Source organism: Lolium perenne, chromosome 3 (assembly GCF_019359855.2).
Source record: "Lolium perenne isolate Kyuss_39 chromosome 3, Kyuss_2.0, whole genome shotgun sequence".
NCBI classification, from domain to species: domain Eukaryota; kingdom Viridiplantae; phylum Streptophyta; class Magnoliopsida; order Poales; family Poaceae; genus Lolium; species Lolium perenne.
In genome coordinates, this window is record NC_067246.2 from 149,167,255 (window position 1) to 149,239,343 (window position 72,089).

At 43.4% G+C, this 72,089-nt stretch overlaps 1 protein-coding gene across 1 annotated transcript; it reads right to left on the minus strand.

Annotated features, from left to right (window-relative positions):
• Positions 1–7,729: 7,729 nt before the first annotated feature.
• LOC127327009 (probable potassium transporter 3) lies at positions 7,730–30,310 on the minus strand. Its single transcript, XM_051353787.2, has 8 exons — positions 30,060–30,310; positions 28,136–28,631; positions 27,958–28,008; positions 27,622–27,882; positions 27,372–27,424; positions 9,525–9,642; positions 9,150–9,404; positions 7,730–9,074 (listed from the first exon to the last, which is right to left on the minus strand). The coding sequence occupies exons 1-8, from the start codon at positions 30,141–30,143 to the stop codon at positions 7,945–7,947; spliced, it is 2,448 nt and encodes an 815-aa protein (XP_051209747.1). The 5' UTR covers positions 30,144–30,310; the 3' UTR covers positions 7,730–7,944.
• Between the last annotated feature and the right edge of the window lie 41,779 nt (positions 30,311–72,089).

The window sequence follows — 72,089 nt, forward strand, 5'->3', positions numbered from 1 at the left end:
ATTCAAATGTTTCAAACTTCTTCCTTATCGAGTATATCCACACATATATACTCAATTCATTGTTGGAAGTTTTCATGAAGTAGAAGAATCTCCCGCACATAACTATGCCCAGTGAACCACATACATCATCATGTATTTTTCCACTAGGTTAGTTGCCCGTTCCACTCTTGGCCTATGAATGGTATTTTAGTCATTCTCTTTAGAAAAGATTTGCAAGCGCCAAACGATTCAAAAATCAAATGACTCCAAAAATCCATTTGCATGGAGTTCCTTCATGCGTTCCTTTCTAACATGACCTAAATGGCGGTTCCACAAATAAGTGGAATTCAAATAAGTTTGCCTTATGGCATTTTAGCGTCAGTGTTATGTGTGTGTGTTTCACCATTAAGATTTATAATAACTTATCCATCGTACATGGAGTAATGTCATAATTTGAACAACTCATTGTTTTCATTTGACCAGAGCAAAATAACAATTATTAAGTTCTTTATTATAAATTCTAAGGGCTAGATAGAATGCCAACGACGAACATAATAACACTTTATTTTTGTTCCAGACGTGCATTCCTATCATATTCCTTGTCAGTCACTTAGGCCATTGTATTCTTGTATTGCGTTGTTTTGTATGACACTTCATACCAACCAATATGGTACTAATACCCAAGAATTTCATTGTGTGACCTAACTAGGAATACAACCATAACATGTATATCATTTATATACACCTGAGCTAGACTTTCTAGTCTTTTCTTTCTTTCTGCCAATAATCTTTTGTAGTTTCTCTTTTAGCTTTCCTCATTATTCAGAAAAACACTTCATCTTTAATAACTTCTAAGTTTGTTGGTCAAATACCAATAACCTTGAGGTTCTTACTTTGAAGTTAATCATCATATGATAAGTGTTCTAGATTTCACTATTAGTAACTTTGTAATATGATGAACAATTTCACTCATAATTTTATCCATCAATTCATGACGACTTTCTGAGACCATGTCTGTACATGCTAGGCTCATAAAGTTTAACCTTAGTATTCACATGTGCAAATCTGGCTTGCACCCGTTGTATGCACACGTAGAATCTATAACACCCGATCATCACGTGATGCTTCGAAACGACGAGTCTTAGCAACGGTGCATACTAAGGACGATCACTTCATGGATATGCGAATATCGTTAGTGCCCCAATAGTTGGAGGATTTGTGATGCCTTGCGTCTTCAACCTTCGTACATTCCCATAAAACTTATGAGTTTATGTAGTCTCACCAAATTATACTCTATCATCTTGCAATAAGGTCTTAGATATCACATATATCTCATACCTTGATTATTTCTGAAAACTAAATTTTCAGCTCCTTACTTTTCAAACAGATTTGAACTTCAAGTTTCACGGAGACAAGATGACTTCAGGTACTAATTGAAACCATAGCTCTTTGAATCAACAAAGTGAGGTTTACTAAAAGTTTGCAAATAGGACTTTAATCATTTCTTGATTCTTTAACAATACGGTACCAATCCGTAAAGTTTCTTGTCAGACTTAACAATATTTCTATCTTAATTACAAGACTAGCGCATGGTAGAAAAAAACGGATGCCAATACTACAAAATTAATTAAAATACTACTCAGACTATGTTCATGATAATTAGTTCATGTTTTAATCTAATTACTAATGAACTTCCACTTAATACAACATCTCTCATAGTTGTTAAGTGGTACACGATCCACATCCACTACACCAAAACCGATCATCACGTAAGATAATGTAGCTTCAATGGTGAACATCAACATGTTGATCATATCATTCATATGACTCGTGTTCAACCTTTCGGTTTCCATTGTCCCGAGGCCATGTCTGTACATGCTAGGCTCGTCAAGCAAACCCAAGTATTCCGCGTGTGCAACATGGCTTACACCCGTTGTATGTGAATGTTGAGTCTATCACATCCGATCATCACGAGATGCTTTGAAACGACGAACTAAGCAACAGTGCATACGAGGGGAGAACACTTTATTATCTTGATATTAATGTGAGGGATCATCTTATAATGCTATCGTCGCGTTCTAAGCAAAATAAGATGCATAAAGGATTAACATCACATGCAATTCATATGTGATATGATATGGCCCTTAGTCTTTGTGCCTTCGATCTTCATCTCCAAAGCACGGACATGATCTCCATCATCAACGGGCATGATCTCCATCATTGTCGGCGTAGCGTCAAGGTCTATGGCGCCGTCTTCATGGTTGTTCACCTCATGTAGCAACTATTACAACTACTTTGAAATACTACTCAACATGAAATTTAAAGACAACCATAAGGCTCCTGCCGGTTGCCACAATACAATAATGATCATCTCATACATATTCATCATCACATTATGGCCATATCACATCACCAAACCCTGCAAAAACAAGTTAGACGTCTCTAATTTGGTTTGCATATTTTACGTGGTTTAGGGTTTTCGAGAGAGATCTAATCTACCTACGAACATGAACCACAACGGTGATACTAGTGTTGTCAATAGAAGAGTAAATTGAATCTTCACTATAGTAGGAGAGACAGACACCCGCAAAGCCTCTTATGCAATACAAGTTGCATGTCGAACGAGGAGCAAGTCTCATGAACGCGGTCATGTAAAGTTAGCCCGAGCCGCTTCATCCCACTATGCCACAAAGATGCAAAGTACTCAAACTAAAGACAACATAAGCATCAACGCCAACAAAACCATTGTGTTCTACTCGTGCAACCATCTATGTATAGACACGGCTCTGATACCACTGATGGGATTCGTAGCATAGAAAACAAAAAATTTCCTACCGCGAGAACGCAATCCAAGCCAAGATGCAATCTAGAAGATGGGAGCAACGAGGGGATGAACGAGACTAACCCTTGAAGATTTCCAAAGCCTACAAGAGGAGGATCTCGTTGCTGCGGTAGACGATCACTTGCCGCTTTCAAAAGCGCGTAGAAGATCTTGACGGTGCCACATCGGGCAGCACCTCCGTACTCGGTCACACGTTCGGTGTTGATGAAGACGACGTCCTTCTCCCCGTTCCAGCGGGCAGCGAAAGTAGTAGATCCTCCTCGGAATCCCAGCAGCACGACGGCGTGGTGGCGATGTCGATGGAGATCTCCGGCGGAGCTTCGCTTAGCATATGCAGGAGAAGTAGTGGAGGAGGGGCGCTAGGGTTTGGGGAGAGGGGGTGCCTTGGGCGCCGGCCACAAAGGGGGGGGCAGCCAAGGTTGGAGGCAAGAGTGGCCGGCCACCCTCCCCTTGTCCCTCATTATATAGGTGGAAGCCCCAAGAGTTGTAGTCCAAGTCTTCGAATAAGACCCCAACACCAAAACTTCCCAAAGGTGGGAAACCTACTCAAGGGGGGAGTCCTACTCAAGGTGGGACTCCCACCTTTCCTTGAGGTGGGGTGGTCGGCCACCTCAGGTGGAGCCCACCTGGGACTCCTCCCTTAGGGTTTGGCCGGCCAAGCTTGTGGAGTCCCTCTGGGACTCCACCTTCCATAGTGCCTTTCTTCCGGACTTTTCTAGAACCTTCTAGAACCTGCCATAAATGCACCGGATCATTTCCAAACTTGGAATATGACTTTCTATATATGAATCTTATTCTCCGGACCATTCCGGAACTCCTCGTGATGTCCTGGATCCCATCCGAGACTCCGAACAAAACTTCAAACTCCATTCCATATATCCATATCTACTTAAACGACATCAAACCTTAAGTGTGTCACCCTACGGTTCGCGAACTATGTAGACATGATTGAGACTTCTCTCCGACCAATAACCAATAGCGGGATCTGGAGATCCATAATGGCTCCCACATATTCAACGATGACTTAGTGATCGAATGAACCATTCACATACGATACCGATTCCCTTTGTCACGCGATATTTTACTTGTCCGAGGTTTGATCATCGGTATCTCTATACCTTGTTCAACCTCGTCTCCTGACAAGTACTCTTTACTCGTACCGTGGTATGTGGTCTCTGATGAACCATTCATATGCTTGTAAGCTATTTAGATGACATTCCACCGAGAGGGCCAAGAGTATATCTATCCGTTATCGGGATGGACAAATCTCACTGTTGATCCATATGCCTCAACTCATACTTTCCAGATACTTAATCCCACCTTTATAACCACCCATTTACGCAGTGGCGTTTGATGTAATCAAAGTACCCTTCCGGTATAAGTGATTTACATGATCTCATGATCGAAGGACTAGGTAACTATGTATCGAAAGCTTATAGCAAATAACTTAATGACGTGATCTTATGCTACGCTTAATTGGGTGTGTCCATTATATCATTCACATAATGACATAACCTTGTTATTAATAACATCCAATGTTCATGATCATGAAACGATGATCATCTATTAATCGACAAGCTAGTTATACAAGAGGCTTACTAGGGACTCCTTGTTGTTCACATAACACACATGTATCAATGTTTCGGTTAATACAATTATAGCATGGTATGTAAACATTATCATAAACACAAAGATATATTATAATAACCATTTTATTATTGCCTCTTGGGCATATCTCCAACAGTCTAGTCTCTCCTCCTCCCGGTGCGACATTGTAAGCGGCAAGTGGAATTTTCGCCACAAATTCCATTCTAATGGCTCTCCTGCTCTTAATAAAGCACGTTGGGTAGTGTGTGGCTTCACACAACAGCCCGATATCGACTTTGATGAAACATTCAGTCTGGTCGTTAAACTGGCTACTATTCGAGTTGTTCCTTCTCTTGCTGTCTCTCAGTCATGGCCTATTCATCAACTTGATGTCAAAAATGCCTTGTTACATGGAAATCTAGATGATAAAGTCTACATCCAACAACCATCAAGGTTTATTGATTCCCGTTATCCGGCTCACCTCTGTCGTCTTCGAAAAACTCTCTATAGTCTGAAGCAAGCCCCACGAGTCCGGTTTCAACGCTTTGCCTCCTATGCTCGATCTATCGATTCATTGAGTCCAAATCGGACACTTCACTTTTTATTCTTCATCATGGATCTATTACTGCCTACCTTCTTCTATATGTATGACATTATTCTAACTGCTTCCTCCACCTCTGCCCTGGTATTTCTTCATCAATCAACTCAGCCATGGATTCTCCATGAAAGATCTTGGTCCCCTTCATCATTTTCTTGGTATTTCTGTCACCCGAACCCCCACCACCCTCTCTTATCTAAAAAACAATACATTCTAGATGTGCTCCATCGAGCCCGCATGACCGCCCGCAACCCTTCCCCTACTCCCATCGACACTAAATCAAAACTTTTTACGCCGATGGTCTCCTGTTTCTTATCCATTTCAATATCATAGTCTTGCTGGTGCTCTTCAATACATCACTCTAACCAGGCTAGAAATATCCTATGTTGTTCATCAAGTGTGTCTTCATATGCATGATCCCCGTGAAACCCATTTTTCTCTCATCAAACGAATTCTTCGCTATCTAAAAGGAACACTTGATCTCGGTCTCATTCTTCATTCTTCCTCTACACATAACCTTGTTGCATATTCGGATGCTGATTGGGCTGGCTGCCCAGATACACGCCGCTCTACGTCCAAGTTCTGCGTATTTTTGGAGATAACTTGGTTTCATGGTCGGCTCGCCGTCAACCGACGGTCTCTTGCAGCAGCGCCGAGGCTGAGTACAAAGCAGTTGCATCTGGTGCTGCCGAGACATGCTTGCTCCATCACTTGTTGCTAGAACTCCACCAACCGCTTGACAGTGCCACTATTGTCTATTGTGATAACATCTATATATGTCCACCAATCCAGCATAGCATCGGGGTACAAAACACATTGAGTTGGACATTCATTTTGTGCATGAGAAGGTCACTCTTGGTGCTCTGCGTGTCCTTCATGTTCCCTCTAGCAGCCAGTTCACTGATATATTCACAAAGGATCCGTCGACGCCCTTGTTTATGAAATTCAGAGATAGTCTTGGTATTAGCGACGGTGTGTCACCACGTTCAGACTGCGGGGGCGTGTTAGAGTCCCTACGGGAACGTACTTAGGCTGTCTTGTAACACAAGTTGTAACCTGTATATATATATATATATCAATGTATTGATCGTGGCGAGCAATCAGCCGCCCAATCTTGTTATCCTACAGTGTATCGGTCCCTTCTAGAGCCCAATGGCGATCGACGACGACATGACAGTCAGAGAGGGGGCCAAACACAGAGAACGCTGCATCGAGGGCAGGACCGTCGTCGTGCGGGGGGCAGTCTGTGGACGAGAGCCTGCGGCGGGAAGGAGAGAGGTCTTTGAGCAGGGCTTGATAAGGCCGCACACGGAGTCTAGCGAGGACGGGGCCGAAGAGTCTGAACTGGTACCAGGATCCGGCATGGGTTCAGTCGACGTCGCCTCTTCCTCAGCACCGGCCGGTAGGGTATCACTCTCACCAGGAGGCACTTTTGCTTGTCCTCGCATGATGTCTGCGCATCTGGTCTCCAGCCCATCTGCCCGCTAGGCCAGGAAACAGAGGAACCGTGGAAAGCTGTTCATCGTGCAGGGCGAGGCTGCAGAATATTAGAGATGGATCCCTCTCAAAGACTAATGGTCCATTGGCTTTTATGCAGATCGTCTGAATTTTTATTTAGTATGTGTTGGTGCAGACTGTATCTACTTGAATTGCTATTGCACACGTAGCTTGTGTCATCAAGTGCTTCTGCATTATGATCGTATTCTCCTCCAATTGCTATATATTCCAGGTTAGATTGTGTTGTTGTGTTCTGGTTTCAGCCGCTACAATTGCAATTTAATTGAAGGTTATTAGGTGCAACATGCAAGTGGAAGTTATAGGTTTCGTATAAAACTAGCATGTGAACACAATCATACTGTGCGAGATCATAAGGTGACACAGTACAAACGCAGACGTTCATATACACGCGCATACATTCATCCATGTGAACGCACACACGCACACCATACCTCTATGAGCGCATTCGAAAGACTGGCCCGGCGGATCGAATCTTGAAATTGACGAAGTCACCGCCTCACTGTCGACGAGAACATCGTCTCCCGCTGATTGAATATTTCGTCTCTATGAGACATACAGATGCCAAACTTGGAGTTTAAACTTTCGTGGACTAGGATACAACCACCTTCCTAACTGCCCAACCTCAAATTGGTTCTCTATAGCTTCCTGATCTACATCCCAATCATAGTGCATATTAGGTTATCTCTACATTCACATTTTTTTCCTTTGGTAATTTAATAGAAAATACTTTGGAAATGATAAATACTAGATGGCATTGACAAGGTCGTTCTGTAGCTGCTATAATCGTCGCGGAACTTCCAAAAGTTGTTTCTATTATCTGTTTGTTTGGAACCAACATTCAGTACAACCTGTGCTGCAATATAATGAACACATGATAACCCTCATCTAAATGACATTCTTGCAGCTGGTGGGGATGCATACGTTTTTGGAACATGACAACAAACACATAGCATGGACACAGGAAGTCAGGTAATTCGCTAGCTATATAATTCCAGATTATTAATACTTTTATTACTGTCTTTGCATCAAGAATAGGGAAAATATCTGACTATATGATTTTGCATTGACTCATGTTGAGTTTGTGGTAAAGTAACTAAAATTTGCCTGATTATTTATTTGTTTTCATAGGCTTTTCACCTTCTACATGTCATGAGAATATTGCGGATGGTAGGTTTTTAATTATAACTTAGCTCGTAATGTATTACATTCATGGCAATCGCAGAACATGCAAACATAGTGAAAACGAGTATGTAGATTGTGTGTATGGGTGGTGAAGGGTTCTTATACTCGTGAAATGTGGTGGTTCTATGCTAACACAATCTAGATACTCGTTAGTTCACCCGGTGCAATGCAGGAGCAATTGTGCAAGTGTAATAGTAAAGATATATATTTATTTATTTATTTAGTCAAACAATCAATCTTATACATAGTAGATCATGCCTACTTCGATGAGGCTGATATGCGGTATGTTGAGCGCCACGGCGGGGCCCCTGCTGTTTTTCCGGAGGAAGTTGTATGCCACATCGATGGCGAACTTCTTAAACACGTTGGAGCTCTTCCTTGCCTTGATGTACGAGTGCCCCATGATGTATGCCACGCCGGCGTGCTTGGCCTCCACGATCACGCTCAGCTCCTCCTTCACCCTCGGGTCCACGTACTCGCCCGCCATCTCTGAGATCTCGAACCGGACACGACGTTGGTTGGCAAACCCCGGCGACTCGGACTCGTACATGTTTTGCAGCGACTGGAGCGTATCCGACTTGTGCACGTCCGCGGCAGCCGTGGCCGCGCGCACCACCACGCTCTCCTCACCGTCCAATGGCTCCCGTACCAGGAGCCCCGTACGTGCGAGGTCGCTTGGGCGCGTGATCACGGTCATCCTGCCCTCAACCGACGCGGCGCCGTCGCTGTTGCGGTTGGCGTTCTCGGCGGCCTCGGCTGCCTCCATCTGCACAAACTCGGCGATGCGGAGCACGAGGTCGTTCTCGAAGTCGCTGTCGTCGCCGAGCACGTCCTTGTAGCCGTAGCGGACGACGCAGCGGTACATGTGGAAGTCGCGCGGGCCGACGCGGCCCACCAGGTGCCGCTCCTCCGGCCGGACGTGTGGGATGGGCACAGCCTTGACGCACACGAAGACGAGCACCTGGTGGAACGCCGGAAGGTTGGTGACGAAGTGCGAGAACACTGCCGGCACGCCGGTGGCGAGCTCGCTGTAGATGAGGCCGATGCCGGGCACGCGCACGATGCCGAGGCTGGGGCCCAGCGCGTGGATCCACCTCAGGGACACCTTGTTCTGCACGTCGAACGTGTGCTTTAATCGCGTGCCGTAGTGCCACACGTACATGATAGCCACGAACACGAGTGACAGTGCCAGCGGCAGCCACCCGCCCTGTGGCACCTTCATCAGGGCCGCCGACAGGTACGCCGCCTCCACGACGCCAAAGGCCAACAGGAAGAGCGTCGCCAGGATGAAGCCCTGCTGCCACACAAAGACGATCACCATCGACATGAGGAGCGTGGTCACCACCATCACACCGGCGCACGCCATTCCTGCATTCAAATAGAGAGCCTTTCATTCTCAGCCAAACAAATGTAATCAATGCGAGGCCCGTTGGCGCTACTTACCGTATGCGTTACCGATGAGCATGGTGTCGCGGAAGCCGACCGTGACGGCGAGACACACGAGCATGAGGATCCAGTTGATCTCGGGGCTATAGATCTGACCGTGGATGCGGTTGGACGTGTGGACGATCTTGACACGCGGGAAGCAGCCCAGTGCAGTGCACTGCCGCACGATGGAGAAGGTGGCCGAGATCACTGCCTGGCTTCCCACGATCGCCGCTAGCGTCGCGATCACCAACACCGGCCAGAACAAGGTCCCTGCAGCAAAATTTCATTCACGTCGTCGTTTGGTCACATCCCCTCGTAATGCAAAAATCAACTTGCTTATATAGCTTGTGTGATTTAACTGTTTTCATGGTGAATAGGCATTTTAATTACTGGGTATGGACTGGAAGAATATGAAGTGGATGTCGCAGTCTGGAGTTTTGGACAGGAAGGCCGCCTGCCCCATGTACTGCAGCACCAAGCACGGATAGATCAGGCCAACAAAGGCTACCTGTTAATGACACGTACATGACATCGATGGTTCATGATACTTTTTAGATAAACGGTATATAGAAACTTCAATTACATCCAGCTCTCTGCCAATATCACGTCAGGAGCTAGGTTAGAACAATTCAAGCAGATCCCCTAAACTTACCTAAACTGTAAAATAACCAATAGTTTTCAGTTGTCGTGAAAAAAAGACGTAGATCAGACCCCATCAAGATGCACGAAATATAGTTTTTTTTTACACGGGTCAGAAAAAACTCCTCGCCCGAACTGGGCATCCACGTGTTGTGCGGCCAAACCGAGCGCGACCTCTATCCGTGCGGAGTCAGTTGGTGTGCTGAATTTTCCCATTCCATCCTCCGCCTTCTTCTTCCTCACCTCTTCCTTCCATTGCGATGCTGCCGCTGCATCTCGCCATCTATCTAGGCCACAATGATCATGCACCACCGCTCGTGAATGCCCCGCACCCCGCCGCATCGGTAGAAGGTCGAATCTCGCGGGTTGGCCAACGTTTTCTTCCACGGCGGAAGACTCTTCACTGGCAGACATGGATGTGTCGCGTGACTTCCATTCAGACACGCCCTTGACCTTAGCCACCGGATTCGACCTCTCTGAAGCTCCTTATTTCGCCTTGGGCATTTCCGTCGTTGGAATCGACCGCATCGACCCACCTCCGTAAGGTATGGCCTGTGCTTGTTCTTGGAGTTCGTCCTATTACGCTCGATTCAATTTTGAGCTTATAAGTTCTTTCTGAGGACTCATTGTCTTCAGACGATTTTCTCAACGATGATGACACCGAACATATGATCCTCATCCTCGCTGCGAAGGAGCTTCAAGATAGATTCAACATCAACAAGCGGTGCATACCAATTGCTGGACACGTTTTCATCAAGCGGAATCGAGCACTCAGCCACACCGCACCCATGAAAGACTACTTGCCGAGGTACCGACATACCTGCCACATCTTTTTCGTAGAAGGTCCCAGATGGGCCATAGTTTGTTCGTTGGCATAGTCAAAGCTTGCGAGGCCAATGCTCGATATTTTACTCGCATGTGAAACGTTGCCGGCTCCATATGGGGTTTAGCCCCTATTAAGAAATCTCGGCAGCTATGCATATGCTTGCATATGGCATCCACGCACTGGTGAAGATACAACCATTGAAGATGTTTGGATGTTTGCCAAAGTGATGGTTCATGTGTTTGGTCTGTTGTATCTTCGATCTCCAAACAAAGAAGATATACAAAGGTTGATGGCGATGAATCAAAAGAGAGAGTGGCCATGAATGATCATGAGTGTTGATTGTATGCATCGAAGGTGGAACAATTGCCCGATGGCATGACATGGTGAATATTGTGGTAAAAATCGTGATGCCACCATTGTGCTTGAGGCCATGGCATCAACAAACTTGTGGATTTGGCATTGCTTCTTTGGATTGCGGGGATCACTCAATGAAATCAATATCTTGCATAGATCCTATTTGTTTGCTAGTGGATATGCTCTGGCTTGCAACTACAAAATCAATGGGCATGAATACACCATGTGCTACTATCTTACCGGCGGTATCTATCCAGCTTGGGCAATGATTGTGAAGACCACCCACCCCCTCCCTCCTCCCCCCCCCCCCAAAAAAAACCAAGCTCACTTTTCGTAGGCACGAGAAGCATTCTGAAAGGACATTGAAAGAGATTTTGGTGTTTAGAAAGCTTGGACCGTCATTATACAAGGTCCAACTCGTTTTTGGGACAAAACCATCAACAACATCATGAAATGTTGTGTGATTCTCACAATATGATCATCGAAGATGAGAGAGAGAGTTAAACTTGGAGTTCTTCTATGACAATGTTAGTAGCCATGTGGAACCACAAAGAAACCCTTGCAATCAAGCATTTCTTGAGACACATCGGGTAATTCAAGATTCGGCCACACATAAGCCACTCAACCTTGATCTCATCGATCACCAGTGGTAGATACATGACATAAATTGGTGTCCCCCCTTCATTCATTTCATTTGCTATTTATTTGTGTGTGAGGTGAAAATTTTATTTTGCCCCAGACCCATTCATTATTTGTTTAAGTATTTGGTTTGAACTATTGTTGTAATGTGATTTGAGGAGCATTGTAATTTGGATGATTATTGTCAGTTGTGATGTTTAAAATATTCATTTGTTTTGTTCAATTTGATGTCATATTGTCAAATTTGATGTTTACGGTTTTCGTTTGAAGTCCGCAGCTACCAATTAGATGTCATAAACCAAAATCGCGCAAGTGCATAAATGCGTTACCGCGACATGTAATCGCGCTTTAACAGGTCACGATTTATGGGATTTTCTAGAGTTTCTCTGAAATCATCAAATATGCACACAACCAATTTATTCATGTTTAAAAAAAAAGAAAAGGAAACATCTACAACAAACTTTAGCATCAACGACCAACATGAGAGGTACACTAACAAGGAAGCTATCAAGAAAGGAATGACGAACGAAAAGCCAAATCATGGTGGAACCAAATCATGGTTTTCCACCCAAAGAGAAATCTGAAAAAACTTTAGACAATGTGTGCAATAAGGAAATGTCGTGTAAACGACAACATTGCTAGTTTCAACCAATGAAGGTCGGACCTAGAGCATTCACCCTTGGGACTCGAGACCCAACATTCAGATTGTGACACGTAATCGAGGTGGATCTGTGCAGCCACTACCTCCTCATCCATCATTGCACAATTGCATAGTATGGTCTTGATGGATGGTGATTGCATTTTGCATCGTGTTCTGTCTTAAGATTTTTTTTTGCATCAGTAGTGTTAGGATATTTTTTATTTTAGCATGCTTGCGTGCACCTATTATGTTTGTTTACCAGGATTCCCCAAATAATGAGGATGATGGAAAAAATCAATTAGAGAAATTGTTTTGTGAAAAAATATGTTGATCGAAAGCAATAAATACCTTTCTTACAATTGCCCAAGTGAGGGAGCAAATTCGTTGAATTCCACCTCCGGCTAGTTTAATGACCAACAGTATGACGAGGGCATGATGTACCCGCCGCCGTACCATACACCGTTGGAACCTGGTTCTTATATACTTACACCCTATGCGATCGGATTAGAAGTTAGACATACATAGAAGCCACATAACAGAAAAACCTCACCTCGTGACGGGATCTAGAGGGGGGAACTCGCAGAAGGGCATCCATCTCCACCATAGCTTGGATCTTGGAGGCTCTAACATCAATCTTCATTATCATCTACATCACCATCACCTGTCATCCATCTTGTAATTCTTAACCGTAGTGTGGATTTGCATTTGTACTAGTTTAATCCTTCATACTCCATTTATATCATTATTTTGATGATCTTGTTTGCCTAGTTCCCTTTGTTCTTGGGGAGGTGGAGCCCTTGCGCAACCATGAATTGAAATAAAGATTATATTTTGTTTACTTGTATAAGTATGTAGTAAATTTACTCAATTATATTGTGTGAAATCGATTGCATAGTATTTCGGCCCCCGGGGAGTTGAAGGAAGTTATCGTTGTGTCTGGTTAGTGTTTGGTGCACACCTGGGAGATGATTTGTCGCTAGCATTAGCCATGTATTAATGATAAATCATGGATACCCAATAGTGTATATCCATAATCATGAGTAGACCCTTAATTTCTAGTGTACTCATGTTGCTTGCTACGGAGGACTAGCTATGCGGTAAGGAGGGGTGTAATGAGCGAGAATTCTGGGAACACCTTTATGTGGGTCTTTGTGCATGCAGACGCATACTAATAAGACATACTACACCCTAATCATATTCTATTAATGCTAGTGGTGATTCTCCAACTCCTTGAGAACAGTTTTATCCATGTTGTAGTTTCATTACTATTTACATCACTTAATCACTTTTTGCACTTTCTACGTGCTTTCTTTTAACATTGATTTGCTCTCAACACAAACACTTCAACACACTCTTACTTGGGATTGAGGATAATGTGCAGGTACACTTTTATAAAACCATAAAAGGAGCATAAAGACCACTCCATGGTTTGGTACTAGCTTTTACTTTTAAACTAGAACCATAGAAGATGTGCACTTGTAAGCATCAATGAAATTACATAGCCACATAGCTGGAACCATGCGAGTGCAACATGTTATTAAGCAGCCCCTATAGATGGCCAACATCAACCTCGATCATTTGACGTCGGCGATCCATCCATGTAGAGTTGATATCTATGATAACCATGTGAGTCACCCTGGACACTACAAAAATTCCCCCATACTCGGCAGATTTTTTTGGATAGCACAAGTGAATAGTACCTAAAAGAGTTTTTTGGCCAGTCGATGCTATTTCTCGGTGGCTATCAAGGAGGCGAATGTTTATGCATCGTGACAAACTGCATATCGACACATAATTTATAGTGTTGTGCTATCTCGCATACAGTAGAAATGTTTTTTATGCCGTGCTCGGGCTACAGTAGGGGCATTATAGATGTGTGTTGTCCATTCTAAGGAATGTTAAAAGTGGACTGAGTGATGTAGAGTGGTCAAGCACTTCCTACTGATTGGTCAACAATGTCTCGCAGCCAAGCATGGCCCACCAACACAGAGAAGAGCCTATCCTTTAGGGTCAATCATTATGGACCCCATGTTCAAATGGTACCCACATAGTTGGTTGCCTTTGTTCTAGGAACTATAAAACAAACCCTAACCCCCACTTCCTAGTCCCATTGTCTATATAAATACTTGGAAACCCTTGTCCCAGTCTCCACCCCTCATTCATTCCACCGTATGACTCCCACTCAAACCCTAGATCTCATCCACTCTGGTCCACAACTTCTAGACACACTCCCCATTTCTCCCTCCATTCCCTAATCGACAAGGAAAACCGTAGATCTCACCAACTACCATCCCATGTGTTCAGAACATGACGTAGAGGCAATCATGTATTATGTAATTCTGATACATCCCAAATGTATCTACTTTTCCAAGCACTTTGATTAATGAATTACTCCGGAATCTCACCATAATTGGATAAAATACCACGAAAGTTTTTCACCAAAAGAAGGGATCTGGAGCTTTGGATAACGAGAGGGGAGCCACGAGGCCCGAACGAGGCCAGGTGGCGCGCCCTAACTCTTTGGGCGCGCCACCTAGGCCTGTTCGGCCCTCGGTCATTGTCTCTCCTCCACCCTTCGTGTGGTGCCTTATATACCCTAAAAACCTACCCCCTGGAGGGAGACGATGTTTCGCGAAACAGAGCTCCGCCAAGACCACGATCTTCGTTTCGGGAGTCAGATTGATCCTGCCCTCCACCCCGGAGAGAGGTATTTCGAGGGCTTCATCATCACCGCCACCGACATCATCACCAACCATCATGGACTCAGTCTCCATCACCATGAGTGAGTAGTTCTCTGTAGGACCAAGAGGTGGATGGGTTTTGTATGAGATTGATCATGTAATCCTCCATATGTATCGACATTATAGGTGTTCGTCTTGAAGATATTCATGTATGAGTGTTGGTACACCTTTGCTATATATGTTTAATGCTTGTTACTAGGGCCCGAGTGGCATGATTTCAGTACTAAACCTATATTGCTTGATCATATATATGAGGTTGGTATTTATCTGCAAGGTGTATTACTTGTTATTATGTTGACCCCGTGAATCCCTAAGGCTATATGTGGGAAAAACAAGGGGAAGATGTAATAATTTCGAGAGTTATGTGTGTTCATGAATCTTAATGCTTTGTTCCGGTCTATTAGAAATGGTAGATCTTAATTGCTTGTAGTTCCAAGTTGGCCCCGGTGAATTGGGCAAGCAGGACAAAAGATGATATGTAAATTCTCTTAGTTAGTACGCATAACTATATTACACCTACACACAATTGAATTAGAGATGAGTACTATGTTAGTTGGATTACATTACATGATCAATACCATCCATACATTACCCCATTGTTGCCTCATGCCTATGCTTTTAGCCACTGAAAGTTTCACATTACTTCTTCCGGTGAAAACTGGAAATCTGCTGATGTTATTTACTGTTTTCTTAAAATCACCACTTGCTTTGTGAGTTTATTGATACACAGGTGTGGTTGAGAGTGTATTCTCAATTTCTAAAGGCTTATTGGTATTCTTGTGTTCCCCTTGAGTCGAACTATAAATTTGGGTAATAGTTCACATCGAAGATTTCAGCGATCCCCTATACTTGTGGGCAACAAGAAATTTTCTGGCGCTGTTGCCGAGGAGCCTAGATTTATTGGTAAGAAAACTTGTTGTCATTTACTTGCTGCACTTATTTGTTTCTCATCTTGGGAAAAGATAAGGTACCTACTAAGAAGGATCTTAGGCCCTCCACTACAAGGAAAGGTACATATTTTCCCTCTAGACCACATTTTTCGCCTCAAGTTCCTGCAACCCGTGCTACTAAAAAGAAAGCTAGTATTATACTAGTTCACCATTATCTATTGTGTCTACTATTAATGAAAAATATTTGTTAGATGTTGATAAGGATAAAGAAGGCATGCCTGATTTATCTAATTCTATGTCTGATGAACATATATAATCTGAATTTGAAGATGATGAACTTTTTGATGAAAATGATAAATCTCTGAGTCCAAAAATATCAAATGCTAAAGAAGATGGTATCTTTGTTTAAGCTTTTATGAATGCCGAGCTAGATGATTTGGATGAATTCAAAGCTAGCTTCAGTTCCGGCTTAAATGATTTATTTCATGATGCTAGAAAAACTGAAGCTCTTGTGATTTACATTAAAGATAAATACTATGAATTTAATGTTGAGCCTGATAAAATAGAGAGAGCGCAAGCTATTAAGTTTAATGGTAGAGAGTATGAACTTGCTTGGGAGCATTTAATAAATCTCTCTGAGCTCTCAAATTTGTTTGGAAATACTGAAATCCAAAAGCGCTATTACTTCTTGAATTGTTTCCCTTCTCTTTAGGAGGTGAAGCAAAAGCTTGGTTTAATTCTTTATCACCTAAGTCTATTACTAGTAAGGAAGCATGCATCTATTTGTTTTGTAATAAATATTTTCCTGCTAGTAAAATAAATGCTATGGTTGAAGAAATTATTCACTTCGCTCAAGGTAAAGAAGAAGGCATTCCTCAATCTTGGGGGAGATTTAGTGCCCTCGAGAGGAAGTGTCCAGCCCATGGATTAAAGGACAACCAATTACTTGATATATCTTATAGTAGGCTAACTAAAGGATCTAGATCTTATCTAGACAGTATTGCAGGCAATATTTTTAGGGAAAGGACTATAGAAGAAGCTAAGGTATTACTGAATACCATCAGGAAAAACGATGATGATTGGCATATTGATGAAGATATTATACATGGAAGAGGTATGCATAATTTGTCTAATGAAGTTATGAAATAAGCTTCAAAATCTATCAAGGAGAAGGGCATTGAAACTTCTAAGTTGAAGAAATACTCTGAAGATGGTTATACATTTGATACCGATGAACCATGTTTTCCTATTCAAGTACATGCTGTAAACTCTGGTAAAGGTAATAAAGAGGTATTATCTCGTACTGAAGTTTCTTTTGTTAATGGTTCTACTTATGATAGAGGCAGTTTTGAGTATGATATTAGAAGGGACATACTGTAGAATTCTCGCAATATAGAAATTATTTGTAAAAATATGAGCTCTCGTGTAGATTCTCTTAAAATGACTGTCAAACATTATCATATGATGCATAATCAAGTGGAGGAAATGATTTCTCTTCAAATAAATTGTATGAAAAGCTTCTTGATGAGAAAAGATGGGTTTTTGGAGTTAATACAAGAGGAGGTTCAAGTACTCATGACCTGATTATCCTGAAGGACATCCTAAGGGAAAAGAACAAGAAGCTCGCAAGAAGAAATCTTTTGCAGGGAAATCCCCCAATGAAAGTGAAGAGAATGAAAACTCTGAAGATCAAGATAATGATATATCTATCTCCGATGCTGAAACTGAAGAAGAGGTGGAAATATCTCAACCACATGAAGAACCACCTGAAGATACTAGTGATAAAGAACCTACGCCCTCAATAAGTGAAGATCCTCAATCTAAGGAAAAAATAAGAAGAAGGCTCCACCTCAACCAAAAGGTAAAGAAAGGGATCCATGGGTTCATAGAACCATACCATATCCCCAAGAGGTAACTAAAACTCTAGACAATGAAAGATTTGAAAAGTTTATTGAATTGGTAAAGAGTTTATATTTGAAAATTTCTCTTGTGGATGCTAAAAAATCCTCCATATTCGAAATATATGAAAGACATTGTTAAAAATAAGAGGAAAATACCTAATGAAGCTATTACTGCTTGCTGATTATTATTTTAAGTGAAAGTTACCAGAAAAGCGTGGAGATCCAGGTATTCCCACTATTCCTTGCATTATTAAGAATACCTATGTGAAATATGCTTTATGTGATTTAGGAGTAGGGGTAAGTGTCATGCCATTCTCTCTTTATAAGAAGCTTAACATGAATAAATTATTTCCTATCGAGGTTTCACTACAAATGGCTGATAAATCCACTACTATTCCTATTGGTATATGTGAAGATGTTCTTATTATGATTGCTAATGTGCAAATCTCTACGGACTTTGTGATATTAGAAATGTCGGAAGATGGTAATTTATCTATTATTCTTGGTAGACTTTTTCTAAATACTGCAGGGGCTGTTATAAATTGCACTGAAAGCAAGGTTACCTTCCATGTAAAAGGAAAGGAGCATACTATACATTTCCCGAAGAAGAATTCTATTGAGCTTCCTAAGAAAAGTGTCAATGTTATTGAGCCAAAGTTTCTAAAAATTGGAAGGTTTGAAATACCTATTCCTCCTCCAAAACCAAAGTACCAAATATTAATGGTTGGAACAATTCCAATCCATTATGAGGTACCCTGAAAGTTTCCTTGTTATTTCTTTTGAATCATTGTTTCTATCTTTGTCATAGTAATAATGAGACTCTATCAACCTCATTCTTAACATGACAATGATAAGATTATGATTCCTAGTACTTTATTTTATCATTAGTATTAAAGTTTCATTCAATTTTTTTCCATTTAGAATTTTATCTCTTTAATCAATTTCTGCCAGCTTTTAGAATTTACACAGAAAATGTTCTCCAAAAACCACCAAAAAATACGCAGGTCATTTTTCTGCACAGAGGATCAACTAGGCAAAAGAGCAATGCAAAACAGCAAACATGGGAGGAAAGAAAAGGGGTGGCGTGCCCTACTTCTCTGGGCGCGCCACCTGTCCTCTTTCGCCCCAAAGAGGGAGTTAGGTGAGGGGCAAAGGCCCAGGTGCTTCCCCTCAACTCAAAACCCGATCAGGTATTTTTCGAAAAATAATCCCCTGCCCCATTGCTGCTCCATCTTCGATCTATCAATTTGGGTAGCCATTTGCAAATTCCTTTGGAGGAATTTCTCATTGGTACGCGACTCTTCCACCCATCCAATTTATTTTTGATATGATGCTTTATATTTTGAAAGGGATGTTTTTCTTGGTGTCATATATTATGCTTGAGAAATTCCAAGATTTGCAAGTTTTAGGGTGAAATAATTGGTAGTTTTGCTTAGTAGAGCCTCTATGAGTATTCTTGAGTTGATATAACTTGCTACATCTAACTTTTTAGTGGTTTTTGATTAAAGTGTTGTAGGTATACACCCTCATGGAGAGGGCAAGGGGTTGTTTAGTAGCCTTAGGTCAAGAAGGAATGCAAGGGTGTCTCTTAATATGGATGATGAACATGAGTTTGTGGATAGATGTACATGCCACTAGGTGGCAAGACCCCAAGATGCTCAAGGCAATGCATATAGAAGAATACTTTGCTTTCTTCCTAGAGCATACTAGGCTTGAAGGATTCGCAAGCCGTCCATACAAGACGAATGCCAAAATAACCCGCGAGTTCCTTGCCACATTCAGGTTTGTGCATACTAAGACAAAGATAGGTAAGAGAGGTAAGACCATCCCACCGAATTTTATGTTAAAATTTTCATGCAGCAAAATAGATATGTTATCTCCATTGATGAATTTTGCAAGGCCATTAATGTTCCAAATGTTGGGAGTTGGGACGAAATCCCAAGTGATTCCGATGAGGAACTCCGGACATTTTAGAGGAGCATTACTGTGTGGATGTTCCAAATGATACCCATAGGAATAAAATCTCTCATATTCAACATCCATGGTTGAGGTATTTTGCTTTGTTCCTAGTTAGGTGATTTCTAGCTAGGAAAAATGTAACTGCTTGCACATGGTTTGTTGTCTATTTGTTGAGGCATGCTAGGAATGGAACTTATCCTGCATTTAACTTGGGTGTAATTCTTGCTAGAATTTTGCCTTATGCTATTTGCCACAATGTATCTAAGCCACTCTATGCAGGTGCCATTGTCACTATGGTCTATGAGAACATTGAAGAAGAACAGGGATTCCGTAACATGGGAGCTGAAATTTTAGAATCCAACTTGTTGCATGCTAGCTTGTTGATTAACATGGATATTCTTGTTGGAGTGTGGTCGAAAGATTTCTATAAGTATAAGCATATGGTTAAGAAAGGTATTTTTTGCTTGCATTGTGTTTCCTTGCCTTGATTGTTTTGACAGGTTATCAGACAAATGGATCATCGAGCAAGAGGAACATGAGTGGGAGTTGGCTCCCGCGACTCCACAGGACGATGCATGCCCCGAGGAATCCCCTGAGCCTCCTCATCAGGAGGAGGTACCTGTGCAGCCACAAGCGGAGTGGTACGAGCCAGCACCACAGCAGCATGAGTGGTACGTGCCTGCACCACCTCACCAAGAGTGGCAAAACCACCTCAGCAAGAGTGGAAAGCATCGCCTGCACCGTATGCCTGGGGGTTCGCACCTGCCGCACCCTACTACCAGCCTGGGGAAGGATCTTCTTCCCAATGCGAGAATGAAGATGCTTCTTCACAGTGGGGGCAGCTAGGACCCTTCTTCGATGATGGATTGCACGGTTGGGGGCCCGACTCCGACCATCCCGGCTACTAGTTTCACCCCAAGCTTGGGGGAGTATGTGTCCTTCGCCTTTCTCCATTGTATATTGTCATGATAGTTTCTATTCAGTTTTGTTGCATTGTAGTTTTGTTTAGTTCACCATTTGAAAACCCCAAAATATTTCACTTTCTATTTTCTGCATTTTGATTTCTTGCGAACAAAACCCTCAAAACCCGAAAAAAGATATTCGCTTTCTAGTTTTTGCATTTTGCTTTCTTTTCAAACAAAAACCTCAAAAACCAAAAATATTTATTTTGCTTCTTTTGTATGCTTGTTGCATCTTTGTTTTTTTAACAACTCCAAAACTTCAAAAACACAAAAATATTTTTGTTTTGCTTCTAAAAGAGAAAAAGGAGTTGCAGATTTCTGCATGCTAGTCTTCACCGTTTGATTTTCAGTTCCTGACCTGTAACTTCGATTGGGCTAAAAAAATTGCAGGCATTTAAATTTTTTCATCCCCTACTCTCAACAAAAATTGTCAAAAAATCCTGGGATGTTTAAATGGGGGCTAAAAAGGGTTGCACAGCTGCTGGAATTTATTGTCATATTTTGTTTTTCATTACTAAAAGTGGCTAATTGAATTTTCCATTGGTCCAAAATGAATGCTATACTTGTATATGGATCCCAAGCACATGATACACCTTATTGTAATCATATTTTTAAGGTTGCTACTATAAGAATGAGATTCTTTGAGTGAACCAAGTTTAAATCTCGTAATTCTATATTTGAGCTTGTTGCGCAGTTCCAGTTGGGAGAGGAAGAACAACGATGATGAAAGTATATGTGAGGGTCGATAAAAGTGACACCTTTGCTATATTCATGTATGGAATGTAACGATAGAAACTACTTGTGCATAGTTTCATCAATACTTGGGAAAGTGTTAGATGTCTACGATTTCCGTGTTCTTCTCTCTATTTATGATGCAAGTGATGTTATTTCTACATGATTGAGAGATAGTGGTTTTGAGTAAAGTCTACGCATCCCATCATACTTGTTATTGCGGACTTGGCACATATTCAATGATGAATTATATTCCTATGTGTCTTTAAAATATGAAGGTTGATGTCTGTGTGACAGTCCAGCCCTTTAAATAGCATAACTCATCTTGAAACATATATAAGTCGGTTGATAGTATATTTGGTTGACCAACAATTTTTTGTTTTAACCTTGAACCATTGAGCCACATCCTAGAGAAAGAAAATAAAAAGAGAAAAGCAAAAAGAGAAGGAAAAGAAAGAAAAAGATTAAGAGAAAAAGTGAGAGAGCGTTAGGAGGATGCTCGCCGTATGTTGTTCATGTTGTCCCGGTATGCATGGCCTATAGAAGAGATATCTATCTCTTTTGGTCCTTTGTACATGCAGCATGGAGGTACCTCATTGTGGTACTCGTGAGAGAAGAGAAATGGGCCGCTAACAAAAGCCATGCCTAACCATGGTGAAAGTTTCAGCAAAGAGCATCCTAAAATTAGAAGAGTGAAAAAAAAAATGAAAGATTGAGAAAATAAAGAAAAAAGTGAGGACATAAGGAGAAGAAATAGAACCCAATGAATTGGCTAGTTTGAAGACAGAAAGGGATAAAACTAAGAAGTGTCCGCCGACTTACACTTTTATGCCAAAAAGGGATGCACCCCTTCCACTCATAAGGTGTTAAAGCTAATAAGAAAAACACCTACCTTGCCATTCCACCTTACAGTCAACCAAAAATACTAGCTTCTTACTCGCGTATGAGTCCTCTATGAGAGTCTAAATGTTAAAAGGCTGGAAGGATACGACATCCTCCCATTATTTGATTTTGCAATGAAAGTATGATGAAATTACTATTCAACAATTGAAGGAAGCGAAAGGTCTCAACAACCTTGCTCATGATTCAATCAAATGCGATGCTAGAACTCTACTTTTTGCTACTACCAATTAATCTTGTCCAAATAGTGTTGCCATATAGTACCTCTTTTACACCATGCATAGATAGAGGAACATGAACATATTGCATATTTAGTAACACTTTGTCATTCATTTGTGAAGCTATGTATCGAATACTTGCCATGTTAAATTGTTTATGTATGCATAAAGCAAAGTTTTTGTCAAAGTATTTTATCGCTTCTACACTTCGTTTGAGTTGTTTGAGGATAAACAATAAGCCAAGCTTGGGGGAATTGATACATCCAAAATGTATCTACTTTTACAAGCACTTTACTTAATGAATTACTCCGTAATCTCACCATACTTGGATAAAAATTGCTGAATCTGATGATGTTTTTAGCATAGTCTCCTTTTTGTCAAGTTTTCGTAGGAAATAAAATCGGGGGAAAAGGCCACGGAAGTTTTTCACCAAAAGAAGGGACCTAGAGCTTTGGACCACGAGAGGGGAGCCACGAGGCTTGAACGAGGCCAGGTGGCGTGCCCTAACTCTTTGGGCGTGCTACCCAGGCCCATTCGGCCCTCGGTCGTCGTCTCGCCTCCCCCCTTCGCGTGGTGCCTTATATACCCTAAAAATCAACCCCCTGGGGGGATATGACGTTTCGTGAAACAGAGCGCCACCAAGACCACAATCTTCATTTCGGGGGTTAGATTGATCCTGCTCTCCACCTCGGGGAGAGGGATTTCGAGGGCTTCTTCATCATCACCGCCACCGACATCATCACCAACCATCATGGACTCACTCTCCATCACCATGAGGGAGTAGTTCTCTGTAGGCTTAAGAGGTGGATGGGTTTTGGATGAGATTGATCATGTAATCCTCCATATGTATCGTGATTTTATGTGTTTGTCTTGAAGATATTCATGTATGAGTGTTGGTACACCTTTGCTATGTTTAATGCTTGTTACTAGGGCCCGAGTGACATGATTTCAGTACTGAACCTATATTGCTTTATCATATATATATGAGGTTGGTATTTATGTTCAAGGTGTATTACTTGTTATTATGTTGACCTTGCGAATCCCTAATGAGGTGATAGGTGGGGAAAACAAGGGGAATATGTAATAATTTCGAGGGTTATTTGTGTTCATGAATCTTAATGCTTTGTTCCGGTCTATTCGAAAGGGTAGACCTTAATTGCTTCCAGTTCCAAGTTGGGCCCGGTGAAATAGGCAAGCAGGATAAAAGATGATATGTAAATTCTCTTAGTTAGTACCCACAACTATATTTGGATCACCCACCTACACACAACTGCACAAAAAATGAGTGCTATGTTAGTTGGATTACATTACATGATAAATACATCCATACATTACCATACTGCTGCATCATGCCTACGCTTTTAGCCACTGAAAGTTTCACATTACTTCTTCTGGTGAAAACTAGAAATCTGCTGATGTTATCTACTGTTTTCTTTTACTACTTTGAATCAACTGCTATAAAATTACCACTTGCTTTGTGAGTTTATTGATATACATGTGTGGTTGAGAGTGGCGTCGGTCTTATTGGTATTCTTGTGTTCCCATTGAGTCGAACTATAAATTTGGGTAGTTCTCATCGAAGATTTCAGCGATCCCCTATACTTGTGGGCATCAAATTCCTAATGTATTTATGAAGTTATTAAGTTGTCCTTGCATGAACATATTATATGTAACGTTGAATATGCGATTAGGTTGTGGAACTATATATTAATGTTGTTCATACTATATTCTGCTTTTTCAACGAGGTTGTGTTGGGCACACAACTTAGACTAATGTGAAAGTCATCTAATGAATCAGCTCCACCTGTCATGGGCATGATGTTGCCAATCTGATTTACACAGACTTGGCTAAACTATTTAATGAGTCGAACTAACCCATATTGAGATACAACACAGTTATAATGGAATACTTAGTCGTCATTTGTACGTCTCAATGGAATACATAGACATGATGATATCACACAGTCCGAGTTGTGGATTGGCCAACTTAGGTTCTATTAAGCATTATTTCGTGATAAGGAAATTATAAAGGCGGAGTTCGGGCCATTCGGAAATCACGCTCTATGACGTGGATAACCAAGATGTGATTTTGCCCCTTCGACTAGGGAGATATTGTCTAGGCTCTCTCAGATGATATGATTTGGAAGCATGCCATGTACGACCCGGTAAACTGTTAACACAGACGGACGACTAAGAGTTAGTTGGATGAACGCCATATTATGAATCAAGAAGAGAATTGAGCTATTAAATGGGTAACTTAACTCACATATAGCTTGGCAAGGTATATTGTGAGGATAAATATATAGGTCACATTGGAAAGATTTGTCACCCTGACTCTATGGTACTTGGTAGTTGGCATGTTCTTATAGGAGCCTCTGTCAATTGATCGGTTGCAATCGAACTCCAACAATGTCCGACTACCGCAATCCTGTGGGGTCACACACTTAAGAGTAAGGAACGAGTCGAGTGTGATCCAACTAAAAGTTAGTCGGCTAGGTTGGACCAGAGCCGGACTAGGATTGTGTCAGTGGGTTCGACTCACACTGACTAGATTAGGTTCCACACTTCATTCCCTATATATAGTGGACGTGGTGGCATGCGACAAAGACGGTGAAACCACATCCATGTGTTGGGAACTCTAATGCATCCATTCTAGTCCAGCCGCCGTCGTACCAGACTTAGCAGTTCACCACTGGTGCTCCTCCTCGTACGTGGTGAGCTCGGCAGAGGTGATTGTCAGCGTATTGAGACTGGGGGTCTTCCACGTTACGCCGTGGCGCATGGGCCTAGGCCTGGGCCCACCGGTCGGAGACTTAGCTGGTGACAAGGCAAAGGCGTAAAGCGTGCTACACAAGAAATGATTTGGCGTGCACTTAGCATGTACGAATTGTGACAAGTTACGTGTGATACTACTGAAACTTGTCTTTACCGTAGGCACCCTTGTGGCAGACAAGCACTACTGGACAAGGCCAAGCCAAGCCAACGAGTTTGGGACAAGGAGAACATGACAAAGGGATCGAGGAGCAACCCTGGCCATCCTCCTGGGGCACCACCCAGAAAGAGGCTGAGGTGAGGAGCGACGGATCCGAGCAACCAGGCCAAGCCGTGGCCTAGATTGCCCCAAGAAATACCAGAATATCACCTCTCCTGGCCCAGGAGCGGCCTGAGAACAAAGATCAACCGAGCCTGACATGGCGTGTCAGGCCCTGCGTGTCATCATGGCGCATGTAGACAGAGGTGACCGCTCGCTGCCCGAGCTGTCACGCCACCATCGAATGCGTTAGCGCACCGCTTGTGGCCATCTATTGGCCACCGACACCGCCCATCTGCCCGATGGCCGCGTGGCTTCAATCGATTGATTCTTTGATTCCGGAAACACCCTTGGGCAGTGCTCGGACTAGCCGTTGTGGTGGCCCCTTGTGGTATAAAAGGAGGCGCCTCACCGGCGTAGGGGAGATTCGGCCAATTCAAGTGAGCCATTCGAGAAGAGAGGCTCGGCCAATTCAAGTGAGCCATTTGAGAAGAGAAGAACTTAGTTGTTAGAAATGAGAGAACCAGAGGTGTGTTGAGGAGATCATACGTGAGAAAGAGGAAGCCCCGGAGGTGTAGAAGTTAGTGAATGTGTCCTCCCAGCACCAGAGTGTTCATCATCTTGTACACTATCCACCCCATATAATTCACCAAAGCAAGATGTATGGTTGTTAGCCAAAGGGCGGCCCGAACCTGGGTAAAAAATGCTCGTGTGTGTGCTTTGTGTGTGCTCTTTGCCAGTCTTAGCAGATTCCTAATGCGGCATTGAGGTTGGAATGCCTTCGTGCCCACTACCGAACAAAACGGGGGTGTGATCATCCCCGATGTCAGCGTAGGGGAGACGCGACATCTCATGTTTCAGCTTCGACAACCTTCGTCATCAAGAACAACTTCCTGAGCATCAGCGTCAACATCGTCAACAACGTCATCGCCGTCTTCTTCGGCTGCACCGTCATCAACCATGGCGCCGAAGAAGGGTTTCAGTGCTCGGACCAGCACTGCTGCGGCAGACACGCCCGCTGCCGGGACTCGCTCTCATGGTCTTGCTACGACATGGGCTTAGGAGCTGACCCGCCGCCGAGAGCAACAGATCAATGCATGTGTGAGCCTCTCGAAGGTAGCCCGCATCCGACCAGATCGAGCAAGCCACGAAAGGCTGCAAATTTCCTCTAGCCAAGGAATGGAAAGATTCGCCACCATTGTCGTTGCCGAGAAACTGGAACAAATAAGGTTCATCGCCGCCGCAAAGAAGAGATCGAATAGTTTCCACTATGTGACCCTCGTTGTTGTCGACTCCACGCTCTGCTGCCACCTGGCCACTGCAGCCACAGTGGCACAACTACGCTCCAGAAAACCTGGAGCTGCCGCCCCAACGTCGAAACTCTTATCAATGTGCATGCCGTCCAAGGCCATTGCAATGCGCTAGCCGAGAGGACTCCTAATGCGCCAGTAGACTAGCGCGTCAGCGTTGTCTGCCGAGGACGATTTGCCTGTTGGCTTCCTCCTCCATCTTCAAGATAGACCAAAAAAGGGATGAGAAAGGTGTGGCGCGGTTAGGATTTCACCCGGCCGCCGCCCGTGGGGGCAACTTGGGTGACTCACCGAAAGGTCACAACCAATCTAATAAATACAAGACATGGTTCATTATAATATTACTCCATTCCGAAATGTAAGGCTTCTACTTTAGAACAGAGGTAATACCTCATAACGGAGCTGAATCCTTAAATACCATGACGCTGCCGTTATGATAAAAAATAGACTGGAAACGTAACAAATATAAGCTTAGGAGGCATGCATGCGGATGTACCCTTATGGATGTGGCTGTGAAGTGACCCAGATCTGCAAACATAGCTTCTGTGCCTGCATATATTGAAATGTACAAATTGATAGTGATCATTTCAGTTTAATAAACAAAACAAAAATAAGTCTGTCCATGTTTGTTTATAGTACTGCATTTGTTCCTAATTAACTGACGCAGCTTTGATCAAATTTAGTTTAGATATGTATGTACCATCTAGACACGATTTAATACCGTTAATTTTGAACGGATGGAATACCTGTCATGGAGAGTAGCACTCCTCCAAGTGCAATCCAGCCTTCTTTGCCGGTCCTCAGGAAGAACCTGACAAGGTACGTCGGAGAGAGCGCGTAGAAAACCCTGGGGTTCCACACGACGATGTTGTAGACGCCGATCCCTCCCAAGCAGAGGAGCCAGACGATCACGACGGGCGCGAACAAGAAGGCGACGCGCTGCGTCCCCCACTGCTGCAGGGTGAAGAGGCACACCAGCACAATGCACGACATGATCACCACCTCACCTGTATTTTTTTGTTTTTATTAGCAGTGAAGGTTAATTGCTCCAAGAAGTAATAAAATTGCACGCAAACGCTCACCGTTTGTCAAAGCATGGCAATGGACTTGCAAGCCAGAGAAGGACGAGAGCACTGGAGACATACACGTACAATATCCGCCAAGGTCAGCAAGCAATGAAATCATGAAACTAGATAGCAGCAGGCAGCATCTAGCTAGCAAACTGAAATATTGTGGAGCAAGCAAATTTCGGGCACGCACCGGACATGGCCGGCGTGAGGACGCCATCACCGATGACCAGCGAGGCGCCGAAGAGGACCATGAGGAGCAGGAACGTGCGCGACTTGCTGTGCTTCTCGAGGAAGTGCCTAAGCGCCCTCAGGATGGGCGTGTCCTGCGCCGTGTAGCCTGGCTTGTAGTAGGTGGAGAGCTCCTCGTCGGCGGCCTGCTGGTTGGGCATCAGGCTGAACTTGGCATGCCGTACCAGTAGTGAGTAGAGTGCGAACGTGCCCCCTTCGCCGTTGTCGTCGGCGCTGAGGACGATGAAGACGTACTTGAGGAGAGGGATGAGGGTGATGGTCCAGAAGACGAGGGAGAAGACGCCGAAGATGGTCTCCTCGTCCTCGAAGCGCCGGAGCGAGCCGGAGAATGTGCTCTTGTACACGTACAGAGGCGACGTGCTCAGGTCGCCATACACCACGCCGCAGCTCTGGTACGCGAGAAGCAGCACGTGCTTGTAGTAGGATCTCCAGTGGCGCTGCAGCATCCATCGAGTCAACTCATTAGCGAACAGATATCGCTGGAATCGGCTGCTTAATTACAAGTTCAGCTTGAGTCGGAGCTACGCTGTCTGACTCTGTCGTAAGCTATTTTTAGCGAGGGTGTTAGGAATTAGCGGTGGAAAATAGCTAGTACTAATAACTAAGATGTGTGAGCTAGTTCTTCGTGGTATGCCATGCTCAGGCTCAGGTATCCCCGATAGGGATGTAAACGGATCGGATCGGATCGGATATTGCTCTTACCATATCCTTTACCATATTTTTGTAACGGATTCGGATCGGAGCGGATAATGGTCGGATGCGGATTCGGATGCGGATTATATCGGATTACGGATATGGAGCGGATTCGGACCGGACTCGGATCGGAGGCGGATTATTAAGAAAATATACACATAAAAAATAAAAGTATGTTTTTTTATGTAAAATATGTTTGTAATTATAGACTATAGTTAAATGTACACACGTATTCGTACAACAAAGCAAATTGCGTCCTAATAGCATACTTATTTTGGCTGATGAACTAACTATATTGTCTAAATATTTAGGGTTGGGTTAATTTTCTCGGATTATCCTCTTTGTGGATCTCGGATAATCCGCAAAAAATGGCGGATAATCCTTATCCGTCGGATAGTATCAATACCATATCCTCTACCGTATCCGCCGGATATCCTCTTGATCACTATCCGCATCCGTATCCATATCCGGCGGATTTCTAAAAATGCATACCATATCCTCAAAAACGGATACGGATGCGGATTTGGAGCGGAAATTATCCGTACCATTTACAGGATTCCATGAAGAATATAACGGCCGTGGTAGTCATGATTATCCCTTCCATCTATCGGATATTCGGATGTTCTTGTTCGTCCTTTTGCAGATAATACCAGCAGAACACATTCAAATCCAGAAGGCCGGACAAATTTAACACGTCAACATTAGCACATCCCCAGCAAGGAAAAATACATGAGCAACATATAATGTAAACTCGATCATTGCTGGATGTACTATCTCCATCCTAATTTTTTTTGGCTCATGCAGATATATCAGTATCTATACAAAGTTAAGTACTCTATCAGATCTATAATATTTGTCGCTTAATAATCCATAATATGTAGATACATTAGTGTGTCTATTCATTCATTTCGGCGGCAGCCATGATGATTCGGAGGGAGGGACTTATTTGGAACGGAGGAAATACTTACTTACGAGCAACTATCAGAAAAAATAATTCACTTGAAGATGAAATTTCACTACGATTGTTCATGACACAAACATGTCAGAAGCAGGTTTAATGATCGTCAATCATGTGGTTAGATCGGTGATGGAAACTCGAGATCAAAAGCCTCGAAATATATCATCGTACCATTTTGTCAACGAGGCAGGGAGAGGAAGGATAGCTCACTCACCGGGTTTCCATGCGGGTCGTCGTCGGGGTACGGGGCTGCGATGTTCTCCGGTGAAGATCCCCTCTCGCAGTCCGTCGACTGCATGTTATTTTATTCAAGGGTGAAGGGGTTGGGGGTTCCGGACGGGGCACACAACACACGGGCTATGGCTCGTACTCAGTGCGTGTTTCGATTCTGCATGCCATGTCCACTCTGTTTTCTATTCGCATGGATGGATTCGTTAGCAATCGGAGTTCTTGGAGCCCTTTCGTGTTCCGGGGAGAAATAAGCGGGGAGAGAGACCGCACACCCGATTTCTTAGGAGGACGTTGACAGTTCAACGTGGGCTGCATGCAGGGCTCGGCCCTGTGGGGGTGGGGGAATATATCCTATACAACCTGGGTTCGTACAGGCCCGGTGGCTGTACCACCTCCGACGGGCGACACCTATCCATCCGCTCCAGTGGGGTTCTGGAGCGAAGCATTTCGGACTCAAAAACAGACGCACGCAAATGATCGAGTTTGCGTCGAGGCTGACTCACCGATATGACGCATAATTTTTTCTCCTTTGATAAATCCATAATTTACATTAATAAAAAAACATAAAAAAGCTTAAAAATGGTCAGAAAGACCCGCTAAAACCTAGCTATGGGCTACTGCTCATCGTTGCTGATGAGGTCGATGAACTCCACGTCGGCCATGGAAGCTGGTACACCGGCGGTGGAGGAGGAAGGGCGGGCTGCGACAACTGTGGTTAGGCCGTCGGCGGCGCGGGAGGCTGTGGTGAAGGTGGCCACGGATCCCTAGCCGTTGAAGGAGCAGGAGTCGGCGCGCGGTCATTCGAACGTGTCGGCGTGGCCGGAGGAGTCGTCGGCCTCCCCTGCGCGAGCGCCGACTCGCGAAACTGGATGGCGAGCCCGTCCCATATAGCGAGCTCGTTGAGTTCGTCGAGCTCGCTATTGGCCAGTGCCATGGCAATGGCCTCCCTCCTCGCTAATGTCCGGCAGCTGGGTCTCTGGATCCCACGCCGGCCCGCCGTCGTCGTGGTCGCTGTCTCCGCGCTCCGTCTCGGCGGCTAACATAGGCATCCCCAATGGGCCTGCCGAAGATGGTACCCGGGGTTTACTAAAGGCCCACGACCCGAAGTTTATGAAGCCCTGAAGCCCAGTTAAGAGATAGCTTGGAAAGATAGAGTTGTATTAGGAATAATGACTTGTAACTATTACGGGACGAACTCAAAGAGTCTCCCGGTCTTTGTAACTTGTACATCACGAAACCCTCGACTCTGCCTCCTATATATGGAGGAGTCGAGGGAGAAAGAGGGGATCGATTTCATTATCAACACAACCCTAATTTTCTAGCAGTCGAGTACTTTTCCGGCTGAACCCTCGTGATCTACTTGCCCTCTACTTCCTATGAAACTCCTAGTCTACAATCTGTAGGCATTGACAAGTCGATACCTTGTCAATTGGCGCCGTCTGTGGGAATTAGAGGCGTCAAGGAGATGATCTTGATGGCACGTTCAACATCGTCGACATCTTCGGTGGCAAGCAACGCGATGGACGGAGGTAAACAGATCAAAACTGGTCCCGTTGATTTTGTTCCTCACCCTCCCGCCCGTTTGGATGCATATGCCTACCTGGAAGAGCCAATGGAGATGAAGTTCGGGAGCTTCTACTTTTGCATCGAGAAAGAGGGATCACACCGTATGGCGGCACCGATCCATTCGGGACCGCTAGCGTATGGTTCTGATTCTTTGAGATCATCATCATCAACCAAGTTCAGCGATGGCGAAACTTCATTGACAAGCTGCATCAAGCCCGCCGCCAGCGGAGATCTCGCCGATCTGTTTGGCGGGATGTCTTTCGGGTCGTTCACGGACTCCGATCTGGACAGCGACTCGGAAAGTGTCGACAGCCTAAGCCTCATCGACAAATCTACCCTTATTTGGGAGGTCTTCGCCGATCGTTACGACGGTGTCACCGACCGAGAGGATGATCAATAAAAGCCAACATACCATCAAATCTACGCGATTGGCGAGTCAAGCCGTCCCGAGGACGAAACATCAGAGGATTTCGATGATCTGGGCAACCCGTACATCGATCCCGCTGATCTCACGCGAGGTTTAGGCAGGAAATATATCGGGCCTACACCGTGTCACAGAGTGCAACTCTCGCAAGCAGCCTGGATAGAGCGACAACGGCCTTGAACGGTATAGATCCGTTGTCCGTCGCCGCGACGTTGGAGGATTTGCAAGCATTCCAATACAGGCTCGCGCGTGCTCACCAAAAAAATAGAGAAAGAAAGGGAGATACTTGAAAAGAGAAAAGCGGCAGGGCAAGGTCTCAGTTGCAGCATATACCTCGACAATCAGGTACTTCGGGAGGAGATCAATCAAGCAGGCGAAGAGTTGAGCTGAGTCGACAATCAGGTACTTCGGGAGGAGATAGTCACAGAGCAGCTCGCAACAGGGCAAGGTCTCGGTTGCAGCATATACCTGAAGCCGAGAGGGAGAATCTAGTCCAGAACCTCGACATGTCCTTTATGTCGATAGAATCAAGGGGAAATATTATTCCCAAGACACCGGAAGCCGGATATATGGCGACCCATGCTTTCATATTGGCATCAAGGCCACCTCCCGGAGATCCAAGAGAAGCATTGTACAATATGGCTATGGCAGGAGTTGGAGTCATGGGAACAACGTTCGCGGGTACAAGCACACCTCCCGAATGTGCTCCAAGGCAAAAAATAGTCCGCGACCTACAGTGGTAGTGCAAGATCCCCCGAGAACGAGTGATGGGAGAGATACAGTGACACATGCGCGAGTCGATAGAGCGCGGCAAGAAAGAAGAGAACGTCGTCATTCACCAGACGTCGATGAGGAGGATATGTGCGGACTCCCTTGTTTCACCCGACGAGTTCGTAAAACTCGGGTCCCATCTGGGTTTAAGTTACCCGACAATTACAAGAAGTTCGACGGCCTGCAAGATCCCGAGGACTGGTTAGTCGACTACCCGGAGACGGTGAAATTAACGGGTGGAACTAAAGCAATGGCCATGCAAAGCATCCAGGTGCACTTGAGTGGAGCAGCACAGTCATCGATAAAAAAGTTGCTGCCTGGATTCATCGACAGCTGGGAAACTTTCGAGGATATATTTGTAAAGAATTTCCTATCCACGTGCAAGAAACCCGCGTCATTGGAGCAACTAAGGGCGTGCAGACAAAAGTATGATGAACCAATGAGGACGTATATCCAGAGGTGGAACATCATCAAAAACTCGGCAGAAAACATATCTGCGAGAGAGCAATAGATGTGTTTGTTGCTGGAATCCAAAGAAGGGACTTAGTCGAGGATTTAGGAAGGACTAATCCAAAGACAGTAGAAGCACTTATGGAGATAGCGAATCGCTGGGCGGATGGAGAAGATGATGTTCATAACAAGCGACATAGGTCGCCTGAGGACGACTGCATCCGAAATAATCAAACTAGACTACGGTTCTCTCGACAGTTTTTTGGTTACGACTGTCCTGGCCAAATATCGGCTAGCTTTCGAGCAACCGGTGGAAATAACAATCGAGACGATTACCAGAGAAGTAACAAGCAGCGGAGCGATCAACGGGACGGTCCCCGTCTAAATAGACAAAATAATGGGCCTAGGTTTCAGAGGCCGTATGTATCACCCGAGGATCTCTTAAACGGACCATGCCAAATGCACTTTTTCCTTGATAATAATGGGAAGAGGCAGTCCGGGCATCTGTAGAAGGACTGCCGAACTTTCCTAGCACTACATAGATATGCAGGGCATACCAACACGCAGGCAGTAAACAGGAACCCCAGGGGCCAAGGAGCGAGATTCACCTTCCACCTCCACCCGCAATTACGGACGCAAATCGACACCAGTTGCAATTGGCGGCACCCCCAAGCAATGGTCCTTATATCGACATCAATGGTGCGGTCTCGATGATTCAGAAGGGCAGGCCCTCTAACAGAACTCAGAAAGTAATCTCGCGATAAGTCTTTATGGAAGAAAAGATGCCTCCACCAACAATTGTGTACCTGAATTGGTCGGGGTAGGACATTGGCTTTACCATAGCGGACCACCCGCAGCAAGTTCCACGACCAGGGCAATCTGCCTTGATCCTACCAGCGGTAATTGCAGGATTCGACGTTTCACGAGTGTTCATAGATGGAGGCAGCAACTTAAATCTCATGTATGCAGACACATGTAGGGATTTCGTTGCATAGAAAACAAAAAATTTCCTACCGCGATAACGCAATCCAAGCCAAGATGCAATCTAGAAGACGGGAGCAACGAGGGGATGATCGAGACTCACCCTTGAAGATTTCCAAATCCTATAAGAATAGGCTCTTATTGCTGCGGTAGACGATCACTTGCCGCTTGCAAAAGCGCGTAGAAGATCTTGATCACGGTGCCACGATCGGGCAGCACCTCCGTACTCGGTCACACGTTCGGTGTTGATGAAGACGACATCCTTCTCCCCGTTCCAGCGGGCAGCGGAAGTAGTAGCTCCTCCTTGAATCCGGCAGCATGACGGCGTGGTGGCGGTGGCGATGGAGAACTCCGGCGGAGCTTCGCTAAGCGTGCGGGAGAGGTGGAGGAGAGGGGGGCGGCTAGGGTTTGGGAGAGGGATGGCCGGCCACTAAGGGGGTGCGGCCAAGCTATGGCTTTGTGGTGGCCGGCCCCCTCCCCTATGCCCCTCATTATATAGGTGGAACCCCCAAGTGTTGGACTACAAGTCTTCGAATAAGACCCCAACCCAAAACCTTCCATGTAGTAGGGAAACCTACCCAAGGTGGGACTCCCACCCAAGTGGGATTCCCACCCTTCCTTGAGGGGGGGTGGCCGGCCACCTAGGTGGAGTCCACCTTGGACTCCCCCCTCTAGGGTTGGCCGGCCATGGGAGGTGGAGTCCCTTCGGGACTCCGCCTTCCAAATTGATTTCTTCCGGACTTTTCTAGAACCTTCTAGAACCTTCCATAAAATCTTCCGGATCATTTTAAATCTTATAAAATGACTTCCTATATATGAATCTTATTCTCCGGACCATTCCGGAACTCCTCGTGATGTCCGGGATCCCATCCGGGACTTCGAACAATACTTCGAACTCCATTCCATATTCAAGTTCTACCATTACAACATCAAACCTTAAGTGTGTCACCCTACGGTTCGCAAACTATGTGGACATGGGTGAGAACTCTCTCCGACCAATAACCAATAGCGGGATCTGGAGATCCATAATGGCTCCAACATATTCAACGATGACTTTAGTGATCGAATGAACCATTCACATACGATACCAATTCCCTTTGTCACGCGATATTTTACTTGTCCGAGGTTTGATCATCGGTATCACTCTATACCTTGTTCAACCTCGTCTCCTGACAAGTACTCTTTACTCGTACCGTGGTATGTGGTCTCTTATGAACTTATTCATATGCTTGCAAGACATTAGACGACATTCCACCGAGAGGGCCCAGAGTATATCTATCCGTCATCGGGATGGACAAATCCCACTGTTGATCCATATGCCTCAACTCATACTTTCCGGATACTTAATCCCACCTTTATAACTACCCATTTAAGCAGTGGCGTTTGATGTAATCAAAGTACCTTTCCGGTATAAGTGATTTACATGATCTCATGGTCATAAGGACTAGGTAACTATGTATTGAAAGCTTATAGCAAATAACTTAATGACGTGATCTTATGCTACGCTTAATTGGGTGTGTCCATTACATCATTCATACAATAATATAACCTTGTTATTAATAACATCCAATGTTCATGATTATGAAACTAATCATCCATTAATCAACAAGCTAGTTAAGAGGCATACTAGGGACTCTTTGTTGTTTACATATCACACATGTATCAATGTTTCGGTTAATACAATTATAGCATGGTATATAAACATTCATCATAAACATAAAGATATATAATAACCACTTTTATTATTGCCTCTTGGGCATATCTCCAACAGTCTCCCACTTGCACTAGAGTCAATAATCTAGATTACATTGTAAGGTACCTAACACCCATGGCATTCTGGTGTTGGTCATGCTTTGCCCTAGGGAGAGCTTTAGTCAACGGATCTGCTACATTCAGATCAGTGTGTACTTTGCAAATCTTTACTTCTCCATCTTCGATGTACTCGCGAATCGAGTGGTAACGCAGCTTGATATGCTTCAGCCTCTTGTGTGACCTTGGTTCTTGTGCATTGGCGATGGCACCCATGTTGTCACAGTAGATGACTAGTGGGTCCAATGCACTAGGAACCACACCGAGCTCTACAATGAACCTCTTCATCCATACCGCTTCTGATGAAGCCTCTGAAGCCGCTATGTACTCTGATTCTGTTGAAGACTTCGCCACCGTGTACTGCTTTGAGGTTGCCCAGCTTACTGCAGCACCATTCAATATAAACACGTACCCAGACTGTGACTTAGAGTCATCAGGATCAGTGTTCCAACTTGCATCGGTGTAACTTGTTACAACGAGCTCTTGGTCACCTCCATAACAAAGAAACATATCCTTAGTTCTTTTCAAGTACTTCAGGATATTCTTGACCGCTGTTCAGTGTTCCATCCATGGATCACTTTGATATCTGCTAGTCAAACTAACAGCATGTGCTATATCCGGTCTAGTACATAGCATGGCATACATAATAGAGCCTACTGCCGAGGCATAGGGGATCTGACTCATCCTTTCTCTTTCTTCTGCCGTAGCCGGTCCTTGAGTCTTACTCAAGACCTTGCCTGGTAACATAGGTAAGAACCCTTTCTTACTTTCATCCATTCTAAACTTCTTTAGAATCTTGTCCAGGTATGTACTCTGTGATAGCCCTATTAGACGTCTTGATCTATCTCTATAAATCTTGATGCCTAATATATACGATGCTTCACCAAGGTCTTTCATTGAAAAACTATTATTCAAATAACCTTTTACACTGCTTAATAGTTCTATATCATTCCCAATCAATAATATGTCATCTACATATAATATTAGGAATGCTACAGAGCTCCCACTCACTTTCTTGTAAATACAGGCCTCTCCATGACATTGTATAAACCCGAAGTCTTTGATCACCTTATCAAAGCGTCGGTTCCAACTTCTCGATGCTTGCTTCAGTCCATAGATTGAACGCTGAAGTTTGCATACTTTGTCAGCATTTTTAGGATCGACAAAACCTTTGGGTTGTACCATATACAACTCTTCCTCAATGTCTCCATTAAGGAACACCGTTTTGACATCCATCTGCCAAATCTCATAATCGAAAAATGCAGCTATTGCTAACAAAATCCTCACAGATTTTAGCTTCGCTACAGGTGAGAAAGTCTCATCGTAGTCAACTCCTTGAATTTGTCGGAAACCCTTTGCAACAAGTCGAGCTTTATAGACAGTAATATTACCATCAACATATGTTTTTCTCTTGAAGATCCATTTATTCTCGACAGCCTTGCGGCTATTAGGTAAGTCTACCAAAGTCCATACTTTGTTATCATACATGGATCCCATTTTGGATTTCATGGCTTCTTGCCATTTGTTGGAAGATGGGCTCATCATCGCTTCTTCATACGTCGCAGGGTCTTCATCATTGTTGTCCACAATCATGACATTTAGACAAGGATCATACCAATCAGGAGTGACACGTTCCCTTGTCGATCTGCGAGGTTCAGTAGTTTCCTCGTTCGAAGTTTCATGATCATTATCATTAGCTTCCTCTGTTGATGGTGTAGGCGGTACAGGTACAACTTCTGGTACTGCGCTACTCTGATCAACGAGTAAAGATTCATCAATCTCATTGAGTTCTACTTTTCTTCCAGTCACTTCTTTAGTGAGAAATTCTTTCTCAAGAAAGATTCCGTTCTTAGCAACAAAGATTTTGCCTTCGGATTTATGATAGAAAGTGTACCCTATAGTTTCCTTAGGGTATCCTATGAAGACGCATTTCTCCGCTTTGGGTTCTAGCTTGTCCGGTTGTAACTTCTTTACATAGGCCTCGCAACCCCAAACTTTAAGGAACGACAGCTTAGGTTTCTTATTAAACCATAATTCATACGGTGTCGTTTCAACGGATTTTGATGGTGCTCTATTTAAAGTGAATGTGGCTGTCTCTAATGCATAACTCCAAAATGATAACGGCAAATCAGTAAGAGACATCATAGAACGAACCATATCTAAGAGAGTTCGATTACAACGTTCGGACACACCGTTTCGTTGTGGTGTTCCCGGCGGTGTCAATTGTGAAAGTATTCCGCATTTCTTTAAATGCATGCCAAACTCATAACTCAGATATTCACCTCCGCGATCAGATCGTAGAAATTTAATCTTCTTGTTACGTTGATTTTCTACTTCATTTTGGAACTCCTTAAACTTCTCGAAAGTTTCGGATTTATGTTTCATGAAATAGATATAACCATATCTACTCAGATCATCTGTGAAGGTTAGAACATAACGATAACCACCGCGCGATGCTACACTCATTGGTCCGCACACATCGGTATGTATGATTTCCAATAAGTCAGTAGCTCGCTCCATCATACCAGAAAATGGAGTCTTAGTCATTTTTCCCATCAGACATGATTCGCATCTATCAAGTGACTCAAAGTCAAGTGATTCAAGTAATCCATCGGTATGGAGTTTCTTCATGCATTTCACTCCAATATGACCAAGACGACAGTGCCACATATAAGTAGAATTATCATTCAATTTAATTCGCTTAGCATCAATGTTATGTAGATGTGTATCACTACTATCGAGACTAGCAGAATGCCCGTGCTTCGCTACGGAGTAAACGGCAGTTAATATGTTTCAGATGTCGGTATATACCTAAGAGCAGGGCCAGCGCAGTATACAATTTCTGCACGTGCAAGTAAAAGCACCTTTGGCGTTGGAGATTTTTTACCTGTAGCATGTAGCCTTTTTATCAATTCTGTGCAAACTACATATTGATGCTCTAGAAAAGCTCAAGCTTGAAACATCAGAGAGGGAAAAGAAGAGAAGGCAAGACATGTCAGGGCGTTAGAAAATTCAAACCTAGGCTTGAGAAAAATTCAGAAGCTAGCTAAACTCATAACAGAACTACGCCAATGAGATTTTATTTCAGAATAGAGTTTGATGCGAATACATCAATGTTAATAATACAAGATTCAACATAAGGTTCTAACTTTGACGGAAAATAAGCTCAAATCTTTAGCATTTTGAACACAGAAAAATGAGCTAGTCTCTAGTCTAGTCTGTGATTCCAAAAGGTTTTCTTGATTCACTTAATGTTGAGAAAATTGTAATCAGAAATAAATTGGGTACATAACCCTTTCAGAACTCCCAAAAAAAACAGAATATGAACAGATACCATGAATCAACAGAAAAATTACATGTACAGCAATTGCTTTAAGTTTGTCATAGTCCCAAACAACTGAAATCTACATAGTCAGAAACTGAACTAAAGTTAGTCATGTATCTGCTTGTACAGTACATTTTGTAAGAAACTAATTGCAAATCTGCAGCTCTAGCTATCTTTCCCAAAGGTTGAGAATCGTGAGTATGAAGCAAAGAAGAATATAAAGAAATGCATTACGTCGGCTCCTTCATTCCAGTTCTTCTGAAAACATAATAGATAGCACCATCTGCTGTTTCACAGTGAAGTTCCAGAGTAGCACGACCAGTGCGGGGGCGTGGCCACTGAGCGAGTAGTAGGTGCACAGGTTAACGGGACAACCCCCATCGCCACGCTTCAATTCTAGATCAGCCGAAAATGATGAGCTGCAATAAATTATGGAAAGCTAATGTATATCTAAACTTGAGACATTAAGAGAAATGTATTTCAAATATTCAGCTACCTATTCTAAACACTGGGCAACACACAAATGCCAAGTTTGTGCGGAACTCAAATGGAAACTATCCCTGAACCAAATTAAAGTTGGACACTGCATGATTTCCTACGCACGCGCTTGATTCAACAAACAGTTGAGCGGATAAAGCATCCCAAACCATGTAATGGGATGAACTGTCACCTGTGTGATATCCCCATCTACCTCAAATTCGTCCTCTTCAGCATCATACACCATTACTTCCCCTAGTGAAAAACATGACACTAATCAACATACCAAAACCAATGGGAGAAAAACATGACTGAATTTTGAAAAATATCTCTACAAAGCATCCAAATGAAATGAACGGGGTTTAGCAGAAGCATCAAGATGGAATTGAACATGTTTATGTTCAGTTCCAGCATCAAGCTGGAACTGAACATATTTATGTTTCATTTTAGTTTGGACACTGACAAAACTGACCCCAAAAAATCATGCTGCATTATGTCCTTAAGTAGTCATGGACAATGTTCTTCCAACAGAGATTACACCATTTCAACATAGCTATCTAAATTGATTGTTCCATTCAGACTACCGACATCAAACAAAATCAATCTTGCTTTGCAAATTACACTACCTGCTATAGCTCTTGTGAGTAGCAAAGAGATTTTTCGATCAGCTGAACCGAGTGTACGCCGACACTGGGTTGGGGCTTTGCCAAGTGAAAAAGGACCGAAGAGTTCTAAACCTCCCATTCATGTCGGCTCTGCCTTCATCAAGAGTACTTGTATAGCCAAAAGCGGTGGCATTAAGAATAAATCTACATGAGTATATGGTTTGATCAGTAGAGTAGCTGCTCATTTGTTGTACTTAATGTGTTTACCACCCCTAAACTACTCAAACGGCAGGTATTTTTTTTATGAGTTTGCTCATATGGAAACATGATGATGAGACGGATGAGGAGATAAAATAACATTTACCTCTGCTATGTACTCCGGAAGCTGTTCAATGGCATCATTCACCTGGAAGATCATATGCCCAAACACTGCAATCAGCTATTTCATCCCTACAAAGAAACATGTAGAGAACACAATCAAATCAAGAACATCAACACATGAGCCACTGTAGAAAACATAATATAAATTCATTCACCTATTATTTTAAGCAAGAAGGTCCATAAAGTAGAGGTATCAGGTATATCTCGTATGGCACAGCTTTTCGACCATTGATTAATCAGTTGTAGGTCCCTTCCACAAAGGCTTGCTCAAGCTCGCTCAACTGCATATTTGATGCAAGGATAGTCTAGGGCTCTCATAGGATGAAGTACCAGTTCAGGGTAGAATTCAGCTATTTTGTTCTCAACCAGCAGCCTCACGAGATTAAGCCCCAAAACTGGGTGAACAATCACATTAGTCTAGTGAGCGTGGGATTATGCCTCTGAGTGGGATTCGACAAACATTAGCTTAGCAAATATAGTATTCCAAATAGAATATTTATGTGGAAATTTCCGTCTTTTAGCTAGACGTAATTCAATGCAAATAATAATCCAATGTCCACCGCTGCCATCTCCACCGCCATCTTCATCACCGCTGCTGTCTCCCATGAGGAGGGAGTAGTTCCCCACCGAGGCTAAGGGCTGTACCGGTAGCTATGTGGTTAATCTCTCTCCCTATGTACTTCAATACAATGATCTCATGAGCTGCCTTACATGATTGAGATTCATATGAGTTTTGTATCACTATTCATCTATGTGCTACTCTAGTGATGTTATTAAAGTAGTCTATTCCTCCTCCACGGTGTAATGGTGACAGTGTGTGCATCGTGTAGTACTTGGCGTAGGTTATGATTGTAATCTCTTGTAGATAATGAAGTTAACTATTGCTATGATAGTATTGATGTGATCTATTCCTCCTTTCATAGTGTGATGGTGACAGTGTGCATGCTATGTTAGTACTTGGTTTAGTTGTGTTCATCTATCGTGCACTCTAATGTTATTTAAACATGAATATCGAATATTGTGGAGCTTGTTAACTCCGGCATTGAGGGTTCGTGTAATCCTACACAATAGTGGTGTTCATCATCCAACAAGAGAGTGTAGAGTATAGCATATATCTATTTATTCTGTTATGTGATCAATGTTGAGAGTGTCCACTAGTGAAAGTATAATCCCTAGGCCTTGTTCCCAAATACTGCAATCATCGCTGCTTGTTTCTTTGTTTCTTGCATCTCTTTGCTGCAATATTACCACCATCAACCACACGCCAGTTGTAGCATCAAGCTATTTTCTGGTGCCGTTACTACTGCTCATATTTATTCATACCACCTGTATTTCACTATCTCTTCGCCGAACTAGTGCACCTATTAGGTGTGTTGGGGACACAAGAGACTTCTTGCTTTGTGGTTGCAGGGTTGCATGAGAAGGATATCTTTGACCTCTTCCTCCCTGAGTTCGATAAACCTTGGGTGATCCACTTAAGGGAAAACTTGCTGCTGTTCTACAAACCTCTGCTCTTGGAGGCCCAACACTGTCTACAGGAAAAGGAGTGTGCGTAGACATCAAGCACTTTTTTGGCGCCGTTGCCGGGGAACGAAGGAAAGCTACACCATTTCCTCCCTCGTCAACAGTGCGCCAGTCCTGGACAGCATCAAGTATTTTCTGGCGCCGTTGCCGGGGAGGAAAGGTAAAAGGCACTCACACTCCGGATCTCGGCTACTAAGCTATTTTCCGCCGTTGTAAGTGCTCGAAGCTATTTCCTTTAGATCCTGCAATTGCATCTTTTTGTTTCTTGTTTTACACTAGTTTGGCATAATGGAAAGCAACATGGAGCTTTTTATTCTATTTCCTGAGTTAAGACATGGATGGTTTGATGCGAAAATTAGAAAACCCATGGAACATATTAGTATGAACACTTTGAATACCATTGTTGCTAATGATATAGAAAATTCTAAGCTTGGGGAAGCTAGTTTTGATGAGCATGATCTTTTTAGTCCCCCAAGCATTGAGGAGAAAATTTACTTTGATGATACTTTGCCTCCTATTTATGATGATTATAATGATAGTAGTCTTTTGGTACCGCCTGTTATGGAGGAAAAATTTGATTATGATTACAATATGCCTCCTATATTTGATGATGAGAATAATAATGATAGCTACTTTGTTGAATTTGCTCCCACTATTACTAATAAAATTGATTATGCTTATGTGGGTAGTAATAATTTTATGCATGAGACTCATGATAAGTATGCTTTATGTGATAGTTATATTGTTGAGTTTGCTCATGTTGCTACTGAAAGTTATTATGAGAGAGGAAAATATGGTTGTAGAAATTTTCATGTTACTAAAACACCTCTCTATGTGCTGAAATTTTTGAAGCTACACTTGTTCTATCTTCCTATGCTTGTTACTTTGCTCTTCATGAACTTGTTTATTTACAAGATTCCTATGCATAGGAAGCATGTTAGATTTAAATGTGTTTTAAATTTGCCTCTTGATGCTCTCTTTTGCTTCAACGCTATTTCCTTGCAAGTGCATCATTAAAACTATTGAGCCCATCTTAATGGCTATAAAGAAAGCACTTCTTGGGAAATAACCCATGTGTTTATTTTGCTACAGTACCTTTGTTTTATATTTGTGTCTTGGAAGTTGTTACTACTGTAGCAACCTCTCCTTATCTTAGTTTTGTTGCATTGTTGTGCCAAGTAAAGTCTTTGATAGTAAGGTTCATACTAGATTTGGATTACTACGCAGAAACAGATTTCTGTCTGTCACGAATTTGGGCAGGGTTCTCTGTAGGTAACTCAGAAAAATCTGCCAATTTTTGTGAGTGATCCTCAGATATGTACGCAACTTTCATTCAATTTGAGCATTTTCATTTGAGCAAGTCTGTTGCCTCTTTAAAATTCGTCTTTACGGACTGTTCTGTTTTGACAGATTCTGCCTTTTATTTCGCGTTGCCTCTTTTGCTATGTGGGATGGATTTCTTTGTTCCATTGACTTCCAGTAGCTTTGAGCAATGTCCAGAAGTGTTAAGAATGATTGTGTCACCTCTGAACATGTGAGTTTTTGATTATGCACTAACCCTCTAATGAGTTTGTTTCGAGTTTGGTGTGAAGGAAGTTTTCAAGGGTCAAGAGAGGAGGATGATACAATATGATCAAGGAGAGTGAAAGCTCTAAGCTTGGGGATGCCCCGATGGTTCATCCCTGCATATTTCAAGAAGACTCAAGCATCTAAGCTTGGGGATGCCCAAGGCATCCCCTTCTTCATCGACAAAATTATCAGGTCACTTCTCTTGAAACTATATTTTTATTCGGTCACATCTTATGTACTTTACTTGGAGCGTCTGTTTGTTTTTATTTTGTTTTGATTGAATAAATGCATGCTTGTGTGGGAGAGAGACATGCTCCGCTGGTTCATATGAACACATGTGTTCTTAGCTTTTAATTTTCATGTCGAAGGTTGAAACTGCTTCGTTAATTGTTATATGGTTGGAAACGGAAAATGCTACATGTAGTAATTGGTATGATGTCTTGAATAATGTGATACTTGGCAATTGTTGTGCTCATGTTTAAGCTCTTGCATCATATACTTTGCACTTATTAATGAAGAAATACATAGAGCTTGCTAAAATTTGGTTTACATGATTGGTCTCTCTAAGGTCTAGATATTTTCTAGTAAAGTGTTTGAACAACAAGGAAGACAGTGTAGAGTCTTATAATACTTACAATATGTATTTTATGCGAGTTTTGCTGTACCAGTTCATACTTGTGTTTGTTTCAAATAACCTTGCTAGCCTAAGCCTTGTATCGAGAGGGAATACTTCTCATGCATTCAAAATCCTTGAGCCAAACACTATGCCATTTGTGTCCACCATACCTACCTACTACATGGTATTTCTCCGCCATTCCAAAGTAAATTGCTTGAGTGCTACCTTTAAAATTTCCATCCTCTATCTTTGCAGTATATAGCTCATGGGACAAATAGCCTAAAAACTATTGTGGTATTGAATATGTACTTATGCATCTTATTTCTTATTAAGTTGCTTGTTGAGCGATAACCATGTTCCTGGGGACGCCATCAACACTTTGTTGAATATCATGTGAGTTGCTATGCATGTTCGTCTTGTCTGAAGTAAGGGCGATTTACCATGAGTTGAATGGTTTGAGCATGCATACTGTTAGAGAAGAACATTGGGCCGCTAACTAAAGCCATGATCCATGGTGGAAGTTTCAGTTTTGGACAAATATCCTCAATCTCATATGAGAAAATTAATTGTTGTTAAATGCTTAAGCATTAAAGAGGAGTCCATTATCTGTTGTCTATGTTGTCCCGGTATGGATGTCTAAGTTGAGAATAATCAAAAGCAAGAAATCCAATGCGAGCTTTCTCCTTAGACCTTTGTACAGGCGGCATAGAGGTACCCCTTTGTGACACTTGGTTAAAACATATGTATTGCGATGATAATCCAGGTAATCCGAGCTAATTAGGACAAGGTGCGGGCACTATTGGTATACTATGCATGAGGCTTGCAACTTGTAGGATATAATTTACATGATACATATGCTTTATTACTACCGTTGACAAAATTGTTTCTTGCTTTCAAAACCAAAGCTCTAGCACAAATATAGCAATCAATGCTTCCCTCTGCGAAGGGCCATTCTTCTACTTTTATGTTGAGTCAGTTGACCCATTTCTCTCTATCTTAGAAGAAAACACTTGTGTTAACTGTGCATTGATTCTTACATGCTTGCTTATTGCACTTGTTATATTGCTTTGCATTGACAACTATCCATGAGATATACATGTTACAAGTTGAAAGCAACCGCTGAAACTTAATCTTCCTTTTTGTTTCTTCAATGCCTTTAATTTGAATTTATTGCTTTATGAGTTAACTCTTATGCAAGACTTATTGATGCTTGTCTTGAAAGTACTATTCATGAAAAGTCTTTGCTATATGGTACAATTGTTTACTCATTGTCTTTACCATTGCTTTGAATCGCTGCATTCATCTCATATGCTTTACAATAGTATGATCAAGATTATGTTGGTAGCATGTCACTTCAGAAATTATCTTTTATCGTTTACCTACTCGAGGACGAGTAGGAACTAAACTTGGGGATGCTGATACGTCTCCAACGTATCTATAATTTCTGATGCTCCATGCTTGTTTTATGACAATACCTACATGTTTTGTTCACACTTTATGATGATTTTATGCGTTTTCCGGAGCTAACCTATTGACGAGATGCCGAAGTGCAAGTTCCTGTTTTCTGCTGTTTTTGGTTTCAGAAATCCTAGTAAGGAAATATTCTCGGAATTGGACGAAATCAACGCCCAGAATCTTAAAATCCCACGAAGCTTCCAGAACACCCGAGAGCCGCCAGAGGGGAGCCCTGGGGGCCCCAGATGATAGGCCGGCGCGGCCAGGGGGTGGGTCGCGCCCCCCTACTGTGTCGTCGCCTCGTCAGCCCTCCGACTCCGCCTCTTCGCCTATATAAAGGTCCCTGACCTAAATCTTCGATACGGAAAAGCCACGGTACGAGAAACCTTCCAGAGCCGCCGCCATCACGAAGCCAAGATCTGGGGGACAGGAGTCTCTGTTCCGGCACGCCGCCGGGACGGGGAAGTGCCCCCGGAAGGCTTCTCCATCGACACCGCTGCCATCTCCACCGCCATCTTCATCACCGCTGCTATCTCCCATGAGGAGGGAGTAGTTCCCCACCGAGGCTAAGGGCTGTACCGGTAGCTATGTGGTTAATCTCTCTCCCTATGTACTTCAATACAATGATCTCATGAGCTGCCTTACATGATTGAGATTCATATGAGTTTTGTATCACTATTCATCTATGTGCTACTCTAGTGATGTTATTAAAGTAGTCTATTCCTCCTCCACGGTGTAATGGTGACAGTGTGTGCATCGTGTAGTACTTGGCGTAGGTTATGATTGTAATCTCTTGTAGATTATGAAGTTAACTATTGCTATGATAGTATTGATGTGATCTATTCCTCCTTTCATAGTGTGAAGGTGATAGTGTGCATGCTATGTTAGTACTTGGTTTAGTTGTGTTCATCTATCGTGCACTCTAAGGTTATTTAAACATGAATATCGAATATTGTGGAGCTTGTTAACTCCGGCATTGAGGGTTCGTGTAATCCTACACAATTAGTGGTGTTCATCATCCAACAAGAGAGTGTAGAGTATAGCATATATCTATTTATTCTGTTATGTGATCAATGTTGAGAGTGTCCACTAGTGAAAGTATAATCCCTAGGCCTTGTTCCCAAATACTGCAATCATCGCTGCTTGTTTACTGTTTTACTGCATCTCTACTGCCTGCGATATTACCACCATCAACCACACGCCAGTTGTAGCATCAAGCTATTTTCTGGTGCCGTTACTACTGCTCATATTTATTCATACCACCTGTATTTCACTATCTCTTCGCCGAACTAGTGCACCTATTAGGTGTGTTGGGGACACAAGAGACTTCTTGCTTTGTGGTTGCAGGGTTGCATGAGAGGGATATCTTTGACCTCTTCCTCCCTGAGTTCGATAAACCTTGGGTGATCCACTTAAGGGAAAACTTGCTGCTATTCTACAAACCTCTGCTCTTGGAGGCCCAACAATGTCTACAGGAAAAGGAGTGTGCGTAGACATCAAGCACTTTTCTGGCGCCGTTGCCGGGGAACGAAGGAAAGCTACACCATTTCCTCCCTCGTCAACAGTGCGCCAGTCCTGGACAGCATCAGGGACGCCATATCTACAACATATATTGGCAATAGTTTAGACTAAGTTTATGACAAATTGAGTTCAAATTTTAATTCAACATAATTTAAAAAATCTAGGTGAACTCCCACTCAAAACAATATCCCTCTAATTGTCTTAGTGATCACACAAACCAAATCCATCACACCTAAGTCCGATCATCACGAGACAAGATGTAATTTCAATGGGAAACACTCAAAGTGTTCATCATATCAATCATATGATTCATGCTCTACCTTTCGGTATCACGTGTTCCGAGACCATGTCTGTACATGCTAGGCTCGTCAAGGCCACCTTAGTATCCGCATGTGCAAAACTGGCTTGCACCCGTTGTATGCACTTGTTGATTCTATCACACCCGATCATCACGAGATGCTTCAAAACGACAAGTGTTGGCAACGGTGCTACTAAGGATGAACACTTTATTATCTTGATATTTTAGTGAGGGATCATCTTATAATGCTACCGTCGCGATCTAAGCAAAATAAGATGCATAAAAGGATTAACATCACATGCAGTTCATATGTGATATGATATGGCCCTTTTGTCTTTGCGCCTTTGATCTTCATCTCCAAAGCACGGACATGATCTCCATCATCAACGGGCATGATCTTCATCATCGTCGGCGTAGCGTCAAGGTCCATGGCGCCGTCTTCATGGTTGTTCACCTCACTTAGCAACTATTACAACTACTTTGAAATACTACTCAACATGAAATTTAAAGACAACCATAAGGCTCCTGCCGGTTGCCATAATACAATAATGATCATCTCATACATATTCATCATCACATTATGACCATATCACATCACCAAACCCTGCAAAAAAAAGTTAGACGTCTCTAATTTGGTTTGCATATTTTACGTGGTTTAGGGTTTTCGAGAGAGATCTAATCTACCTACGAACATGAACCACAACGGTGATACTAATATTGTCAATAGAAGAGTAAATTGAATCTTCACTATAGTAGGAGAGACAGACACCCGCAAAGCCTCTTATGCAATACAAGTTGCATGTCGAACGAGGAACAAGTCTCATGAACGCGGTCATGTAAAGTTAGTCCGAGCCGCTTCATCCCACTATGCCACAAAGATGCAAAGTACTCAAACTAAAGACAAAAAAAGCATCAACGCCCACAAACCATTGTGTTCTACTCGTGCAACCATCTATGCATAGACACGGCTCTGATACCACTGTAGGGATTCGTTGCATAGAAAACAAAAAATTTCCTACCGCGATAACGCAATCCAAGCCAAGATGCAATCTAGAAGACGGGAGCAACGAGGGGATGATCGAGACTCACCCTTGAAGATTTCCAAAGCCTATAAGAATAGGCTCTTATTGCTGCGGTAGACGATCACTTGCCACTTGCAAAAGCGCGTAGAAGATCTTGATCACGGTGCCACGATCGGGCAGCACCTCCGTACTCGGTCACACGTTCGGTGTTGATGAAGACGACGTCCTTCTCCCCGTTCTAGCAGGCAGCGGAAGTAGTAGCTCCTCCTTGAATCCGGCAGCACGACGGCGTGGTGGCGGTGGCGATGGAGAACTCCGACGGAGCTTTGCTAAGCGTGCGGGAGAGGTGGAGGAGAGGGGGCGGCTAGGGTTTGGGAGAGGGGTGGCCGGCCACTAAGGGGGTGCGGCCAAGCTATGGCTTTGTGGTGGCCGGCCCCCTCCCCTATGCCCCTCATTATATAGGTGGAACCCCCAAGTGTTGGACTACAAGTCTTCGAATAAGACCCCAACCCAAAACCTTCCATGTAGTAGGGAAACCTACCCAAGGTGGGACTCCCACCCAACTGGGATTCCCACCCTTCCATGAGGGGGGTGGCCGGCCACCTAGGTGGAGTCCACCTTGGACTCCCCCCTCTAGGGTTGGCCGGCCATGGGAGGTGGAGTCCCTTCGGGACTCCGCCTTCCAAATTGATTTCTTCCGGACTTTTCTAGAACCTTCTAGAACCTTCCATAAAATCTTCCGGATCATTTTAAATCTTATAAAATGACTTCCTATATATGAATCTTATTCTCCGGACCATTCCGGAACTCCTCGTGATATCCGGGATCCCATCCGGGACTTCGAACAATACTTCAAACTCCATTCCATATTCAAGTTCTACCATTACAACATCAAACCTTAAGTGTGTCACCCTACGGTTCGCGAACTATGTGGACATGGGTGAGAACTCTCTCCGACCAATAACCAATAGCGGGATCTGGAGATCCATAATGGCTCACACATATTCAACGATGACTTTAGTGATCGAATGAACCATTCACATACGATACCAATTCCCTTTGTCACGCGATATTTTACTTGTCCGAGGTTTGATCATCGGTATCACTCTATACCTTGTTCAACCTCGTCTCCTGACAAGTACTCTTTACTCGTACCGTGGTATGTGGTCTCTTATGAACTTATTCATATGCTTGCAAGACATTAGACGACATTCCACCGAGAGGTCCCAGAGTATATCTATCCGTCATCGGGATGGACAAATCCCACTGTTGATCTGTATGCCTCAACTCATACTTTCCGCATACTTAATCCCACCTTTATAACCACCCATTTACGCAGTGGCGTTTGATGTAATCAAAGTACCTTTCCAGTATAAGTGATTTACATGATCTCATGGTCATAAGGACTAGGTAACTATGTATTGAAAGCTTATAGCAAATAACTTAATGACGTGATCTTATGCTACGCTTAATTGGGTGTGTCCATTACATCATTCATACAATGATATAACCTTGTTATTAATAACATCCAATGTTCATGATTATGAAACTAATCATCCATTAATCAACAAGCTAGTTAAGAGGCATACTAGGGACTCTTTGTTGTTTACATATCACACATGTATCAATGTTTCGGTTAATACAATTGTAGCATGGTATATAAACATTCATCATAAACATAAAGATATATAATAACCAATTTTATTATTGCCTCTTGGGCATATCTCCAACAACACATTGAGGAAGATGAACATATCTTTGGCAAATCTAAATCCAACTGACACGCGTTTTCCATGGCACCACACCGGACAAGCCGAGTTACCCATTGGGAAAGATCAATCTCAACGTTCAGTTTGGAACCCGAGAAAACTACAGAAGAGAGAAGTTGGAGTTTGAAGTCGTCGATTTCCCATCACAGTATCATGCTTTGTTAGGGCAACCCGCCTATGCCAGGTTTATGGCAGTACCATGATACGTCTCAAACGTATCTATAATTTCTTATGTTCCATGCTAGTTTTATGACAATACTCACATGTTTTATATACACTTTATATCATTTATATGCATTTTCCGGCACTAACCTATTAACAAGATGCCGAAGCGCCAGTTCCTATTTTCTGCTGTTTTTGGTTTCAGAAATCCTACACAGGAAATATTCTCGGAATTGGACGAAACAAAAGCCCACGGTCTTATTTTGCACGGAGCTTTCCAGAAGTCCGAAGAGGAAACGAAGAAGAGCCGAGGTGGCCCCACACCACCTGGCGGCGCGGCCAAGGAGGGGGGCGCGCCGCCCTAGGGTTTGGGCCCCTCGAGCCTCTCCCGATTCTGCCTCTTCGCCTATTTATTCACTCCGTCGCGAAAACCCTATTACCGAGAGCCACGATACGAGAAAAGTTCCAGAGACGCTGCCGCCAATCCCATCTCGGGGGATTCAGGGGATCGCCTCCGGCACCCTGCCGGAGAGGGGAATCATCACCCGGAGGACTCTACATCACCATGATTGCCTCCGGACTGATGTGTGAGTAGTTCATCCTTGGACTATGGGTCCATAGCAGTAGCTAGATGGTTGTCTTCTCCTCTTGTGCTATCATGTTTAGATCTTGTGAGCTGCCTATCATGATCAAGATCATCTTATTTGTAATGCTACATGTTGTGTTTGTTGGGATCCGATGAATATGGAATACTATGTCAAGTTGATTATCAATCTATCATATATGTGTTGTTTATGATCATGCATGCTCTCCGTTGCTAGTAGAGGCTCTGGCCAAGTTGATACTTGTAACTCCAAGAGGGGGTATTTATGCTCGATAGTGGGTTCATGCCTCCATTGAATCTGGGACGGTTACGGAAAGCTCTAAGGTTATGGATGTGATGTTGCCACTAGGGATAAAACAACAATGCGTTGTCTAAGGATATTTGTATTGTTTACATTACGCACAGTACTTAATGCAATTGTCTATTGTTTGCAACTTAATACTGGAAGGGGTGCGGATGCTAACCCGAAGGTGGACTTTTTAGGCATAGATGCATGCTGGATAGCGTTCTATGTTCTTTGTCGTAATGCCCTAAGTAAATCTCATATTAGTCATCATGATATGTATGTGCATTGCTATGCTCTCTCTATTTGTCTATTGCCCAACTGTAATTTGTTCACCCAACATGCTATTTCTTATTGGAGAGACACCACTAGTGAACTGTGGACCCCGGTCCATTCTTTTACATCTGAATACAATCTACTGCAATCATTGTTCTCTGCTGTTCTTTGCAAACAAACATCATTCCCCACACCATACGTTTACTCCTTTGTTTACAGCAAGCCGGTGAGATTGACAACCTCACTGTTAAGTTGGGGCAAAGTATTTTGATTGTGTTGTGCAGGTTCCACGTTGGCGCCGAAATTCCTGGTGTTGCGCCGCACTACACTCCTCCACCAACAACCTTCACGTGGCCTTCATCTCCTACTGGTTCGATAACCTTGGTTTCTTACTGAGGGAAAACTTGCTGCTGTACGCATCACACCTTCCTCTTGGGGTTCCCAACGGACGTGTGCTTTACGCGTCATCAAGACTGTTTTCTGGCGCCGTTGCCGGGGAGATCAAGACACGCTGCAAGGGGAGTCTCCCACATCCAATCTCTTTACTTTGTTTATTGTCTTGCTCTACTTTATTTTATTTTCTGTTTTGTTTGCTTTCTTTATATCAAAAACACAAAAAAATAGTTACTTGTTTTACTTTACTTAATTTAGTTTGCTTTACTTATTTTTATTACTGTTAAAATGAGTACTCTTGTGAACACCAAGTTGTGTGACTTCACAAGCACAAATAATAATGATTTCCTATGCACACCTATTGCTCCACCTGCTGCTACAGCAGAATTTCATGAAATTAAACCTGCTTTACTAAATCTTGTTATGAGAGAGCAATTTTCTGGTGTTAGTTCTGATGATGCTGCTACCCATCTTAATAATTTTGTTGAACTTTGTGAAATGCAAAAGTATAAGGATGTAGATGGGGACATTATAAAACTGAAATTGTTTCCTTTCTCCTTAAGAAGAAGAGCTAAAGATTGGTTGCTATCCTTGCCTAAGAATAGTATTGATTCATGGACTAAATGTAAAGATGCTTTCATTGGTAGATATTATCCCCCTGCTAAAATTATATCTTTGAGAAGTAGCATAATAAATTTTAAGCAATTGGATAATGAACATGTTTCCCAAGCATGGGAAAGAATGAAATCTTTGGTAAAGAATTGCCCTACCCATGGACTAACTACTTGGATGATCATCCAAACCTTTTATGCAGGACTGAATTTTTCTTCAAGGAACCTATTGGATTCAGCTGCTGGAGGTACTTTTATGTCCATCACCTTGGATGCTGCAACAAAGCTTATTGATAATATGATGATCAATTACTCTAAATGGCACACTGAAAGGACTCCACAAGGTAAGAAGGTAAATTCTGTTGAAGAAACCTCCTCCTTGAGTGATAAGATTGATGTTATTATGTCTATGCTTGTTAATGGTAGATCTAATGTTGATCCTAATAATGTTCCTTTAGCTTCATTGGTTGCTCAAGAAGAGCATGTTGATGTGAACTTCGTTAAAAATAATAATTTCAACAACAATGCTTATAGGAATAATTTTGGTAACAACTATAGGCCATATCCTTCTAATAATGGTAATGGTTATGGTAATTCTTACAACAATAATAGAAGTGTACCCTCTGGTCTTGAAGCCATGCTTAAAGAATTTATTAGTACACAAACTGTTTTTAACAAATCTGTTGAAGAAAAGCTTGGTAAAATTGATGTTCTTGCTTCTAAGGTTGATAGTCTTGCTGCTGATGTTGATCTTTTAAAATTGAAAGTTATGCCTAATGAAACTAAAGATATTAAGTCATTTGCTACAGCAAACGCTATACAAATTCGAATTAATTAAAGTATTAGATTGATGGCTGAATTGCATAGGTGGGAAAGAGAAGAAAAACTTGCTAAAGAGAATAATGTAGTTAAAGTTTGGACTATTACCACCACTAGTAATGTTGATGCTTCACATGTTGCTAAACCTCCTACTATCAATGGTAAAATAATTGGTGTTGGCAATGTTTCTACTCCTAATACAAAGCGTGCAAAATTGCCTGAAACTGCTGAAACTGTTTGTGATAAGAGTGCTGAAATTTTTCAGAATATTGGGGACAATGATCCCATTGCTTTAGATTATAATGGTTTAGATTTTGATAATTTTCATATCTCTGAAGTTATTAAGTTCTTGCAAAAACTTGCTAGAAGTCCTAATGCTAGTGCTATAAATTTGGCCTTTACAAAACATATTACAAATGCTCTCATTAAAGCTAGAGAAGAGAAATTAAAACTTGAAACTTCTATTCCTAGGAAGTTGGAAGATGGTTGGGAGCCCATCATTAAAATGAAGGTCAATGATTTTGATTGTAATGCTTTATGTGATCTTGATGCAAGTATTTCTGTTATGCCTAAAAAACTCTATGATATGCTTGACTTGCCACCATTGAAATATTGTTATTTGGATGTTAATCTTGCTGATAATTCTATAAAGAAACCTTTGGGGAGGATTGATAATGTTCACATTACGGTTAACAATAACCTTGTCCCCGTTGATTTTGTTGTCTTGGATATTGAATGCAATGCATCTTGTCCTATTATTTTGGGAAGACCCTTCTTCGAACTGTTGGTGCTATTATTGATATGAAGGAAGGGAATATTAAGTATCAATTTCCTCGTAAGAAAGGTATGGAACACTTCCCTAGAAAGAGAATGAAGTTACCTTTTGATTCTATTATTAGAACAAATTATGATGTTGATGTTTCATCTCTTGATAATACTTAATGTACACTTTCTGCGCCTAGCTGAAAGGCGTTAAAGAAAAGCGCTTATGGGAGACAACTCATTATTTTACTTCTGCAATTTTTGTTTTATATTTGTGTCTTGGAAGTTGTTACTACTGTTGCAACCTCTCCTTATCTTTACTTTATTGCATTGTTGTGCCAAGTAAAGTCTTTGATAGTAAGGTTGATACTAGATTTGGATTTCTGCGCAGAAACAGATTTCTTGCTGTCACGAATTTGAGTAGATCTCTCTGTAGGTAACTCAGAAAAATCTGCGAAAAATCATGAGTAATCCTCAGATATGTACGCAACTTTCATTAAATTTGAGCTTCTTCATCTGAGCATGTTAAGTGCCTCTACAAAATTCGTCTTTACGGACTGTTCTGTTTTGACAGATTCTGCCTTTTATTTCACATTGCCTCTTTTACTGTGTTGAATGGATTTCTTTGCTCCATTAACTTTCAGTAGTTTTGGGTAATGTCCGGAAGTGTTAGAACTGATTGTGTCCTCTCTGAACATGTGAATTTTTGATTATGCACTAACCCTCTAATAAGATTGTTTTGAGTTTGGTGTGGAGGAAGTTTTCAAGGATCAAGAGAGGAGGATGATACAATATGATCAAGAAGAGTGAAAAGTCTAAGCTTGGGGATGCCCCCGTGGTTCATCCCTGCATATTTCAAGAAGACTCAAGCATCTAAGCTTGGGGATGCCCAAGGCATCCCCTTCTTCATCGACAACTTATCAGGTCACCTCTAGTGAAACTATATTTGTATTCCGTCACATCTTATGTGCTTTACTTGGAGCGTCTGTATGTTTTTATTTTTGTTTGTGTTTACGGTAAAATTAAAAGAAAACATGTTGAAATAAGTAAAGCAAATACAAGTAACTAATTTTTTTGTGTTTTTGATATAGCAAACAAGATAGCAAATGAAGTAAAACTAGCAACTAATTTTTTTGTATTTTGATTTAGTGCAGCAAACAAAGTAGTAAATAAAACTAAGCAAGACAAAAACAAAGTAAAGAGATTGGGATGTGGAGACTCCCCTTGCAGCGTGTCTTGATCTCCCCGGCAACGGCGCCAGAAAAAGTGCTTGATACGCGTACAGCACGCGTCCGTTGGGAACCCCAAGAGGAAGGTGTGATGCGTACAGCGACAAGTTTTCCCTCAGTATGAAACCAAGGTTTATCGAACCAGTAGGAGCCAAGAAGCACGTTGAAGGTTGATGGCGGCGAGATGTAGTGCGGCGCAACACCAGGGATTCCGGCGCCAACGTGGAACCTGCACAACACAAACCAAGTACTTTGCCCCAACGAAACAGCGAGGTTGTCAATCTCACCGACTTGCTGTAACAAAGGATTAGATGTATAGTGTGGATGATGATTGTTTGCAGAAAACAGTAGAACAAGTATTGCAGTAGATTGTATTTCAGTATAGAGAATTGGACCGGGGTCCACAGTTCACTAGAGGTGTCTCTCCCATAAGATAAACAGCATGTTGGGTGAACAAATTACAGTTGGGCAATTGACAAATAAAGAGGGCATGACCATGCACATACATATTATGATGAGTATAGTGAGATTTAATTGGGCATTACGACAAAGTACATAGACCGCTATCCAGCATGCATCTATGCCTAAAAAGTCCACCTTCAGGTTATCATCCGAACCCCCTCCAGTATTAAGTTGCTAACAACAGACAATTGCATTAAGTATTGCGCGTAATGTAATCAGTGACTACATCCTCGAACATAGCACCAATGTTTTATCCCTAGTGGCAACAGCACATCCATAATCTTAGAGGTTTCTCTCACTCCCCCAGATTCACGGAGACATGAACCCACTATCGAGCATAAATACTCCCTCTTGGAGTTACTAGCATCAACTTGGCCAGAGCATCTACTAATAACGGAGAGCATGCAAGATCATAAACAACACATAGACATAAATTGATAATCAACATAACATAGTATTCTCTATTCATCGGATCCCAACAAACACAACATATAGAATTACAGATAGATGATCTTGATCATGTTCGGCAGCTCACAAGACCCGACAATTAAGCACAATGGGGAGAAGACAACCATCTAGCTACTGCTATGGACCCATAGTCCAGGGGTAGACTACTCACACATCACTCCGGAGGCGACCATGGCGGCGTAGAGTCCTCCGGGAGATGATTCCCCTCTCCGGCAGGGTGCCGGAGGCGATCTCCTGAATCCCCCGAGATGGGATTGGCGGCGGCGGCGTCTCAGTAAGGTTTTCCGTATCGTGGCTCTCGGTACTGGGGCTTTTGCGACGAAGGCTATTTGTAGGCGGAAGGGTAGGTCGAGGGGCGTCACGAGGGGCCCACACCACAGGTCGGCGCGGCCAGGGCTTGGGCCGCGCCGCCCTATGGTTTGGCCACCTCGTGGCCCCACTTCGTCTCCTCTTCGGTCTTCTGGAAGCTTCGTGGCAAAATAGGACCCTGGGCGTTGATTTCGTCCAATTCCGAGAATATTTCCTTACTAGGATTTCTGAAACCAAAAACAGCAGAAAACAGCAACTGGCACTTCGGCATCTTGTTAATAGGTTAGTTCTAGAAAATGCACGAATATGACATAAAGTGTGCATAAAACATGTAGATATCATCAATAATGTGGCATGGAACATAAGAAATTATCGATACATCGGAGACATATCAGCATCCCCAAGCTTAGTTTCTGCTCGTCCCGAGTAGGTAAACGATAAACAAAGATAATTTCTGGAGTGACATGCCATCATAACCTTGATCATACTATTTGTAAAGCATATGTAGTGAATGCAGCGATCAAAACAATGTATATGACATGAGTAAACAAGTGAATCATATAGCAAAGACTTTTCATGAATAGTACTTCAAGACAAGCATCAATAAGTCTTGCATAAGAGTTAACTCATAAAGCAATAATTCATAGTAAAAGCATTGCAGCAACACAAAGGAAGACTTAAGTTTCAGCGGTTGCTTTCAACTTGTAACATGTATATCTCATGGATATTGTCAACACAGAGTGATATAATAAGTGCAATAAGCAAGTATATAGGAATCAATGCACAGTTCCCACAAGTGTTTGCTTCTTGAGGTGGAGAGAAATAGGTGAACTGACTCAACATAAAAGTAAAAGAATGGTCCTTCAAAGAGGAAAGCATCGATTGCTATATTTGTGCTAGAGCTTTGATTTTGAAAACATCAAGAGAGCATAAAAGTAAAATTTTCAGAGGTGTTTGTTGTTGTCAACGAATGGTAGTGGGCACTCTAACCCCCTTGCTAGACAAACCTTGAAAGAGCGGCTCCCATTTTATTTTTGTTTTTGTGTGGCACTCCTTCCAACCTTTCTTTCACAAACCATGGCTAACCGAATCCTTCGGGTGCCTGCCAACAATCTCATACCATGAAGGAGTGCCTTTTTATTTTAGTTTTATTATGATGACACTCCTCCCCACCTTTGCTTTCCCAAGCCATGGCTAACCGAATCCTTCGGGTGCCGTCCAACAATCACATACCATGGAGGAGTGTCTATTTTTATTAATTAATTTGGGACTGGGAATCCCATTGCCAGCTCTTTTTGCAAAATTATTGGATAAGCGGATGAAGCCACTAGTCCATTGGTGAAAGTTGCCCAACAAGATTGAAAGATAAACACCACATACTTCCTCATGAGCTATAAAACATTGACACAAATCAGAGGTAATAAATTTTAAATTGTTTAAAGGTAGCACTCAAGAAATTTACTTTGGAATGGCGGAGAAATACCATGTAGTAGGTAGCTATGGTGGACACAAATGGCATAGTGGTTGGCTCAAGTATTTGGATGCATGAGAAGTATTCCCTCTCGATACAAGGTTTAGGCTAGCAAGGTTTATTTGAAACAAACACAAGGATGAAGCGGTGCAGCAAAACTCACATAAAAGACATATTGAAAACATTATAAGACTCTACACCGTCTTCCTTGTTGTTTAAACTCAATACCAGAAATTATCTAGACTTTAGAGAGACCAAATATGCAAACCAAATTTTAGCATGCTCTATGTATTTCTTCATTAATGGGTGCAAAGTATATGATGCAAGAGCTTAAACATGAGCACAACAATTGCCAAGTATCACATTATCCAAGACATTTTAGCAATTACTACATGTATCATTTTCCAATTCCAACCATATAACAATTTAACGAAGAAGAACTTCGCCATGAATACTATGAGTAGAGCCTAAGGACATACTTGTCCATATGCTACAGCGGAGCATGTCTCTCTCCCACACAAAGAATGATAGGATCCATTTTATTCAAACAAAACAAAAAAAACAAAAACAAACCGACGCTCCAAGCAAAGCACATAAGATGTGATGGAATAAAAATATAGTTTCAGGGAGGAACCTGATAATGTTGTCGATGAAGAAGGGGATGCCTTGGGCATCCCCAAGCTTAGACGCTTGAGTCTTCTTGATATATGCAGGGGTGAACCACCGGGGCATCCCCAAGCTTAGAGCTTTCACTCTCCTTGATCATGTTGTATCATCTCCCTCTCTTGATCCTTGAAAACTTCCTCCACACCAAACTTAGAACAACTCATTAGAGGGTTAGTGCACAATCAAAATATACATGTTCAGAGGTGACATAATCATTCTTAACACTTCTGGACATTGCACAAAGCTACTGAAAGTCAATGGAATAGAAATATCCATTGAACATAACAAAACAGGCAATGCGAAATAAAAGGCAGAATCTGTCAAAACAGAACATTTCGTATTGATGAATTTTATTGAGGCACCAGACTTGCTAAAATGAAAATTCTCAAATTTAATGAAAGTTGCGTACATATCTGAGGATCACTCACGTAAATTGGCATAATTTTTTGAGTTACCTACAGATAATTTTGCCCAGATTCGTGACAGCAAAGAAATCTGTTTCTGCGCAGTAATCCAAATCTAGTATGAACTTTTCTATCAACGACTTTACTTGGCACAACAAAACACTAAACTAAGATAAGGAGAGGTTGCTACAGTAGTAAACAACTTCCAAGACATAAATATAAAACAAAGTACTGTAGTAAAAACATGGGTTGTCTCCCATAAGCGCTTTTCTTTAACGCCTTTCAGCTAGGCGCAGAAAGTGTGTATCAAGTATTGTCGAGAGATGGTGCATCTACAGCGGGGTTTGGAGTTTTCTCAGCCAAGCATAGTATATTGGATACATAAGTTTTAGCGTCTCCCTTTTCATTAGTCTTAGGCTTGCTACTCTCATCAAACAAATTTTCAGGAACAAGCCAAGCATAGTTATTTTCTAGTGCATCATTCATCGCTAGGAGCTTACATGGTATTGGTGCTTTGATCTCCCCACCATCATTAATATTATTAGTGTACCTTATTCTATCCATGTCCATCTTTTCAAGGAGACTAACAAAATTGGTGCAAGAACCAAGCGTATTATATTTAGCAAAGACCTTTCTAGCCTCTCTTGCTAGACCACCAAATTCTCTAAGAAGGGTTTCTAAAACAAAATCTTTCTTTTCCCCCTCTTCCATATCACCGAGTGTAAGAAACATGTGTTGGATTATAGGATTGAGATTAACAAATTTAGTTTCCAACATGCGAACTAGAGCAGCAGCAGCAATTTCATAAGTAGGAGCAAGATCTACCAAGTGTCTATCTTCAAAATCTTCAACGGTACTAACATGATTGAAAAATTCTTCTATATTATTTCTCCCAATTATAGACCCACGTCCTACCAGCATGTTTTTTACGGTAAAATTAAAAGGAAACATGTTGAAATAAGTAAAGCAAATACAAGTAACTAATTTTTTTGTGTTTTTGATATAGCAAACAAGGTAGCAAATAAAGTAAAACTAGCAACTAATTTTTTTGTATTTTGATTTAGTGCAGCAAACAAAGTAGTAAATAAAACTAAGCAAGACAAAAACAAAGTAAAGAGATTGGGATGTGGAGACTCCCCTTGCAGCGTGTCTTGATCTCCCCGGCAACGGCGCTAGAAAAAGTGCTTGATACGCGTACATCACGCGTCCGTTGGGAACCCCAAGAGGAAGGTGTGATGCGTACAGCGGCAAGTTTTCCCTCAGTATGAAACCAAGGTTTATCGAACCAGTAGGAGCCAAGAAGCACATTGAAGGTTGATGGCGGCGAGATGTAGTGCGGCGCAATACCAGGGATTTCGGCGCCAACGTGGAACCTGCACAACACAAACCAAGTACTTTGCCCCAACGAAACAGCGAGGTTGTCAATCTCACCGGCTTGCTGTAACAAAGGATTAGATGTATAGTGTGGATGATGATTGTTTGCAGAAAACAGTAGAACAAGTATTGCAGTAGATTGTATTTCAGTATAGAGAATTGGACCGGGGTCCATAGTTCACTAGAGGTGTCTCTCCCATAAGATAAACAGCATGTTGGGTGAACAAATTACAGTTGGGCAATTGACAAATAAAGAGGGCATGACCATGCACATACATATTATGATGAGTATAGTGAGATTTAATTGGGCATTACGACAAAGTACATAGACCGCTATCCAGCATGCATCTATGCCTAAAAAGTCCACCTTCAGGTTATCATCCGAACCCCCTCCAGTATTAAGTTGCTAACAACAGACAATTGCATTAAGTATTGCGCGTAATGTAATCAGTGACTACATCCTCGAACATAGCACCAATATTTTATCTCTAGTGGCAACAGCACATCCATAATCTTAGAGGTTTCTCTCACTCCCCCAGATTCACGGAGACATGAACCCACTATCGAGCATAAATACTCCCTCTTGGAGTTACTAGCATCAACTTGGCCAGAGCATCTACTAATAACGGAGAGCATGCAAGATCATAAACAACACATAGACATAAATTGATAATCAACATAACATAGTATTCTCTATTCATCGGATCCCAACAAACACAACATATAGAATTACAGATAGATGATCTTGATCATGTTCGGCAGCTCACAAGACCCGACAATTAAGCACAATGGGGAGAAGACAACCATCTAGCTACTGCTATGGACCCATAGTCCAGGGGTAGACTACTCACACATTACCCTGGAGGCGACCATGGCGGCGTAGAGTCCTCCGGAAGATGATTCCCCTCTCCGGCAGGGTGCCGGAGGCGATCTCCTGAATCCCTCGAGATGGGATTGGCGGCGGCGGCGTCTCAGTAAGGTTTTTCGTATCGTGGCTCTCGGTACTGGGGGTTTCGCGACGAAGGCTATTTGTAGGCGGAAGGGCAGGTCGAGGGGCGTCACGAGGGGCCCACACCATAGGTCGGCGCGGCCAGGGCTTGGGCCGCGCCGCCCTATGGTTTGGCCACCTCGTGGCCCCACTTCGTCTCCTCTTCGGTCTTCTGGAAGCTTCGTGGCAAAATAGGACCCTGGGCGTTGATTTCGTCCAATTCCGAGAATATTTCCTTACTAGGATTTCTGAAACCAAAAACAGCAGAAAACGACAAGCGGCACTTCGGCATCTTGTTAATAGGTTAGTTCCAGAAAATGCACGAATATGACATAAAGTGTGCATAAAACATGTAGATATCATCAATAATGTGGCATGGAACATAAGAAATTATCGATACGTCGGAGACGTATCACACTTGGTTGAAACATATGTAATGCAATGATAATCCATGGAAATCCGAGCTAATTAGGACAAGGTGCGAGCACTATTGGTATTCGATGCATGAGGCTTGCAACTTATAAGATGTCTTATGCATAACACATCAGAATTATTACTACCCTTGACAAAATTGTTTCTATGTTTTCAAAATAAAAAGCTCTAGCACAAAGAGTAATCCCTGCTTCCCTCTGCGAAGGGCCTTTCTTTTACTTTATGTTGAGTCAGTTTACCTACTTCTTTCTATCTTAGAAGCAAACACTTGTGTCAACTGTGTGCATTGATTCCTACATACTTGCTTATTTGCATTCATCATATTACTTTGTGTTGACAATTATCCATGAGATATACATGTTGAAGTTGAAAGCAACTGCTGAAACTTATATCTTCCTTTATGTTGCTTCAAAACCTTCTATTAAGAATTTATTGCTTCATGAGTTAACTCCTATGCAAGTCTTATTGATGCTTGTCTTGAAAGTACTATTCATGAAAAGTCTTTGCTATATGATTCAGTTGTTTAGTCATTATCTTTACCATTGCTTTGAATCACTTCATTCATCTCATATGCTTTACAATAGTATAATTGATCAAGATTATGGTAGTAGCATGTCACTTCAGAAATTATCCTTGTTATTGTTTACCTACTCGAGGGCGAGTAGAAACTAAGCTTGGGGATGCTTGATATGTCTCAAACGTATCTATAATTTCTTATGTTCCATGCTAGTTTTATGACAACACTCACATGTTTTATATACACTTTATATCATTTATATGCATTTTCCGGCACTAACCTACTAACAAGATGCCGAAGCGCCAGTTCCTGTTTTCTGTTGTTTTTTGTTTCAGAAATCCTACACAGGAAATATTCTCGGAATTGGATGAAACAAAAGCCCACGGTCTTATTTTGCACGGAGCTTTCCAGAAGTCCGAAGAGGAAACGAAGAAGAGCCGAGGTGGCCCCACACCACCAGGCGGCGTGGCCAAGGAGGGGGGCGTGCCGCCCTAGGGTGTTGTCGAGGTTTTGACCACGGCAGATGCTACGGGGTAGCACATGAGATGTATGGAGCAAGGCGGTGTTGGAGATTCTGGAAACGAGTCGGCACACGATGTACCCAGGTTCACGTCTCCTCGGTGGAGGATCGCTACGTCCTGCTATAAATCACTATGATCATACTGTCGCCAGCGTTAGGCGACTTGCTTTGGGGTAGCCGCCGGAGGCGGAGGGGGAGATTGTATCTAAGGAGAGATTCTATGTATGATGAGATGCCCCTGGTGGCTTTATATAGGCAGCCAGCTAGGGTTCACAGGTATAAGGCTACTTGGGCTGCTACGCTTCCTTCATGGGCCTGCATGGTCCAGTCGCTCTTGGCTTCAATCGCTCTTGGCTTCAGTCGCTGGGGCGCATGGCCCAGTCGCCCGCCGACTGAGCTGTCCTGGGCTCTCTTCATCTGGCGAGTGGGCTGGGTGATGGGCCCCCTAGGGCGTATCCCCATCAATAGTCCCCGAGCGCGTCGTGGATTCGGTGCGGGCTTGAGGCAAGGAGCGAAGAGGCTTGGTGATGGGTCGAGGTGAATCGGCGACGAGCTCCTGAAATAGAGGAAACAATCGTGAAACAAAAGGCAGTCGAAACGAGCCAGTCGGCGTAGGCCAATCAGCGTGAACCAGTTGGCGTGAACTGATCGATGAAACGATCAACGTAGGACAATCGGCGTGAACGATCGGCGAGGCGATCGGCGAGAGCCAATCTATGAGAACGATCAGCGTGAACGATTAGCGTTAACTTGATCAGTGAGCTTGATCAGCGTAGGCCAATTAGCGTGAACTTGATCAGCGAGGGCCGATCAGCGAAGCTTGATCAGTGAGAGCTTGATCAGCGTAGGACAATCAGCGAGGCGATCAGCGAGAGCCAATCTGTGAAGCTTGATCAGCGTGAACGATTAGCGTTAACGATCAGTGAGAGCTTGATCAGCGTAGGCCAATTAGCGTGAACCAGTCAGCGAAACGATCAGTGAGAGCTTGATCAGCGTAGGACAATCGGCGTGAACCAGTCGGCGAGGGCCAGTCGGCGAGAGCCAATCTGTGAGAGCCAGTCGGCGTGAACCAGTTGGCGTTAACCAGTCGGTGAGAGCCAGTCGGCGTAGGCCAATCGGTGTGAACCAGTCGGCGAGGGCCAGTCGGTCGTGAACCAGTCGGCGAGTGCCGCTGCCTGGAGCGGGCCGAGTCCCCGAGCGTGGCGAATGGTGAGGTCGGGCGACCGGCGAGGAGCGCTGCCTGTAGCGCACCGAGTCCCCGAGCGTGGCGAGTGGCGAGGTCGGACGACTGGCGCTGTCTGAAGCGTGCCGAGCCCCCGAGCGTGGCGAGTGGCAAGGTCGGGCGACCGGCGAAGAACGCTGTCTGTAACGCGTCGAGTCCACGAGCGTGGCGACTGGCGAGCTCGGGCGATCGGCGAGCGACGCTGTCTCGAGCGCGCCGAGTCCCCGAGCGTGGCGACTGGCGAGAAAGACACCAGGCTGTTTTGCTGAGAAGGAGAAACAAGTACAACTGCAATAAGGTGTATTTATGAAATATAATAAACACTTGTAAAGACATGCGACTTGTAGATAAAACGTGCATTGTTAAATGGATCGGTTAGCATTATGAAAGGTTTATGCGTATCTTTTCATGAGTAGGCAGACCTCCAGCATCAAACGCTTGCCGGGTAACAGGGATGCGATGCCAGCTGTTGAACCCGGAGACAAGGTCGGCCTTTTGGTACCCAGACTCACTACTTCGATGGATGCGAATAAATATCAGACAAAACCGAAACCGATCCCAATTATGGTTATGTAGTCCCCGTAAGGGTTGTATGCGACTGCGTGGTCGGCTTTGTAGATCGAACCAATAGGCGGATATATTTTAGACTTATATAATATGTACGAATATAAATAAACTTAGCTGTTAAACGTTGGCGTGGTCGATGTGGCGGGCGAGTCGCCGAGCATTGCGATTCCGCAAAGATCGAGTCGCCCAACGTGATGAGCCGGCGGCGATGAGTCCGCAGACGGCGAGTCCCCGAGTATAGCGAGTCCGCGGTGTGGTGGGTACGCGACGGCGAATGTGCGGAGACTAGAGACCGGAGAGGCCATGCGCGTCGCGAGTGGCGAGTCGATGGACAAGTGCGCGACAACAGGTCCGCGCCGACGGTGATCGGTTTGTTCCTTCTCAATTGGTGTCGCGTTGTTTCTAGTTGATCCGCCGCGAAGTGTGTAGTTTGCGCGCACTGCCACGATGGTCGTGGTGGCGACGCTGAAGCAGAGCCAGCCAGATTCCCAAAACATGATGAGTTGCGACTTTATCTTTTCGTCAGGCTCTCCTCCATGCAACCAAAACATGAAGAGATTACTAGTAGCAGTATGCGTGATGAATTAAATACCCTAATCAAAGAGGACGTTACACAGCATGGATGTTTTGAGACTGCGAGTACTATACGTCAAAAACGACAACCTCTGCTGAGGATACTGGAAAGCACTAGCGGAAGGGACGACTACGGGATCCTCATTTTCTGAAAAACAGATGTGGGAACAGCTGTGGAAGTTGAAGGTGGTGCCAAAAGTGAGGGTCTTCTGGTGGCGAGTTCTTCGTGGTATTCTACCGGTGGAACAAACGCTGCAGTACCGTCATATAGCCACGTTTGCAAGATGCAAAATCTGCCTTAGCGCAGATGAAGATATGAAACATGCACTACTGTTGTGCACACATGCGATGAGGTTCTGGGCGGAGGCGCGAGTTGCACTCGATGTTAAAGTCCCCAACCTGCATCCTAGCACCTGGGCAAGGGATGTGTTGTGTGATCCGATTATTCCTACATGTGATAGGGGAAAGATCATTACAGTCATGTGGGCTATTTGGACCTCAAGAAATAACATCACTCATGATCGGGAAGGATGGGATCCTATTCAGTCCATGGTGAGGATGAAAAATGACCTAGCTTTGCTAGATATCCCAAGGCAACAAGCTCTCATGTTGCCAGGATTTGGTTGGCGACCACCAGATGAAAGATGCATCAAGATTAATACTAATGCTGGTCTAGCTTTCGAAGAAAGGAAGGGTGGAGCGGGAGGTGTTGTTAGGGACCTCACTGGCTTCATTGCGGCTTGGAGTAAACCGCTCCCAGGAATTACTGATCCGATGATTGCTGAGGCAATGGCGCTGAGGGAGGGTGTGATTTTTGCCAAGCTGCGTGGTTACTCGCGAGTGGTTGTTGAAGTGGATTGCTTAGAGATTGTCAATCTCTGGGACTCGCGCGCTGTTTCTCGTGCAGTCATTGCACCGATCTTACAAGATATCGCAGGGCTTTCTAGTTCGTTTTCTAGTTTTGTTGTTCAACATGTAATAAGATCATCCAACACAGTCGCTCACATATGTGCTAAATATGCTTGCACGTTGGAGTTGACGAGTGTTTGGATGGAACATCCTCCGAGCTTCCTTGTTGCCAGTCTTCAGGCTGACAGCGGAGGAGCAGCTGCTTCAGTTTAATAAAGCCCTGAGTTTCCCCGCAAAAAAAAAAAAATAAAGAACTGAATTAAAACGTGAGGAAGGACATCACCGATCGGTTGGGGCGGGCGATGCTTCCTCGGGCATGCCGCGCGCTGTGAATTTCGTGATGCTGCAGCGTCGAGCCGCACGAAGCCGAGCGCCGTCGCCAGCAGCCGTGAGGACGAGCCGCCGTTGATACGTGGCCAGATGCAATCTGGCGATTGAAAATGATGATGGGTCTCGTCCGGATTACCACTCCAAGCGCCGCATGCCCCACGGTGGGCGCCACTGTCGAGGTTTTGACCACGGCAGATGCTACGGGGTAGCACATGAGATGTATGTAGCAAGGCGATGTTGGAGATTCCGGAAACGAGTCGGCACACGATGTACCCAGGTTCATGTCCCATCGGTGGAGGATCGCTATGTCCTGCTATAAATCACTATGATCATATTGTCGCCAGCGTTAGGCGACTTGCTTTGGGGTAGCCGCCGGAGACGGAGGGGGAGATTGTATCTAAGGAGAGATTCTATGTATGATGAGATGCCCCTGGTGGCTTTATATAGGCAGCAAGCTAGGGTTTACAGGTATAAGGCTACTTGGGCTGCTACGCTTCCTTAATGGGTCTGCATGGTCCAGTTGCTCTTGGCTTCAATCGCTCTTGGCTTCAGTCGCTGGGGCGCATGGCCCAGTCGCCCGCCGACTGGAGCTGTCCTGGGCTCTCTTCATCTGGCGAGTGAGCTGGGTGATGGGCCCCCTAGGGCGTATCCCCATCAGGTGTGGGCCCCTCGAGCCTCTCCCGACTCTGCCTCTTTGCCTATTTATTCACTCCGTCGCGAAAACCCTATTACCGAGAGCCACGATACGAAAAAAGTTCCAGAGACGCTGCCGCCGCCAATCCCATCTCGGGGGATTCAGGAGATCGCCTCCGGCACGCTGCCGGAGAGGGGAATCATCACCTGGAGGACTCTACATCACCATGATCGTCTCCGGACTGATGTGTTAGTAGTTCATCCTTGGACTATGGGTCCATAGCAGTACTTAGATGGTTGTCTTCTCCTCTTGTGCTATCATGTTTAGATCTTGTGAGCTGCCTATCATGATCAAGATCATCTTATTTGTAATGCTACATGTTGTGTTTGTTGGGATCCGATGAATATGGAATACTATGTCAAGTTGATTATCAATCTATCACATATGTGGTGTTTATGATCTTGCATGCTCTCCGTTGCTAGTAGAGGCTCTGGCCAAGTTGATACTTGTAACTCCAAGAGGGGGTATTTATGCTCGATAGTGGGTTCATGCCTCCATTGAATCTGGGAAAGTGACAGAAAGTTCTAAGGTTATGGATGTGCTGTTGCCACTAGGGATAAAACAACAATGCTTTGTCTAAGGATATTTGTATTGTTTACATTACGCACAGTACTTAATGCAATTGTCTGTTGTTTGCAACTTAATACTGTAAGGGGTGCGGATGCTAACCCGAAGGTGGACTTTTTAGGCATAGATGCATGCTGGATAGCGGTCTATGTTCTTTGTCGTAACCTAAGTAAATCTCATATTAGTCATCATGATATGTATGTGCATTGCTATGCTCTCTCTATTTGTCAATTCCCCAACTGTAATTTGTTCACCCAACATGCTATTTCTTAGTGGAGAGACACCACTAGTGAACTGTGGACCCCGGTCCATTCTTTTACATCTGAATACAATATACTGCAATCATTGTTCTCTGCTGTTCTTTGCAAACAAACATCATTCTCCACACCATACGTTTAATCCTTTGTTTACAGCAAGCCGGTGAGATTGACAACCTCACTGTTAAGTTGGGGAAAAGTATTTTGATTGTGTTGTGCAGGTTCCACGTTGGCGCCGAAATCCCTGGTGTTGCGCCGCACTACACTCCTCCACCAACAACCTTCACGTGGCCTTCATCTCCTACTGGTTCGATAACCTTGGTTTCTTACTGAGGGAAAACTTGCTGCTGTAAGCATCACACCTTCCTTTTGGGGTTCCCAACGGACGTGTGCTTTACGCGTCATCATACCACACTACACATATCTGTTGTGGAGACTCCCTGGACCTAAGGGCCCAATCACAGTGAAAGGCAGTTTCGCGCTAGCTGGTAAGTGCGACAAGGATTTTCATCGACTGTCTGAAACCTTTGGGATGCAAGCAGAATATATGGCGTTAAGGCTAACAACTGATTATGATGTGTTGCCTGACGGAGGAAGAACGCTGAAGGAGCCAACCATTGATACCACCAAAAACTCAAAGAAAGTATAGATCCACCCGACAGATCCTAAGAAGACGACAGCCATCGCAACAAACATGGATCTCGCATAGGAAAGCGTGCCCGTCGAGTTCCTCCGTGAGCACTGGGAAATATTCGCATGGTGTCCAGCTGACATGCCAGGAGTACCCAGGGAACTTGCTGAGCACCCCCTTAACTTGGATCCAATGGCCAGACCAATCAAGCAACCCTTGCGGCGTTTTTCGGAACCAAACGGCAAAGCTATGCTGTCAGAAATTAATCGACTCAGAGAAGCAGGATTTATCAAAGAGTTACACACAGAAGCCACATGGGTAGCGAACCCAATGCTGGTCCCAAAGAAAAACACAAAGGTCCTTCGCATGTGCGTCGACTTCACGTGTCTCAATAAACACTGTCCAAAGGATCACTTCCCTCTCCCGAGGATCGATCAAATTATCGACTACACGGCAGGTTGCGAACGTCTTTCCTTCCTGGACGCATACTCTGGTTACAACCAGATCCGACTAAAAGAAGAGGATGAGGTCAAAACAGCTTTCATAACACCATATGGTGTGTTTTGTTACAGAACAGTGCCTTTTGGGCTAAAAAACGCGGGAGCAACATATCAGCGGATGATGCAGAAGTGCCTTGCCACACAGATTGGCAAGAACGTTCAAGTGTATATCGACGATATCGTCATAACAACAAAGCAGGGATCAACCTTGATCGAGGATCTGAAGGAAACTTTCGACAACCTCGACAAATTCTGCCTCAAGCTGAACCCGATGAAGTGTTCTTTTGGTGTCCCTGCAGGAGAACTTCTCGGGTTTCTGGTGTCAGCAAGAGGAATCGAGGCTAATCCAGAGAAAATCCAAGCCATCGTAACAATGCGGAAGCCAACCAAGCTAAAGGAAATACAATAGCTAACTGGGCGAGTTGCGGCTTTAAGCAGATTCGTCGCCAGGCTGGGAGAAAAGGCGTTGCCATTTTATGCTTTGATCAAGCAAGGAGAAAAATTCGAGTGGAACGAAGAAGCAGACAGAGCTTTTGAGGACCTCAAGAATACAATCTCGACACCACCAATACTGGTGGCGCCCAAGGAAAAGGAACCTCTCCTGTTATATATCGCAGCCACGCCTCACCTGGTCAGCACAATACTTGTGGTTGAAAGATAAGAAGAAGGAAATCTTCATGGAGTCCAACGGCCGGTATCCTTCATCAGCGAATTTTTATCGCCTTCAAAACAGCGGTACCCGCAGTATCAGAAGTTAGCATATGGAGAGTTTACAACCGCAAGAAAATTGCGACACTATTTTTTGGCGCATCCGATAATAGTGGTCAACGAGGCGCCTTTATCAAATATATTAAACAACCCAGAGGCTACGGGTCGTGTCTCCCTTTGGGGAATAGATATTTCCCCTCGGGACATCACATATGAGAAAAGAAAATCAATAAAGTCGTAGATCTTACCAGACTTCGTCGCAGATTGGATGGAGCTACAAAATACGGGACCCCAGATTTGTCGAGAACCTGGACCATGAACTTTTACGGGTCCAAGAGGCTAGAAGGAGCTGGAGCAAGGGTGATATTAGTATCACCTCAAGGATACAAGTTGAAATACGTGCTACGGATGATGTTTCCCAACGTATCCAATAATGAGGCGGAGTATGAAGCACTCACACATGGGATGAAGATGGCGAAGGCCTGCGGAGCAACCCGATTAAAAAAATTCGGTGATTCACAACTGGTGGCTCAACAAGTGATGAATCAGTGCGACGCAGTCAATGACAGTATGATAGCATACAAAGAGGTATACAATGAACTCGAGAAACTCTTTGACGGGTGCGAAGTAAATCATATCAGCAGACTCAGCAACGACGAAGTCGATGTTCTGGCAAACATTGGGTCGCAATGTTTAGCAATACCACCTGGCGTATTTTGGAAAGAAATAACTGAAAGGTCAACCAAGGCGAAGAAACAGCAAAAGAAGAAGGAGAAGGTTGAGAAAGACTTGGGGGCTCCGGCAGGATCAGAAGCAAACATATCGGGAGATGAGGAGGAATCACATGAGATAATGATGGTGCAAATTCCTTGGATGCAGGCTTACGTAGCATATATCCTAAGGAAAGAACTACCTGAAGACCCAGTAGAAGCAATGCGAGTTATTAGATGATCCAAAGCTTTTACTGTGGTAAAAGGAGTGCTCTATAAGCAAAGTATATCGGGAGTATTGCAGAGATGTGTTACACCCGAAGAAGGAAGAGTTATTTTGAAGGATGTACACGAGGGGGTGTGCGGACACCACGCAAGCAGCCGAGCAATAGCAGCCAAGGTTTTCAGAGCAGGATTTTAGTGGCTAACAACAATACAAGATGCAAAGGACATAGTGCGCACTTGCGATCCGTGCCAAAGATTTGCAGCAAAACCTCATTCTGCGGCAGCAGAGCTGATGCCAATACCCTTGTCATGGCCTTTCGATCAATGGGGCCTTGATATGGTAGGCAAACTACATAAGGCGTGGCCAGGAGGATACGAATATATGCTCGTGGCTGTCGATAAGTTTACCAAGTGGATTGAGGCAAAACCAATAAATTCGCCAGATGCAGCATCGGTGGTAAGCTTCGTAAAATGTATCGTTTTTCGATTTGGCGTCCCCCATAGCATTGTCACGGACAACGGCAGAAAGTTCACCTCCAAGGAATTCAAGGCATATTGCACAGAGGTAGGCATCAAACTACACTTTGCGTCAGTGGCACATCCGCAAACCAATGGTCAAGTCGAGAAAGCAAACGGTATCATCTGCATGCAATGGTATCAAGGAACGATTGATAACACCTCTGGAGAAAGCTCGACACACTTGGCCAGAAGAGCTGCCCAGCGTCTTATGGAGCATACGAACAACACCCAATACAACAACACAGGAAACCCCGTTCTTCTTGGTCCATGGAGCCGAGGCAGTGCTCC

Bases quoted from the DNA above. Each gene is read 5' to 3' on its own strand.
- LOC127327009 (XM_051353787.2), bottom strand. From the start codon at position 30,143: ATGCAGTCGACGGACTGCGAGAGGGGATCTTCACCGGAGAACATCGCA. The intron at 9,405-9,524 runs GTAATTAAAATG...ATTTTGCTGCAG, and splicing joins ATTCTTCCAGTCCATACCCA to GGACCTTGTTCTGGCCGGTG. The intron at 9,075-9,149 runs GTAAGTAGCGCC...ATTTGAATGCAG, and splicing joins GCTCATCGGTAACGCATACG to GAATGGCGTGCGCCGGTGTG.